The sequence below is a fragment of the Mastigoproctus giganteus genome, chromosome 5 (genome assembly GCF_048544385.1).
Source record: "Mastigoproctus giganteus isolate SK-2022 chromosome 5, ASM4854438v1, whole genome shotgun sequence".
Classification (NCBI taxonomy): Eukaryota; Metazoa; Arthropoda; class Arachnida; order Uropygi; family Thelyphonidae; genus Mastigoproctus; species Mastigoproctus giganteus.
Window position 1 is genome coordinate 224,114,988 of NC_143579.1, and position 72,089 is coordinate 224,187,076.

At 34.2% G+C, this 72,089-nt stretch overlaps 1 protein-coding gene across 1 annotated transcript; it reads right to left on the bottom strand.

The window, feature by feature from the left end:
- Window positions 1-425: 425 nt before the first annotated feature.
- On the bottom strand, window positions 426-35,798 carry LOC150086162 (A-kinase anchor protein 1, mitochondrial-like). The gene is made up of 8 exons (XM_090374814.1): window positions 35,172-35,798; window positions 28,046-28,256; window positions 16,642-16,769; window positions 12,821-12,998; window positions 10,775-10,937; window positions 8,923-8,990; window positions 5,490-5,626; window positions 426-488 (listed from the first exon to the last, which is right to left on the bottom strand). The coding sequence occupies exons 1-8, from the start codon at window positions 35,796-35,798 to the stop codon at window positions 435-437; spliced, it is 1,566 nt and encodes a 521-aa protein (XP_090230940.1). The 3' UTR covers window positions 426-434.
- Between the last annotated feature and the right edge of the window lie 36,291 nt (window positions 35,799-72,089).

Consider the following 72,089-nt stretch of genomic DNA (forward strand, 5'->3'; position numbering starts at 1 on the left):
TATATTCCAAAAATAGTATAAAAGCATTCATGAACAGATGCATAATGATCACCTTCAAAAAAGGGATATTAAATATGGACATTACAATTTTAAATAAGTTACTATTTTCAAGATATACAATAAATGTCATCATGACATCCTCCTAATCTGAAACTTTATTTACAAGATTAATGTTAAGATGTAAATCAGAAGGTTACAAAACAACTAAAATTTACAGATACACACAGATTAGGTGTAAAATATTTTCATTTACCTTTCATGTATAAAATTATCAAAGATATAAATATATATATATATATATATAGAATAACAATTGATATTTGCTTAATACAGAACTCAAACCATACCTCAACTACAGAGTACTGAAAATATAAAAATTTTTCTTCCATGATCTTGACCACAATAATAAAGATACCTGCAACCTAATCATCTCTTCAAACCCAAGAAGCCACTCCTTCATCAACAAGTAACTTATTTATATATACAACCTGCAAAAAAAAAAAAAAAAAAAAAACAAATAAAAAATTACATCTTGTTAAAACTATATTCATGATTTATTATTATTAGTTAGTGTCTTTAATTTTCATAACTTCTCTATATCCATTCATTATAAATGCTAACTAAAAGCTGGTCACAGACAGAAATTAAAAAATAAACAGGAAATAAAATTTAACATCAAATATTAAAAAGTGTACCTCTCAAACAGATCATGTAAAACATATTGATCAATCAATTTTAGCCCCCTCAACAAACATGATCCTCCTTTTTCAAATTCCATCCCCACCATATTAATGACAACCAAAGATAGCATTGATAGCACTGTAAAGCAAGCAGTTTTTTTTTTTTTTTTTGCCAGACCACTTAATACAATGTTTCTGAAATTGTATTTAACTTTATGTTCATACTGAATTTCACATAATGATCCTTTTGAGAGATGCACTTCTTAACAGGCTGTGTCTTAATTTATTGCCTGTTTATTTTTATCTTCAATTTCTGTCTCTAACAAACTTCTTTTAATTATGCATTTATAACCAAGCAGATATAAGAGATAAGTTACAAAAATTAGAGCTCCTGATATATAGTTTTATATTCATGTTTATATCTAGAAGCCTTCATTATTAACTAGTGGCATAATCATATTAAGATAATATAAATGTCATAAGAAATTTACTGAATTAGAAAATCATATTTAACACCCCCTTGCCACATGTAGCAAACTGTTTGAAATATCTGAGATACTAAGGTGATATGTTCATTAAAGTAGGGAATTACTCGAAATAAAAGAGCTGCAAAGGAAAGGGTATGTACAACGACATTAACGATACCTTGATAGGGTTTGGGTGGGATAGTCTAGACTGAATCACCTGATCAAAATGCATAGGCAAAAATAAGGTTCTTTTCTTACATGAATGGAGATTTTCTTACAATTTTCAATAATTGATACATTTATAATTTTTTGCTGAGTGTCCATTAAATCTAAGGTTTTTTTTTAAAAATCATTTGTGCTCCACTTAGTTGAAAATTTAAATACAGCCAAACTTGGTTATAACAAGCATGGAAATAACGAGATCATGGCTGTAACAAGCAAAAAGCCATAATGATTTTAATTTACGTATATTCCCATACAATCGCTCACTGTTATAACGAGCATACTACACGGATATACCGAACAAATTTTGGCAACTATGCAATTCTTCATTGCTGGTAGTCGAAAAAAACCGAATTCTTGGAATAGACGAAAATGAAAAGGGTGACAGCTTTATGACCACCTGCATCGGATTAGCCGCCGGTTTATGACCGTGTCCTTCCGGGGACAGGGGTTATACAATAGTGCATTGCCGTTCCGATTATCTTGTATACACCAAAAATTTATTTTGGAATTTCTAAGAACTTTGTATACAGATCACTTTACTATTTTAAAGGAAAATCAGTTAAAAACGAACCCTTCCGTTGGAAACATGTCTACTAACAAAATAAAGTGTCTCTTGATTTGCAAAAAAGTCGAAATTATTCGTGAGTTAGAACATGGTGTAATAAACGTTGAAGTGCATAAAAAGTTTTCTTTGTCCTCTTCAAGTGTTTTCAAATCAGGAAAGATGACATCATGGAAGAATAAAGACATTTACATATCGGCACTGGAAAGGAAAATAATCGGAAAAAAAAAATTTGGGAAGTGCAAGGTTACAAACGTTGATGAAGTCTTGCTTCAATGGTTCACCACACAATGAAGTGCTGGATTTTCGATAGACGAGATAATCTCAAAGGATCAAGCAAAAAAATTTGCTAAACAATTTGAACATGACGATTTTGTAAACAACGGTTGGCTGGATCAATTTAAAAACCGACATAACATTGTTTATGCAAAAATTAGTGGAGAATCTCGATCTGCAGATCCAATAATGGCAAATGAATAAATTCACCATGTTTGGGCAGAAATCAGGAAAGATTTCAATGACAAAGACATCTACAACAGTTGTACTACTGCAGTAGGATCTAGAAAATTTGGGCAGATGGGCTGGGAAGTGGCAAATGAAGTTTAACATTGACAAATGCAAAGTACTGCATGTGGGTAGAAGTAACCCCAGAGGAAAGTACCAATTGTATAGTACTACACTTAGGGTGGTAGAAAATGAAAAAGAAATGGGAGTGATTGTGCAGTCAGATATGAAGTTTTCTAAGCAATGCAGGCAGGCTGCCAGAGCAGGTCATGGGATATTGTCAATGATGTACAGGAATTTTGTTAGCAGGAAGAAGGAGGTGATTATCCCTTTGTATAAGGCAATGGTCAGGCCTTGAGTACTGCATACTGGTCTGGAGGCCTCATTTTAGGAAGGATGTAGAGTTGCTTGAGAGTGTACAGAGAATGGCAACAAGATTGGTGAGGGGAACGAAAGGGTCCTCTTAACAAGAAAGGCTTAAGTTCTGCAAATTGCAGTGGCTAGAGACTAGGCACCACGAGGTGATCTGATTGAGGTGTATAAAGCCTTGAATGGGTTAAGCACGCTGAATTCTGATGGAATTCTTCTGCTTGCTCAGATTACAAACCTGAGGGGACATAAATTCAAATTGAGGAAAGGCAGTTGTAGAATAGATGAGCGGAAATTTGCTTTTAGCCAGTGGGTGGTTAATTGCTGGAACAAACTTCCATCTGCTGTTGTGGAAGTTGATAGCTTAAATAAATTCAAGGCAGAACTGGACAAACTTTTAGAGGGAATTGATGTCAGAAATTTTCTTCTTTTTTTTTTTTGACTGATGCTACATAAGCTTGCTTTCTTGCATCATATGCCTCAATTACTACTACTACAATGCCAGCGAAAAGACTTTTTATAATTTGACACCTGACAATACATTTAAATTCAAAGGGAAATGTGTTTGTGGAAAAAAAAAAATCAAAGGCTCGCTTGACAGTGCTTGTATGAACAAATATAACGGGAACTGGAAAAAAAAAATTGTTCGTTATCTGAAAATTGTTAAAACTTCAGTGTTTCAAAAACATAAGAAAACTTCCTGTGGATTACACGCAAACAAGAAAGCTTGGATGACTTCGGATATTTTTCGGCAATACGTAAATGATTGGAATAAGGAGCTATTCAAAAAGAAGAAAAATATTTTGTTGTTAGTTGATAACTGTCCTGCACATCCCCAGATTCAAAATTTTTCCAACATTAAACTAGTGTTTTTGCCTCCCAATGTGACATCAATTTTACGACCAATGGACACAGGTGTAATCAAGAGTTTGAAAGGATTTTATGAAAGATTTCTAGTTCTTCATCTGATCAGTCAAAGAGAACAGAAACTTACCGAGTCTAAATCGATATTGGATGCTATAAATTTATTGAATGATGCGTGGAACAATGTTACTTCGACAACTATATTGAATTGCTTCAAGAAATCAAAATTAAATTCAAATGAAATTTCAATTGTAGATGAAGAAGATGGAAACAAAGAAAACAACTTACCATTATCTGAATGGTTGCTACGTAACAACGTCGTAGGTTTTAATACAGATAACACTGATGAATGCGAAAGTGAATCAAAATTAGTGCCGACAATCTCACAAGTTCAAGGTACAATGGACACATTAGTCATTTTTTTTTTGAAGGAACTGAGGCAAGTAATGAGACCTAACGCGTTGAGTGTTTTAAGGGAAAATTTAAGAAATATCAAAGTGAAATCTTTAAAACAAAGATCAATTTTAAGATTCATAAATAAAAACTAATTGAAATCGTGTTTAGTATTAAGTGTATTGTAGTTTATACAAGCATATTAATACAAATAATATGTAGTTATGTACTTATATTGTTTTTTCTCTCTAATATTTTATTTTGTTTTTTTGAATCTATCTTTTTATCAAGTTATTGAGAATTTAAAAACATAGGAAGTAGATTTAACTCACCACTGATATAAAGTGTTCATTGTTTAATGACCCCAGGGGTTCCCCCATCTCTGCTATCACTGATATAGTGAGTAACAGTTATGAGGAAATTCTGTCGATCCCTTGTTGCTCATTATAACCAAGTTTGACTGTAGTTACTCTGTGTATGTTTGTATTAGAAACACTGAAATAAAGTTAAACAATATACAGGGTTATTATAAAGTCCTTATGCAGTTTTAAATTTTCATAACTTCCATTCTATACATGATAAAATCAATCTGTAAAAAAGGGTAAAGAAAATATTACAGTTTTACATACATTTATTCTTGGGATTGTTAATTCTCAACATTGCCCACTGTCATTATGTATACAAACTGAGATATGATTCTGAAGTTCTACAAATATGTTTTGCAGTTGATTTTCAGTAATACCCTGAATCACATTAGTTATCCTAGTCCAAAGATCGTCTAGAGAACGAGGTTTTATTGAATGGTTTTAACATGCCCCCATAGAAAAAATCCAATGGGGAAAAAATCTGGTGAACATGTTGGACAAAAGATCGGTCCATCTGTTGGGAAAATTTTCATTCAGAAACTGCCTAACACTGAGAGCAAAGTGACAAGGTGCACCATCTTGCTGAAACACTGTATCATCTATAAATCCTAAACATGTTTGTTGGGAAATAAAGTATGCATCATTTCCAAATAACTCTCACTATTAACAACCCGTCCTTCAAAAAAAAATATGGCCCAATTATGCGATCTTTTGCTAATACCTTAGGGGAATCCCTTTCATGTTCCTCAACTTCTTGTGGCTTTTCAGTATGGCAGTTAAGTCTGTCACCTTACCACTAATGTGAAATGTTGCTTCATCAGAAAACATTACAAATATTCCAAATTCCTCTAAAAACTCACCCCTGAAAGGCTTAAATAAACATGAGTTACAAATACTGATTGTTTCTTTACTGTTAACCACTATGTTGTGTCACTACAGCGGTAGCAAATAATATCCAAAGGAAACTTGTGAAACTGAATAATTCTTAGATATAAAACTGAATTATTAATACATGCAAAACACTTGTGGAAAGGTCAGAAAACATACTGATTTGACTTACCGAATCTCCTTTAACTTTATAGAGCTTTACATAAGGATTGCAATCAGGTGCCAATCCAACAGCTTCTGCTCTTAACAAACACTGACTGCAGAACTTTTCCAGGAGTATTCGTGCTTCATCACACCAGTCTTCCTCATCTGAAAAAAAAAAAAAAAATGTAAGCATTCCATCATTTCAATTTTGTTTATTTATATGACACATAATACCATAGACTGCACAAACAAAATGTGTGTAGACAAGTAGGGTTTTTTTTTTTTTTTTTGGTGATCATTTAAATACGCAGACTGGTGCAAGATTTTGCTTACCGTGCGAATTTTCCATAACTGCCACTAGAGGCACTCTCCCTGATTGCTACTCAGCAAACTGTGTGCACATGCCAGTACTTGTCAAGCTAGCGTTGCGTGAAGAGTTTTTTTAGTCGCACTTCACCAATGATCATTTTGAAGCAAGTATCATGTCAGATATACAGTGATATGTGATTTGTTATTGTGTCAGACAGGGCTTAAATGCATCAGAAACAATTCAAGAGAAAAATGAAGCATATGCTAATGATTGTCTTGGCAAGACGGCTATATTCTAGTGTGACTAACTTTCCAGTGTGAAGTGATTTCTCCATCAAAACAATGCCAGGCCCCAATACGGCTAACATTGTCAGGCAGTGATCACTGCCACATCCTCCTCATTCATCAGACTTAGTATTGTATGATTTCTTCTCGTTTCCACATCTGAAGAAAGCTCCGAAAGGCAAGCTCTTTGCATCCGACACAATGATGCAAGCAGAGCCACAATGGAAGCACTTCAATCTTTCGAAAAATGGTTTGCAAGAAGCATTTAATGCGTTAGTATGATTGTGGCGAAAGTGTGTAAAGTTCAAGGGAGAGTATTTTGAGAAGGAGAAATCCATATAAGATTCAGATGACAATTAAGATAAAATCTTGCACCAGTCCGCAAATTAAATGATCACCCCTCGTATATGGAATCCAAGGTAGTAAGATAGAGGACATATCATTATCAACAAAACGGCATGATGAGGAATGAAATAAAACTGTGAAAAAAAGTTGAAATCAATTTAATGACAAAAAGGCAGCACCTTACTGTGTATCTGAGACAAAAAATTATGAAATACTTTAATTACATGATTTTCAAAAAAGGATTAAACAGCACTTCTAATGTCAAGCTCACTGATTAGTTATGTACTAAAGATAACAGTTCTATAGCAAAAGATCAGAGTGACAGACTGAGATGGCAAAGGTAACATGTCTATGCATATGAATTCATGAGACAAACAGATCAAATAGGGAAGTCAATCTTAGAATGAAGAATTTTATATATAAATACAGGTTCATGATAGGAGCAACACACCCAAGAATTAGTGCTAAAAGACAGATATTTAACAAATTTTTCAGAAAATTTCTAATTTGTTTATCAAAGTGGTAATTTAATTAAAGTTTAAAATAGGACACTAGATTATGTCACAGTAAAGATGTAGTAATGATACTTCAACTATAATTTTGAATAAATTTAAATGTGCACGTTTGTGTGTTTAAGATGTAATTTATGTTTATACAAGATAAAGCAAACTATTTTGACTTCAGTTTGTATATCAACAAGACAGATACAACGTTCCACTCCCTTATCACAATATTAATGGAGGGTTTAGGCCTAACATAGACAAGTGGTCAGAAGAGAGAGAGAGAGTGTGAATGTGCAGTAGCACACACTCTGAGTGGGCCATTGTTCAAGCCCAAATGAGTGCTAAATATGATTAAACTCCTCTGAATTGGTGAATATGCCATAATATAAAAGAACATAGAGCTGTTATGAAGTGCTATACAGATATGAGGTAAATACCATGTTTTTCTCCCTCACTATAAAAATGGCTAGAGAAAAATGCATTTCATTTGGTGTAAATATCATATTTACTGGATGATAATAACATACCCAGATTTTAGGAGCATTTTATTGGTATAATTTAGCACCTTCAATCTGATGCAACAGCATACAAAAATCTCTTCTGTTTTGTACCCATTTTGTCAGGACAATAAATTTATAGATAATTAAAATTACTGTACTAAATAAAATGCATGCTAGCGAATAGCAAAGAGATGTTTTCTTTTAGCATCAGTGACACTCATTTATAGAAAGGATTACGGATTCTCAAAAATCACAGACAAGGCCAATCAAATTATTACTAATACCGATAATTCAGATTGATTGTTGCACTTAAGGATTTGAAACTATAAGCAGAAAAAGGTTTTTTTAGAAGGAAACTTTTTTCTTTTCTTTTTAAATTGAAATAAAGGACAAGTTATAGTGGGAAATGCAAGAATTCACTCAGACATACTAAGCAATAATCAGGGGTGGCCAACTTTTTCTTGCAGCTTGCCACATTATGCTGAAAGTGCATTATGTACCACTTAGGGGCATATCCACAAGCTACCAGAATTAATAAGCCTTCCCAATCTGTGCCACCATTTTTTTTTTTTTTTTTTTTGTGCTAATTATGTGAAGAACTTTCTGTATACAGAAAGCACTTGTTATAAAATAAACATAATTGTTTTATTAACTTGATATAGGTTAATGAATAAATGTTTGCCATTAGAGAACTGATATCATGAGGAGCTCACTAATGCTTTACATGAGTTAAATTAATGCTAAAAAGTGTGGTAAATATGAATTGTAAGTTCCCATCACATTAAAATCCAGATTATACTTTTTGGCAATAAAAGTGGAATTTAAACTGTATACTCATTTTTGATTTGATTTTTTTTTAGAGACCACCTCCCTCCACATTATTAGATGTGCCACTTAACTAACTAGAGCTTGATTTAAAAAAAAACCAAAAAAAAACTGCACACATTTGGAACATAAGACAAAGCATTTTAGGCAACATTTCTCATGGGGAAAAAAAAAAAAAAAAAAAAGAAGAAGGAAGTGTCTTATGCTCAGTCTCTCTCTCATCAATAAACTTCAACAAAAATAACCAAGCATAATACCAATCACCTAACTTTTTAATTTTATTTTAAAAAATTTAGTACAGAAGGTTAAAAACAAAATCATCTTTAATTAAAGTACTGGTGTATTTATTAAGCAGCAAATCTACTACTCTCAGAGTTTGATTTGATGTACAATTATATGTATTCACCATTTTTTCTTCTCATAACAGATTTATACAATAATATTTTAATTAGATTCTTCTATCTATCAAAATAGAAATAATCCTGCCAAGCCAAGATATGCCACTAATAGTTTTCTTTTCACTACAGCCTTTGAGGATTTGTTAAATATGAAAGAATAAAATAGTATCCGTGTTAATCACAGTAATGAATTTTCCCAAAAGCTCTTTTACTGATAAGTTTCTTAAATTTACATTTTGTTCCTTTTTCTATAAAGCAGGTTCCCATTATGGAAAAATGGAAATCTTCATACTTACTGTTTGCAGGTTGTATATTGGCCATATAGCATTCCAAGGATTGAAATGGAAGCGTTAAGAAATCATTTCTGCAAGACAAGTATAAAAGTATTTCAGTGAAAAAAAATGCATTCAAGAGTGAAAAAAAATGCATTCAAGGTGATTAAATTACTACTATTTATAAAATTATTACTATTATTATCCAAGAATCCAGATGTTTATCAACATTAAAATTTCCAACCCTATCTAGTTTTTAAAACCAATACACAGATCTATGGTGTATACAGGATGATATGGTGCATAACAGAATGAACACTCATCAGTACCTATGGTACTGGTGAGAGTTCATTCTGTTATGGTTAGTATTGTGTGATACTCGGTGCAGTGTTTGAATATTGTGTATATGGTGTAGATAGTGTTTCAATTAAAAAAGCACCAAGGTCTATCTTTCTTACTGTTAGGTTTAGATTATGTGTATCAATTTTTAATAAAAACTTATACCATTCTTCCAACTAAATTCTTTAGTCACAGGTTATGTTTCTACAGTACTTACTTCCGAAATCTGTTTAGTTTAAGTGAAGTGAATGGAATTAAGAATTGCGATTAAGAAATTTTAGTTAAAATAAAGTTAAGAATAGCCCCAAGGAAAGAAGTACACCGCTCTTTTCTTAGGTTGTCATACACGAACAAACTTTGATATGAATTAAAACACAAACTAAACTAGTAAAAATGTATAGTACTATTCTTTCTTCAACTAAATTCTTTGGTCGCAGCTTATGTTTCTATGGTACTTACCTGCTTTTTAATTCATATCACAGTTCGTTCATGTATGACAACCTGAGAAAAGAGCGGTGCAATTCTTTCCTTAGGGCTATTCTTAACTTTTTTTTTTTTTTTTTTTAAACTACAATTTCTTAATCAGAGTTCTTAAATTCCATTCACTTCACTTAAACCAAACAGATTCTGGAGGTAAGTACCATATAAACATAAGCTATGACTGAAGAATTTAGTTTAGATTATATTGAAATATGACAAAAGATCACACTGGTTGAAATTTTTGGATTTACATGAAAACTGAATTAAGTAATTTAGACATTATGATTTCTGAATTTAAAAAGTTTGCCTAATCATTTTGCTCAATGGGAAAGTTGTTTCCCCAATTTAGTTTAAAAAAAAAAACAACTTATTGGTATACTTTTTACCTTCAAATAAACCAATTTTACTTGAAGGAAAAAAAAAACAACCAAACAATGGTTGTACACAAAGTCTGTCATTTTAACTGTGTAGAGTACAGCCAGCTGGGGGTATGTGAGTGGTTGTGTCACATCTCCTCAAGCTACAAACATACTACATTTGCTTTTTAAAAAAAAAAAAAATAAATAAATAATAATAATAAAATAAAAAAATAAAAAATTCACATTCCATAAGTATACCAATAATGTTTTTAGATGAAACTGAGGAAAAAGAACAACTTTCTTATTGAGAAATAGTAAAATCTTTTAACATTTTTAATGTTAAATTCAAAAATTTCAGCCCAAATATGACAAAGGGTTAATATGACAAGTAGCCTAAACCTAAATAAAAGACTGATTCTGGTGCTTTTAACTGAAAAATTCTGTATTTATTCACCTTATATTTTTGGTTACCTTGTCAATGTAGGCACATGCATGTGGATACAGGATTTGCTGTATCAATAGCAGTCTCTCACAGTTACAATAAACATTCCACATACAGTTGAGAGTACCTCCTTTAGTCACTAGTTTCAACCCCTACATTATATTGCTCAGATCATAACTCAGATGAAGTATAATATTATTTCTACCAAAAAATTCAAAACTAAATTTATATAATAAATAAATCTCAGTAAGGTTACCTCATTTGTCTCAATGATGTAATGGGCAGTTTAGCAAAACCACCGTGATCAAGAAATTTTACTTCACACAAACCATCTTCTGTATCATCATCATCATCAAATATATAAGTTATCATACCCCTCTGCCATCCATCTGGTGTTGGTACAGCACATATACTTTCAACTGTAAATAAAAGAAGTAATTTTCATACATTTTTTTCTTTAAAAAATGTTCTCTAGACTATATCAACAGGACTTTCATTAGTAACAATAATAAACTAGGGACAGCATGCAAATGGCAGCATTTCTATCTTCTCAAAGCCATGAGTTAAATACGAAAAACAAATGTCATCTGCACCAACTATTCCTAGAATTTAGTCATCTCTATCATCCCTTTCCTTAGAGCAATGCCTTTTAAACTGTTCATCATACATGACAATGCCATATAGCACAACCTGAAATAATTAAGCTTGCCCAACCCAATGTGGATGCTATTTTATTGCTCTTCCAAAACAACACTACCACAGCCATTGAATCAAGGTGCAACAGTTGCATTTCAGAGCTTATTAAGTACATTTTCAATTGCATTTTGAAAGCAGTGGAACTTAAAAAATTCTGTCAGACAATGTTGGAAAGACTACATTCCTGATTGTATGCTTGACAAAGAGTCATGTCACTCAATGAAGAGGGCCATCTGCTATGAATGCCTATATGAGAAAGAAGCAGTATGTTTTATATTATTTCAGGTGAGAACAAGCAACAATGACAGATATACACAAGTTTTCAGTCAGTAAGAGATAAAATCTGAGAGAGAGAGAGAGAGAGAGAGAGAGAGAGAGAGAGAGAGAGTGAGTGAGTGAGTGTGTCACTTTCAAAAATGAGTATAAGCCCAAGTCTGCCAATATTAATGGAGGAAACAGTATCCCCCAACAGAAAAATAGAAATATTAAAATGCAAAATACAATTTACTGCCTAATTATTTAAAATAATGTATTAATATAAAACTCTCGGTTTTTTACTGAATTTTTTACAACGTAAAAAAAAAACTTAGTTGGTGCCCTCACTCCCATGCAAGGTCTGAAAGAGAAAAAAAATGTTTTTAAGAAACATCATTTCCCCTATTTACATTCAGTGTCATCTTCATCTCAATTCTTGGGATGAAGATGACAAATCTTCTTTCTCACAAAGGCAACTAAGGCCTAAATGTGTCTTCCTAATTTGAAAATCTGATCAGCAGCAGCATGTCAATTAAATGCAGACAAAAGTTTTCTATCCAATAAAGAAAAATTTATGCAAAATTTGCTGCATTTCCTAGATGTTGCAACATTGTAGAGCCCTGTAGGTTTGAAAGAGACTAAAAAGTGCTAGACCTGATATTTGCATAACAGGGACAGCAAATAAAGATATATTTGAGAGTTAGTCGAGTTTTACATGAAATAAACTGAGGACTTTCACCCATAAGTGGAGATGGGTAATTGTGTGTGGCAAATGCACAGACATGCTAATACAACTTCCTCTTGTTTGTTTTGGTGGAAGTTAGAAATCCACAATTGTGGTCTAGTTTTAATTTGGAGTTTATTATAAGCTTGTTATATCTGTGCCCATTCAAGACTGCATTTTTTTTTTTTTTTTTTAAGAAATTATGCTATTAAAATTCATGTAGGAAACTACAGAAGAAGACTGGACAAATGGTCAGTTCAGTCAGCTGCATGGTGTGGTTTTCCATTTCCCAGAATACTACAGTGTCTGGGTATCAGCAATGTTATTTTTCAACTGTTCTTGAGTGTTGACAGTGACAATTTCCTTCAATACCACATGAGAAGAGAATATTTCAAATAGCTGATACTGCAATGAGGGACCTCAACCTTGCAACTGCTATCTTTTCAAAAGATAATGACTGCTTTGAAATGTATTTGAGCTCAATACCCATCACTTGTTTACCCTTTTGACTACTTTGTTTCAATAATAATGGAGATTTTCCAAACAGAACTAAAAATTTTCTGAAAACTTAAAACTATAAAAAGAACAGTTGCATATAACGCTAACAAGATGCACAAGTTAACCTACCTGTAACTGGCTTAGGTAGTAATGGAGTTTCATTTGATGCATAATTAGCATCCATATTCTTTCCAAGTGTATGCAAATATGAGAATGTCGGATGCGTGTACTGCTGTATGAATAAATGTCCACCAGATGTAACTGCTGGTACTATAACATCACACAAAACCTTATATGGCAACTGAATCTTATCAGAGAGAGAAAAAAAAAAAAAAAAGGGAGAGCATTATAAGAAATAATAAGTTACACCTAACAACCTAAATTCATTATATATAATTCATTTAACTTCCTTTAATGTTTATAATAAAATTTAGAATTTGCTCTGATTTAAATAATAACAAGGACAGAATAATAAGTTCAGTTCAGGAGCTGTTTTTCCATTATAAAATACAAATAATACAAAGGTTCGCAGGACAGCAATGAAGATATTCTGCTGCATCAAGATCTAGAAAACTACACAGGTGGGAAATTAGATGTGAAGACAGACTTTCTTCAGTTTTGCTATAGGTATGTTTCTCCTTTATAGTAATTTAGACAGTAGGGAGAAAGCTTTATTGTAAGTTAAATTTGTTCATGCAGAACTGTTCATTTAATCTATATCACAACTGAAATTAGAATTCAAATCTATTAATAAAATTAGTAAATTTATAGAAATGCACAAGCAGCCTTGAAGAAAACTAAACTAGTGAGCAAATTCCTTCTTCCTGGTTTTCATACTGCCTTTAGAAATAAGACAATTAATTAACTATAATTAAAAAATCTAAAATAAAAATTTATAGAATATCAGGAAATTCCATCACTGCTTTTATATTGATTTTAATTTTATTTTATGAGCAGATAATACAAAACATCACTGCTTTTATATTGATTTTAATTTTATGAGCAGAATTTAATTTATGGTATCACCTGTTCAGTGTATAAAATTTTAACCACATAAAGGCCTCAGGCTGAGAAGAATAGAGAAATTTTTAACATGTTGCAATTGTAATTTTCCTAAGTTTTAGGTTTGTAATACATCCAGTTAAAAATAGAAATTCAAAATTAAGAAAGACTTGAAGATAAAAATAAAAAAGCCTACTATAACAAGCAACTGACAAACAGCTGCAAGTAGATTAAAAGGAAATATTTGATAACTGCTTGTTAAAGCAGTCTAAGTCCTTCACTACAATTTAAATTTCTTCAAGTTTTGTGGTTTGTTATTTGGTTTTTAGGAGCATTAGCAACTAAGGCCATATTGCTCCAGGATATGTGGTGGTCATTCCCTGACCTTTCTGCATCCTCCATATTTGGTGGTGGCGGGCTCGAACCCCGGTCTAATCAAGAAGCGTGTGCTACAAACTGCTGCTCCTTCCCACCTGTGTTTTTGTGGCTACCACAGAATAAAGAAGGTAATTTTGTATATTATTATTTAATTTAATAAGCTAAAAACCACAGTAAATCAGGCCTTAATCTTAGACCACACTTCATTTAAACTTATCTGGATAAATTATTAAGAATTGCCACTGCCCTTCCAGTATGCACAACTTAAGAAATGTGAGTATTTTGACTTCTATTGTCACTCATCTTGTGATACATGTGTATATTCATAATTAATGCTATATAACCTTACTGCCATGCCACAACAAAAGTTGTGGTTGTACTTGTAATTCAATTATATAATTTTGTAATTAAAATTAATGTATCTGGTTCTTATTAAATCTCTAAATGGCAATGCAGGTATTGTAAATGAGTCATTTTTCAGCTTAGTTGTTAATATTCTGAAAAGTGTCAGTTTTAAAGGCAGAGCTTCCATACCAAAGAAGTGCTATCTAATCTTTAAATAGTAAAAAAAGAAATCTTCACTAATTCAGACACTTTGTACTTTAGTTTCCTACTCTAATTTAATTAAGGTTAATATCAAACTATTCCTAGCGATAAATCATCTAATAATATAACATTCACTTCTCTGGGTGATGGTGGTGAATCGAGGAAGGGGAAAAATAAATTAATAATTTTAATAAAATACCATTTTACCTATGATTGTAGTAGGTAAAACTGAGTATTTCATTGAATAAGAATAAAAGAAAACTAAAGTTTTAGTCTTTTAACTTACTTTCTCACACAACCTGGACTGAGCTTTATCAGAATAACCTTATATGGCATAATGAAGGCATTTTAAAGTCCCCCCCCCTCTTATAAAGAGGTTCAGCCCACCCTCAACAGCTCTCACTGATTATCATTTCAGAAGATGAAATATTCCCCACATACTGTATAAGCACTGCTTCCTTGCATCTTTTTGCCAATACTAGTACATATGTGAAATAGGGTGAGTAAATGTCAAGATGGATAAAGACATTACAACAAAGCAGTACATCACTGATATTTTTAGTGCTATTAGTTTACAGCACTATAAAAAAATACCAGATGTACATACCAGTGAAGATATTAGTTTAAATTCATATGCAAAAAAAAAAAAAAACTCACCATTTGATGAGATGCTAATGTACATAAAGAAGTACTATTTTATGAGGGAAAAAAAAAATAATAATAAAAAACACCAATTTTCCATAATGCAATACTGAGATATTCATGGCAGAACTTAAGGCTTAAGTTGCATAAGAAAGTCAACTAAAGACAAACTTTAGATGCAAGAAAAAAGAAAGCTTATAATACAGCAACAGCCAAAAAAAAAAAAAAAAAAATTTCCCATTTCACCAATCCGGTCACTCCATATGTTTGTCTAGTTCAGCCTTAAATTTATTTAAGCTATCAACTTCCACAACAACAGATGGAAGTCTGTTCCAGCAATCAACTACCCGCTGGCTGAAGGCAAACTTCCACACATCTATTCTACAACTGTCTTTCCTCAATTTGAATCTATGACCCCTCAGGTTCAGTTTAAAATTAGCCTAGATGAAAAAAATGCATACCTGATCAGAATAGTCTTACCATTCTTACTTATATATATTAACTACACCATACAGCTTTTGTTATATTAAATATTAGAAGTTAAGTTCGCCACTGTGATTTAAAACAGAAATAATCACTTTTGCTAGGAAAAAATAATGCACAACATCCTTTAAGTTTCTGATTGGTTCATCAAATTTTTATAAATTATGCACATGTCACTTTCCTCCAACTTCTGTACTACCAAAATAAGAATTTATTTTTTAAGCTTTAACTTTCCTAATATACAGATAATGACTTGTTCTATACTAAAGCATTAATAGTTACAGAAACAATTAATTTAATTATTTACTATCTTAAAATACTGTTATTGCAAAGCACCCTGAAACCTAGAAACCCTCAACATTTCAAAGTATATATACTTCAGTGCCAATCAGTATTTGATATATAACTACATGAAAAAAACCATTCAAATTGGCTGAATTCAAAAATAAAAACATTTGCCTACATAACTGTCCACACCATTCATGGCAGAGAAGTGACTATGAAAAATCTGACCTGTAATAGATATTAGGCATACATACAATGTTCATCTGAAATGGAACATTTAAAAATTACTTTTAATGCATTTATATCAGGGCATAACAAATCCTGTACACCAAATTGCCATTGCACCAAATATTTCCTGCGACATCATTTTAAAGTTTTTCTGTCTTCATAATATGAAATAATCTAATATTTTCAACATTGTTTTAGCACAAATCTTGTTGGTTGAAAGAGCTGTTTTGTATGAAGAAGAATAATAGCTCTACAACCAATGAGATTTAGCTTTTCTTATGACAATATCAAAACGAAACAGATACACTCCTACAAACAGTTTAAGGTGTATACATGTTGTAATATACTTCAAAAGTCATTCAGAAATTTTCATAAAATTGACTTACTTGTTGTGAAAGAGGTATGGTAGTAGGCATAACAGATGCCAAAGATTCCAGAGAAAGTTCAGGATACTTATCCTTTGGAAACCTCAAGCGGATTTTATCAAGTGCTTTATGGATATTTTTTGAAGTTCCTAAAAGAAAAAAAATAAGTCAAATAAACATTCCTGATTTTGGGGTAGCAGAAGGTTCTATTACTGATTTCTCCACAATTAATAATTCATTTTACAAATTGAATTTGCCTGAGAAGAGCAAGATCACTCCCCTTATGCACCACTGACATCACAACTTATTTTTATATTTACTTACTCAGCTACTACTGATGACAAAGGTTTCTGCTTATTACTCACAACTGTAAAAACTCATTTTCTTCATATATCAGCTTAAGGATTATTAAATTTGAAATTCTCCACCAAATAAAATATGGCAATTCACCTTCCTATTCTCCTATGCAAAAATAATTTTAATAACTGATATACAAAAATGGAAAATTTTTTTAACTTTTATTTATCTATTGTCTAATGTTTCCAAGAGTGACAGGTATCACAAAAGCATTTATAAAGATATATCACTACCTGTGGTTAATTCAACAAGTAAATGATTAAGCAAACCATGAATATTCTATAAGAGACTGCCAAAAGTTCAAATATTCCAGGATACTGAACCAACCTTTCATATGAAAAAGTTTAAAATGGTGGAGATAATATATTCACCATATAAAATGCACTGCATTTACAATGTCTATTATGCTTCAGGGGCACCCATGTGTGGTCAATATATATATATATATATATATCCATATATATATATAATTATGAATAAAAATTAAAATTAAGTAAAGAAAGAAAATGGATTTGAATTTGAATAGAGATAAAATGAAATATCAATAATATGAATTATGGATCAGGGACACTGCAAGAGCAAAAGGTACCCTACAACCATAATGTATATATAGAAAATTATTTTAATGTTATGTGCAAATCTTTAATTTAACTTATGCTAATAATGAAAATACCGTGTACCCTGGGAGCGATGTATGTTGAATAAAGGGGGGAAGAACGGAAAAGAGTAACGTTATAAACAAAGTGCGAATTTTGAAAAATGCAAAATTTGAAAAGAACGACCAAGGTAGAAATAGCATTGCAGTATCTTTCATAATTTCTGTGTCTTCTTCAGAGGTCATCCACCTAAATTATGAAAAAGAACAGCAATACTCTTACTTCTGTTTCTGACATGTTCTGTATGTCAAAAAACACGTGTACGCGGACACGTTGTAAAAAATAATTTAGAATATAAATTTTGAATAAATAAAATACAAGTTAAGCAAAAATATTATGCCAAAGTATAACATACAGAACATGGATGACCTTACAGAAGTAAGTAGCCCGCCAAAAAGAGAAGACAAAGGAAGCGAGTGTCCGAATGACAAGAATGCCAATAACTTACCGCTACGTGACCGGTCGACAAAAAAGAAAGAGCCGGAGGCTAAACCGTGTATATATGTGAAGAAACGCTAGCGGCACCTAGCGTTAGACGAATTTTGGTGTATGTATATTTTGTAATTTACGTAAGCGGTGGAGCTACGCTAGGTTCAAGTTAAGTACATGATACTCAAACTTCCGGGATAGCAAAGAAATATAATTGCTTACAAAGTAGCAGTAGAGTAGCTAAACTTTGTTAAGGCGAAAAATTATGATTGGGTATAGTAAGAAAAATAGTACTCTGATATTGCTTTCGTTACACTAATCGCTCACAGAGCATAAAATGTAGAATTTAGTAAAGCAAAAAGATGATGAAATTAGGGATATGAAGTTGGGCTAGGGTAGTTCGGGGTTGCAAACCCGTTCCTATAGTTAGGACCCTGAACGACTGTCCGAGAGTAGGTGCATCATGTACTTAAGTCAGTTGTGTTAAAGTGTAAGATATATATAAGTTACAATTAACAAATAAATAGATAAATAAATCAAGATATAATCAAAATTAATTAAGATATAATTAAAATTAATTACAAGATAATTACAAGGTAATACACTATGTTAGACCAATCGGTGGGTACAAGTTTTCCAGACCGTAAGACACCAAAGAGGCCTAGTGTATTGTTTTTACACTATTTACAAACTTGATGCGTATGGGAGTAATTATTAGTTATAAACTAATAATGCTGTTTATATTGATATCTATTAAGTTTTTGTGCCTTAATATGTTAAGGGCTTTATTGATATGATGACGCAGGTATTTTAATAGGAAAAAGATTTCTGGTCAGTTTACTGTATAATGTTCTGATGTTATCAATAACTGTTGTTTTGTCGCTGCATATCGTTGCTATTCTGATGCATTGTGCTAAGATAACATTAGCATGTACCTGTTTGGAAATATTGGAATTCCATTGTGTATAGTTTACTATGCTAAAGTTGAAAGCTTCACGTTTGTTGTACAAATTGATGGAGGCTAATGCATATTTATGTTTGAATAGGGCGAATGTATGGCTAATTTTTGCAAAGTAATACAGTCAATAATATTCAAACCTAATATTCATAGGCAACAACCAACCTGTATTAAAATTTTTGCAAAGTAATACAGTCAATAATATTCAAACCTTTGATTTCCATAGCCTATTTACCAGTATCAATCAAACCAATCTCAAATTGGTACTCAAAGATATCTATGATAAACATAAGAATTTTATTTCCTGCAACACCTATTACTGGAAAAACATACTTAATTTATGTATTTCCAATAATTTCATATATGATGGCGATACAGTATATCAACAAACCAATGGAACACCTATGGGCAGCCCAGCCTCATGTATAATAGCCAACCTATATCTATACTGGTCAGAAACCTCATTTCCACAGGAACTAATACTATTTAGATATATAGATGACCTCATAGTAATTAACTGCCCGAATTTCATCCAGGATTATGTACATCTATACCCTAGCGAACTTGTACTAGAAAGAACTAACAATTCTGACACAGCAGCCCAATTTTTGGATCTAGACATCAATATAAAAAATGGTATAGCCTCCATCAATTTGTACAACAAACGTGAAGCTTTCAACTTTAGCATAGTAAACTATACACAATGGAATTCCAATATTTCCAAACAGGTACATGCTAATGTTATCTTAGCACAATGCATCAGAATAGCAACGATATGCAGCGACAAAACAACAGTTATTGATAACATCAGAACATTATACAGTAAACTGACCAGAAATCTTTTTCCTATTAAATACCTGCGTCATCATATCAATAAAGCCCTTAACATATTAAGGCACAAAAACTTAATAGATATCAATATAAACAGCATTATTAGTTTATAACTAATAATTACTCCCATACGCATCAAGTTTGTAAATAGTGTAAAAACAATACACTAGGCCTCTTTGGTGTCTTACGGTCTGGAAAACTTGTACCCACCGATTGGTCTAACATAGTGTATTACCTTGTAATTATCTTGTAATTAATTTTAATTATATCTTAATTAATTTTGATTATATCTTGATTTATTTATCTATTTATTTGTTAATTGTAACATATATATCTTACACTTTAACACAACTGACTTAAGTACATGATGCACCTACTCTCGGACAGTCGTTCAGGGTCCTAACTATAGGAACGGGTTTGCAACCCCGAACTACCCTAGCCCAACTTCATATCCCTAATTTCATCATCTTTTTGCTTTACTAAATTCTACATTTTATGCTCTGTGAGCGATTAGTGTAACGAAAGCAATATCAGAGTACTATTTTTCTTACTATACCCAATCATAATTTTTCGCCTTAACAAAGTTTAGCTACTCTACTGCTACTTTGTAAGCAATTATATTTCTTTGCTATCCCGGAAGTTTGAGTATCATGTACTTAACTTGAACCTAGCGTAGCTCCACCGCTTACGTAAATTACAAAATATACATACACCAAAATTCGTCTAACGCTAGGTGCCGCTAGCGTTTCTTCACATATATACACGGTTTAGCCTCCGGCTCTTTCTTTTTTGTCGACCGGTCACGTAGCGGTAAGTTATTGGCATTCTTGTCATTCGGACACTCGCTTCCTTTGTCTTCTCTTTTTGGCGGGCTACTTACTTCTGTAAGGTCATCCATTGTTCTGTATGTTATACTTTGGCATAATATTTTTGCTTAACTTGTATTTTATTTATTCAAAATTTATATTCTAAATTATTTTTTACAACGTGTCCGTGTACACGTGTTTTTTGACATACAGAACATGTCAGAAACAGAAGTAAGAGTATTGCTGTTCTTTTTCATAATTTAGGTGGATGACCTCTGAAGAAGACACAGAAATTATGAAAGATATTGCAATGCTATTTCTACTTTGGTCGTTCTTTTCAAAAATCTGCTATTTCTACCTTGGTCGTTCTTTTCAAATTTTGCATTTTTCAAAATTCGCACTTTGTTTATAACGTTACTCTTTTCCGTTCTTCCCCCCTTTATTCAACATACATCGCTCCCAGGGTACACGGTATTTTCATTATTAGCATAAGTTAAATTAAAGATTTGCACATAACATTAAAATAATTTTCTATATATATATATATCCAATATGTTAAATTAAATAAAATAAAATAAAACATAAGCCAGTAGTATGGCAAAAACTGTAGAGCGAAAATTAACATAAAAATAACCCAAATAAACAATCGAACGAAAAGAAGGAATAGATATAAATAGTAGCCCGTAAACCCTTGTATAATTTCGAACTTTTAATCCAATTAAAACTATTTTTCGCTGCATAAGGACCACCGCCGTACAAATCCTCTGCATTGGTGGATCGATCGGAGGAGGGAGGGTGAATTGGTACTTTGATCTTTTCACCATGGCGACGATTTGTATAGCGATTGAAATGCAGCGATTCCATGACCATTATTGGCCTCGTGGTCCTCTGTCGATATGAGGCATGATGGTCAGTCTATTTTATTTTAAATTATTTTGATTTTGTTATTGTCTGGTAGTTCCTTTAACCCTCTTTTGGTGATATTTCACGTCTTTCGGAACTGGTACCTCTGGGGGGCACCGCTAAATTAATAAATAATTGGCATTAGTCTAAAATTGTATAGTTTTAATTGGATTAAAAGTTCGAAATTATACAAGGGTTTACAGGCTACTATTTATATCTATTCCTTCTTTTCGTTCGATTGTTTATTTGGGTTATTTTTATGTTAATTTTCGCTCTACAGTTTCTGCCATACTACTGGCTTATGTTTTATTTTATTTAATTTAACATATTGGATGTATTTCAGCTTCATATGGAGGAATTGCATGTCGCTGCCTCTAATGAATGCTTAATTATTTATTTCTTTATTTCATTATAATTTAACTTTATTTAATATAATTCAATGATAGTAATATATATATATATATATATATATATATATATATATATATATATATATAAAAAACTACTCCATTCAAGGTAAGAGCATTTAAATTGGGGTTAAATTTTCTGTGTATTTAGAATAGAATTTTGTTCCTTCTCTCCCATATCTGATTCTGTGTCAGCTATTAATGTTGGATAGTTTAAGGTTGTCACATATCTTCTTCCCTCTTTACTCTCCAGAGTAAAGAGGGGAGAAGATGTGACCTCAGTAAAAGAGTAAATATGGGAGAAGACTACTGTCTCTACCTTACCAGAGTGGATCTGTCATATGAATGTAGATAAACTGGATGAACAGACTGATAAGGTAAAAGTTAACAGAGCACTAGCACATTTTCTCGGTTTATATGCATTGCACAGGAATATTTGTAAAAGAATAAGAGAAGTTTACCTCAATATGATACGTAGAACACTTCCATATGATACTCTCCAGAAATTAAGATGAAAACAATTAAAAAATCTTACATTACAGTAAGGAATAATTAACAATAATTAAAAATCAAATTGACTTTTAATTGTGTTCATTTGATTTTTAATTATTTTTAATTATTTCTTACTGTAATGTAAGATTTTCGATTTTTTAACTGTTTTCATTTTAATTTCTGAAGAGTATCATATGGAAGTGTTCTATGTATCATATTGAGGTAAACTTCTCTTATTCTTTTACAAATATTGATATAAACGTAGAACGTATTGAGCATTATAGCTCTGGTTCATACTATCAAATTACATAGGAATACACCTAAACTGAATAGTAAACAGCATTGAGATACTGCATAAGCTTGCTTTCTTGCATCATATGCCTCTACTAATGCTAATGTGTTCTACGAATCATATTGAGGCAAGAAAGCAAGCTTATGCAGTATCAACTTATCTTGGAAGCTACTAGGCTTTACATACCAACTAAGAAATATTGTTCAAGGTTTAGGCCTAAATGGATGTCAGATGAACTAAGGAGACATGGCAGAGAAGAAAAATGCATGGGATACATATAAATTAATGGGTGACATGGAAGCCTATGATAGATATATGCTGGTTTGTAACCAAGTCACAAAGGAGATTAGGCAGGCAATGGCAGATTATGAGAAATCCTTGGCAAAGGATGCAAAGAAAAACAGAAAAAGAGTTCTTTACCTATGTAAACTCTAGAAGGAAAGGGATGAATCAGATTGGTCCACTGGATATTGATGGTTCAACAGTTGAGAATCCTGCTCAGGTGGCTAACAAACTAAATGAGTATTTTGCATCTACATTCACACATGAGGAGTTATTCAGGAAGGGGAATGCCAGAGGTGAAACAAACTCTGGCAGTGAGCTAGATGATTTTGTAATAACTGAGAGGAAAGTGAAGGAGAAATTGTTGAGGATAAACATAAAAAAGGCACCCGGGGTGGATGGGATCTATCCAATTATATTAAAAGAGGCAGCAAAGGAAGTAAGCAAACCCTTAGCCATAATTATGAGAGCTTCTTTGGACTCAGGGTAGGTACCCATAGACTGGAGATGTGCAAATGTGAGCCCAATTCACAAAGGAGGATCAAAGGCTGACACAAGTAATTATAGACCTGTGAGTTTAACTTCTGTTCCAGGAAAATTAATGGAGGCACTGGTTAAAGAAGCACTGCAGGATCATCTAGACAAGACTTCAGTTATAGCTTGGACACAGCATGGTTTTGTTAACGGAAAGTCTTGCTATTTATTTTGTTATTTGGTTTTTTTTTAGGAGCATTAGCAACTAAGGCCATATTGCTCCGGGAGATGCGGTGGTCATTTCCTGACCTTTCCGCATCTTCCGTATTTGGTGGTGACGGGCTCGAACCCCGGTCTAATCAAGAAGCGTGTGCTACGCACCGCTGCTCCTTCCCACCTGGCTACGGAGGCGCCCACCGGAAAGTCTTGCCTGACCAATTTGATTGGATACTATGATGCAGTCACAAAAGAACTGGATGCAGGGAATAACTTTGATATTATATATTTGGATCTTAGAAAGGCTTTTGATACTGTTGCACATAGAAGACTGCTGCACAAATTGGAGCAGTGTGGCACTGGAGACAAATTGCTGCTATGGATAAAGGAATGGTTGAGAGGGAGAAGACAGAGAGTGGCAATCAATGGACACCACTCATCATGGACTAATGTTATTAGTGGAGTCCCTCAGGGTTCAGTGTTGGGTCCATTGTTGTTTTCTGTATTTATAAATGATATTGATGATGGTATATGGAGCTTAATGTCCAGGTTTGCAGACGATCAAAGGTTGGCAGGGTTGTTAAGGACACTACTGACGCTATGCTGCTGCAACAGGATCTGGAAAGGTTGAGCATATGGGCTGAGAGATGGCAAATGAAGTTTAACATTGACAAATGTTAAGTACTGCATATGGGAAACAGTAAACCCAGAGCAACATATCAACTCTGTGGTACTACACTGACAGTGGTAGAGAATGAAACAGACCTGGGGATAATTGTGCAGGCAGATATGAAGTTTTCTGAGCAGTGCAGACAATCTGCAAGAGTAGTTCATATTAGTGTCTTGTCAATGATACACAGGAATTTTTCTAGCAGGGATAAGGAGGTGATTATTCCCTTGTATAAGGCAATGGTTAGGCCACACCTTGAGTACTGTATACAGGTCTGGAGGCCTCATTTCAAGAAGGATGTAGAGCTGCTGGAACGAGTACAGAGAAGGGCAACAAGATTAGTGAATGGAACAAAGGATTGCTCTTACGAAGAAAGGCTTAAGTTTTGCAAATTACAGTGTCTGGAGACTAGGCAATGGCGAGGTGATCTGATAGAGGTGTATAAAGCCTTGAATGGTTTGAGCATGCTCAATGCTGATGGGATTCTTCCTCTTGCTCAGAATAATCACCTGAGAGGGCATAAATTCAAATTGAGGAAAAACAGATGTAGGATAGATGTGCGGAAATTTGCATCTTTGGCCAGCGGGTGGTTGGTTGGTGAAAGACTTCCATCCCTTGTGGAAGCTGATAGCCTAAATAAATTTAAGGCTCAGCTGGACAGGTATTTCGAATGAACGGAGGGGTGAAATGGGAGCGTTTTTTTTTTTTGTTTTTTTTTTGGCGATGCTGCATAAGCCTGCTTTCTTGCATCATATGCCTCTACTAATGCTAAAGTGTTCTACGTAACATATTGAAGTAAACTTCTCTTATTCTTTTACAAAAATTGATATCAACATAAACGTATTGAGCATTATAGCTCTGGTTCATACTATCAAATTGCATAGGAATACACCTAAACTGAATAGTAAACAGCATTGAGATGATAGGCAAGAGATTTCATCTCTAGACTTAAAGCACCTAAATTCTCTGCTACTGAATCTATATATATATATATATATATATATATATATAAAAAACGTTTAGGTATGCTGCCCAAATTTTCCAACTGCTAACTGTTGCCAGCACCCGTTCATGCGGTTCAACCTCGCATGACTACCATACCAGGCATTCTTGTACTAATGTTTTGTACGTTAGTACAAGAATGTACTAATGTTTTTTGACTGAAGAAAGGCAACCTATGCCTTAAAGCTATCAATGTATGTTTATTTTATCTGAATTCAATTTTAACAAACCACTCTTAAGTTTTAAGAAGTGTAAAAATGGCTAAACAGTGTGCAAGAACTTTGAGAAAATGTAGAAGAAATGTAATGAAACATTATAGGAGAGATATAATAGACTAAAAGACCGAAACGAGACTACGAAGATGGACAGAAAACATTGAAGAATGAGAAGCAAGATTGAAATGAGAAGACGGGCAAAATGCCCTACGACTAATCAAATAGAAGTACCAGATGCAAATAATCAACAAGCTGTAATTAATGTGGAAGAAATGACATAGGAAATGTGTTACAACTGAGTATTGCAATGCAAGATATTGGGGACATGGGTTAAACACATCGAATAAATCACTAAACGCTGTCATGATGGAAAGGTTTCGCTACCCACTGTCTGAGACACCTACTCTATTACGAGAGCTACTTACAGGGCATACATGTGAAGCAAATAACCACATAGAACATATACTAGAGTACAACTCAGCAAGGCCGATCGCATCAATGGGCGCAGAGATTAAATCACTGACTGGAAATGGTTCATACTGTCTTAGAATACAATAGACAGATTTACCATTTGGTCTCACCATTATATCCAAACGGATATGGACGACTATATTTTTGATTCTGCTGATTGTTTGTTTGTTGTTTAGTTTTTAGGAGAATTAGCAACTAAGGCCATATTACTCCAGGAATATGCGGTGGTCATTCCCTGACCTTTCTGCATCCTCCGTATTTGGTGGTGACGGGCTCAAACCCCGGTCTAATCAAGAAGTGTGTGCTACGCACTGTTGCTCCTTCCCACCTGGCTACGGAGGCGCCTGATTCTGCTGAAGCAACAACAATTGGACGAGATGCTGTGACAAGTTAACCCATTTGCTGAATCATATAAACAAATGCATCAAATAACCCAGGCCAATCCAACAATGAATGTGCATATGGCATTTATAGAAGACCCAGACTTAGATAAGAGACAATATAATGCACTTACATCCAAAACTGAGGTTGATGCAATATTTTTTGGAGAAGAATTATATCACAATTAAACAAGAATGGTGAAGACTGAAGGATCTAGATTAAACTATTTATGCCATAATCAGAAAGATGCCGTATGTTACACTGGGTACAACTAGTATCATAGTAATTGTTTTGGCAGTACATACATATGTAGATCTAGTTTTTTCTCATGTGGACTCTGGAAGTATTTAATATAGATTATGTTAAGGTCACTCCAAACAATATTTCTTTCATATACAAATTGTCGATAATTTTCTAGAACATGCTGCCACCTCTAACTGTGTTTTCAATTAATTGCAGACAATTTATAACAGATAGGAACATGAAAATAACTTCGAAAATCAGGAACAGATTGCATCTACTGACTTCAGTCACACAATTAAATACTGAAATTGAAGAATTTTTGGGGAATTTAGATCTAGAATTTGATAAAACTGACTAAGTAATACATACATATACAGGATATTATTGCATTGATAAAGTATCAATAAGTTTCTTTACAAATTCCAATTTGATTTTTGACAAAATTTTTACTTGATATCAACATATCAACAAAATAAGAACACATTTTAAAGCATTTATTTTAAAAAAATTAATTTTTACAAAATTTTGTGGAAAAACTTGCTCCACAGAGCCCTTCGCCATAGAAAATTGATTATCGGGAATCCACCTATGTGCAGCAAACTCACTGCTAAAAAGAGCTACAACAGTTCCGAGTTCACATTCCAAAAATATGGGGATGATACTCATTTTAAAATCTCTTTCTATACAGAGTGTAAACTATACTATTTCTGCTCAACAAATCCCCTCCCTTTGTGCAATTAGTCATTTGAGCTCTGACACTGGTCCTTGCAGAAGCGTGTGAAAATGCAAGGTAAAGTTAGCAGTGACTGAACAATACTCCATTTTTTCCCAATGCAAGTTAACATGTACAATGCTGACAAACTGAATTACAAAGCCTTCTAAAGTTTCATGTTGTTATTTATTAGTTGTTGGCGCATCGGCTTCCGTGGCCATAATGTACTCTGAAGTTTCATGAACAAGTCTGATATACCAGAGAGAATGGGGACTAATATTATTATTATTAGCCATATGGTTCAAGGAAGCCTGAGGCTTATGCTGCACCAGCCAAAAAAAAATTTCAGAGAGAGAGAGAGGGAACTAAGTAAAAGGAAATCACCAAGAAAGAGAAGAATGATGATATCCAGTTCAGGACCCTGAGTGTGCCAAGTCCATACTCACGGTGAGGGTATGGGCTTGGCACACCCAGGGTATTCTTTCCTTAGCTTTTATATGTATGAATATACAGCAAAAACAAAATATACACAATAATATTGGAATACAATGATATATGCAAAGAAATAAAATATTGTATTTATACACAGACCAGATTTAAAATCACTATAGTCAAATTATGTTCTCACCTTTTACAATGCAAGCTTTATCAACCATATAAGGAAGACTTATGACACTAATGTTTGTGCTAGTTTCAGACATTATGCTGCTTACATGCTTTCCTCCACGTCCTATTAGACGTCCACATAAACTTTTAGGGATAGCAAATACATGATCAGTTAGAGGTAGCATTTCAGAAATAACTTTGTCTTCAGCATCTTCTGAATCACTTGGCAAATGCTACATATAAAATGTATAAAAACTTGAACAAAAGGTTATAAAACATTTAAAATAAGGGGAAAGAAAAAAAAATTTCATATCTGCCAGCATTTATAAATCTGAATCCAGAAAACTATTAATACAGATCAGTCTGTCAGCCAGAATGCACTGGAGGAACAGTATTCAAAAACTTTTCATGCATATAAAATTAATGGTAATAATAAATAAATAATGTGTTACACAATGCAACAAGAAACTTATACACATCATTATGAAATATAATAAACCATACTTTAAAAGTTATAAAATGTAGAAACAAACATTGAAATTAAAAGAAATCTAATAAACATGTAACATGCCTGTCAAAGCATATGCAAAATGAGATGTTGTTCTTCACCTACTGTCAATAATGTGGAACACTTTAAAGAATTAGCAGTAGCATTCTTCACTTCAACTTCCATTAGGAAATTTGAATTTAAAGTCTGTTCATATCAACAACCCAACTTTATGCATATAATCCAAATCCCATTCTTGAAAATAACACTTTTTGCTTTTGGCATCTGTTACTGATCGTATTTCAGGAAATGCAATAGTAACCTCACTTTTTAAAATAATTGATAATGAATGACTTATAGAACATTAAGTAACAAAGAACAGTTTGAATAAAAAACACTTTCTGAACTTATAAAATGGAAGGTTTTTTTTGCTCTTTTCTCCCAGAAAAATAAATTCAGAGTAAGCTGCCTACATGTTTCCATTATTTGTGTGTGTGTGTGTGTAGCAGATAATTAGGAGAATTAACCTAAAATAATTTAGAAAACTAGACTAGTATGAAACTAGAGACTAATATAAGGAGCACAAGCAAATTAGAGAAAACATGGAACTCTCACTGTTGTGTAATACAAAAAATATCAGCAAGCCTTCTTTGGCCATGGATTTTTTCTTGTTGTTGGACCATTCTCAATACTCTGTACAGTGTTGTGTGTTGTACAGTGTTGTGTGTGAATCCCAGCAAGCTGCCAATATCCATGACACTTGCACCAGCACATTTTGCACAGCTAATCTTGTTGCACTCAAGTCACTTTCTTTGTTCATTCTCTTACTGAATTGCACACATGTGCCCATATGCTCACCACGCATGCACACAATTCCTTGGTATCAGACTGCTGCCAGCTTTATATAACCTATTGTGGATATGGAACTCTTTTCTATAAGTAGTATAACTAGTTGTCTCAGACAGTTTTTAAAATTGTATACAATGGGACCAACTGATGATGTTACCAACAGCAATTCTAAACGGGAAGCATTCAGCGGAGTACTCATAGAAGCTACTAGGCTTTTCATACCAACAAAGAAATGCTATTCAAGACTTAGATCTAAATGAATATCAGATGAACTACTGATACCTGTAGCAGAGAAGAAAAGTGCATGGGATGCATATAAATTATCAGGTGATAGAGAATGGTCGATCTAATTTAGTCTGTAATCAAGTCACTAAGGAGGTTAGGCAAGCTAAGGCAGATTATGAAAAGTCTCCAGCAAAGAAAAGCAGCAAAAACTTCTTAGCTTAACTTCTTAATTTAAATTAACAGTAGAAGGAAGGGGTTACATCACATTGGGCAACTTGATGTTAATGTTGATGACCTTGCTCAGGTTGCTGACAAATTCAACAGATATTTTGCATCTACATTCATACATGAGGAATTCTTAAGGGAAGGGGATGCAAGAAGTTTATCAAACTCCAGCAGGGAACTAAATTACTTTGTGATAACTGAAAGGAAAGTAGAAGAGAAATTGAAGCTGAACATAAAAAAGCAATTGGGGTGGATCTATCCAAATGTATTAAGGTAGACAGCAAAGGAGGTGAGCAAACTGTTAGCCATAAGTATGAGTGTCCTTGGATTCAGGGTATGTTGATCCCTATGGACTGGAGATGTGCAAATGTAACCCCAATTCATAAAGAGGGATCAAAAGGTGACATGAATAATTACAGACCTGTTACCTTAACATCTGTTCCAGGGAAAATAATGGAGTCACTGGTTAAAGAAGTAAATGCAGTACCATCTGAACAGGGATGCAATTATACTACAGTCACAGCATGGATTTGTGAAGGGGCAGTCTTGTCTAAACAATCTGATAATAGGTTACTATTATGCAGTGACAAAGGAAATGGATGAAAAAAATAATTTTGATATATACTTTTATTTCGGAAAGACTTTTGATACTGTTTCACATAAAAGACTACTGTATAAACTGGAGCGATGTAGGATAAGGGAGAGTTAGTGCTATGGATAAAGGTATGGTTAAGTGGAAGAAGGGGCAGAGAGTGGTTATCAATGGGCACTGCTCTTCATGGACTAATGTTATCAGTGGGGTCCCACGGGTTCAGTGAAGGGCCCATTGTTGTTTTCAATATTTATTAATGATACTGATGAAGGTATATCAGGCATAATGACAAAGTTTACAGATGATACAAAGGTTGGCAGTGTGGTTAACAACAGTAATCAGGGTGAGCAGCAACAAGATCTAGGAAAATTGGATCAATAGGCTGAGAAATGGCAGTTGAAGTTTAACACTGACAAATGCAAGGTACTGCATACGCGTAGCAGGAATCCCAGAATAACTTATCAACTGTGTTGTACTACACTCAGGGTAGTGGAAAATGAAAGACCTGGAGGTAATTGTGCAGCCAGATATGAAATTCTCTGAGCATTGCAGACATGCTACCGGACAGCTCACAGGGTTTTGTCAATGATATACAGAAACTTTGTTAGCAGGGATAAGGAAGTGATTATCTCTTTGTATAAGGCCATGGTTAGGCTGCATATTGAGTACTATATACAGGTGTGGTTGGTTTGGTTTTTTTTTTTTTTTTAGGAGCATTAGCAACTAAGGCCATATTGCTTTGGGATATGCGGTGGTCATTCCCTGACCTTTCTGCATCCTCCGTATTTGGTGGTGACGGGCTCGAACCCCGGTCTAATCAAGAAGTGTGTGCTACGCACTGCTGCTCCTTCCCACCTGGCTACGGAGACGCCAAACAGGTCTGGAGGCCTCACTTTAAGAAGGATGAAGATCTGCTGTACCGGTGCAGAGAAGGGCAACCAGATTGGTGAAAGGTGTTTGCTTGCTTGTTTGTTTGGGGATTTTTTTTTTTGGCACACTGGCATCTATGGCCATAGTGCACCATTGGTGAAGGGAACCAAATGGGTGCTCTTACCCAGAAAGAGCTTCAGTTCTGCAAATTGCAGCATTTGGAGACTAGGCACCTGTGGGGTGATCTGATTGATGTGTTTAAGGGCTTGAATGGATTGAGTAAGCTGACTGTGAATGGCATTCTTCCTCTTGCTAAGACTACACACATGAGGGAGCATAAGCTTAAGTTGAGGAAGGATGGTTGCAGAAATCTGCCTTAAGCCAACGGGTGGTTGATTGTTGGAAGAGGCTTCCATCTGCTGTAGCGGAAGTGGTTGGTTTGAATAAATTCAAGGAAGAACTAGACAAATTATTGGAGGGTATGGGTTGGCAAAGTGTGTAGGTTTTTTTTTGTTTTTTTTTGGGCTGATGCTATATAAGTTTGCTTTCTTGCATCATTTGCCACTACTACTACTACTACTACTATTAATTCCATCTGAATTCCCAGTACATTTTTTTTAAGTTTGCAAACATGGTCAATACATTTCATCCAGTCCACTCGTGTAACTTTTGTTATGGTTGAATCAATGAATTCTGAATACCAGTTAAGTTTAATGGTTTGCACTTTCTTGTCTGACATCCCCTTTTAGTTGTGTCCAGATTAATTCACAACTGGGTTGAAGTTGCAATGATAAAGTGGCAATTAGTGGATCATTATAATTTAAGCTATTTATAGTAATAGTAGTGGCATGTGATGCAAGAAAGCAAGTGTATGAGCTTATGCAGCATCAGCCAAAAAAAAAAAAAAAAAACACACACACCATTCCCTCCAAATGCCTATCCAGTTCCTCCTTAAATTTATTCAACCTATCAACTTCCACGACAGATGGAAGTTTGTTCCAGCAATTAACCACCCGCTGGCTAAAGGCAAATTTCCGCACATCTATCCTACATCTGTCTTTTCTTAATTTTAATTTATGCCCCCTTAGGTTCGTAATCTGAACAAGTGGAAGGATCCCATCAGAATTCAGCATGCTCAACCCATTCAAGGCCTTATACACTTCAATTAGATCACCGTGCAGGTGCCTAGTCTCCAGCCACTGCAATTTGCAGAACTTAAGCCTCTCTTGGTAAGAGGATCCCTTCATTCCCCTCACCAATCTTGTTGCCCTTCTCTGTACACACACAAGTAAATCTACATCCTTCCTAAAATGAGGCCTCCAGACCTGTACGCAGTACTCAAGGCATGGCCTGACCATTGCCTTATACAGAGGGACAATCACCTCCTTCTCCCTGCTAGCAAAATTCCTATATATCATTGACAAAACCCCATGACCTGCCCTGGCAGCCTGTCTGCATTTCTCAGAAAACTTCATATCTGGCTGCACAATTACTCCCAGGTCTTTTTCATTTTCTACCACCTTAAGTGTAGTACCACACATTTTTCTTGTTGCATTTCTCTGGGGTTACTTCTACCCATATGCAGTACTTTGCATTTGTCAAGGTTAAACTTCAGTTGCTACTTCTTAGCCCATCTGCCCAAATTATCTAGATCCTGTTGCAGTAGCACACTGCCATTACTGTCATTAACAACCCTGCCAACCTTTGTATCATCTGCAAACTTCGACATTAAGCCTGATATACCTTCATCAATATCATTGATAAATATACAAAACAACAGTGGACCTAACACCGAACCCTGTGGGACACCACTAATAACATTAGTCCACGAAGAGCAACACCCATTGATTACCACCCTCTGTCTTCTCCCACTTAACCATCCTTTTATCCATTGTAGCAACTTACCCTTAATACCATTCTGCTCCAATTTGTACAATAGTCTTCCATGTGCAACAGTGTCAAAAGCTTTCCTGAAATCCAAATATGATATCAAAATTATTTTTTGCATCCAGTTCCTTTGTAACCACATCATAATATCCTATAAAATTTGTCAGACAAGACTTTCCCTTAACAAACCCATGCTGTGTCTGAATTATTGCTGCAGTCTTGTCCAGATGATCCTGCAATGCATCTTTAACCAGTGACTCCATTATTTTACCCGGAACAGAAGTTAAACTAACTGGTCTGTAATTACTTGTGTCACCCTTTGATCCCCCTTGGGCAACATTTATGTTTTCTTAACATTTTTTTATGCTGTCTTACCATCGTATAGATCAGGGGTGGCCAATGAGTCGTTCACGATCTACCAGTCGATCACGACGAATTTTAGATATACAGTCATTCCTCGATTTGTGCACCTTGTGCAATGAAATTTTTGAGATAGTAGATCGCGGCACATTTTGAAGGAAAAAAGAAGTAGATCGCATCACAAATTAAGTTGGCCACTCCAGGTATAGATCATGTGTAAGCATGAGGGAAACAAGGAATCCCACAACAGTTAAGCATTTTAATATTTCTACTGCTTTTTTAAAATTTTATTATTTTTTTTTATGATGGCATTGACAGTTTTTCTTGTTGCATGCTGTCCATAATGACAAGGGAATTATTCAGAATGTTTTCTAACAATTTAAACTGGAACTAAAGTGAATCTATTTGCATCTATTTCACCATACTATTTATTGATGTTGGTGTCAGACTGAAATAACTTGTGATGTGATTTTTGCATAAATCTATATTTACCACCTGTATGTAAGGAATCAAACTTTTCTAAGAGGTATATTTTTAACCATTACTGAAACCATTATCAAATGGTGCTCAATTCATTAAAGTTGCATCTAAATATACAAAAATTTTTCAACATTTCTCTAAACCAAGCGGACTGGTTTATCCATCATCAAAGTGCACTGGCATATCAATCAAAAATCCTGTTTCAGGATCTTTGATGATGGATAATGATAACTGATCTTTCTATAAAAACCTCTTAACAATTTTGCCCATTTCATAAGAAGTTTCTCTTGTGTTATCCAATGATCAATTGCTGCCTTCAAGATTGCCCTTTTCTCTCTGTTATTTTAAAATTTTCACAAAAGATGGATTTTTTCTTCTCTAAAATTTCTGATACAATATTTGAATAAGAGAGATAAATATTGTTGACATCAGTTAAATTTGCTTTCTGTAGTCACCATTTACTTATTGTTTGAAAGACTCTGGGGGAATCTGCAAAATTATTCATCTGACACAAGAATATGATAAACATTGCTTTGTCTCTTTGAATAAAACATCTTTACTTCCCCCACATTTGTTCTCCTCCAGATATTTATAAACATTCATGGCCTGGCTATATACCAACTTCTATTAATAACATTTGGTTATGGCTACTTTAGTGTCTTCTGATATCAGTCATAACTACCTTCCTTTTTTAATTCAATTATTTCATTACTTTGCATAAATAAACATATTCCTTTTCCCCACAGAATGACAGTATGTCTTATTGATACAAGGTACATATATTAAGCTTTATGCTCACACACCACTTTTAAAATGATTTCAATATAACAAAATACACACAAACAGAATGCAAACAAGATTATTATAAAGTATATACAGAAAAACTCTTCACAAGTACAAAATAAATATTTAAATGAAATTCATGTTTTAATATTCCAGTGCAATATGAGCTATATTACTTTTGTACTTTGTGTCTACTCCCCTCCCTATAGTAAAAAGATAAGGAATTAACCTTTTCCAAGAGGAAAAGTTTGATTCCTTATCTTTTACACAGAACGGTATTTTATAAAGTGAGTCAAACAATTTTTTTTCAAATAATCTATGAGACTTACTTAGTTAACAAAAATTTACAGTGAAATAAATAACTGATTTTTAATGTTTACAAAAACTTACTTTGCTTGGTGAGAAAGTATCTGCATGGCAAAACAAATAGTCAGTTATATTTTTCTCAGTTTGTGAAATCAGATTACTGTATGATACTGAAGTATTTCCTATTTCATTCACACTCTGGCTAATACCATTTACTGCAAGTGAATTATTTCCATCAGAAGCTTTTATAGTTTGTGAAGTATATGATAATGATTGCATCAACTCATCTGTACTGTTTTTTTCTTTCAATTCATTATTACTCTTCTTGATAATTTCTGCTGCATTAAGCTGTTCATCCTCTGAAATAGCAATATTATTTGTCAACCTTGAGAATTCTTCCTGTGTATTTTTCATTTCTCCTGCCATATCAGAAAGCAGAGAGTCCTTGCCACTATCTTCTACCTTAAATCCATTATCTACAATCTGTACAGAACTTAGTCTGCTGGATAAATCCCCATCATTATCAGTTTTCACTTTATTTGCAACACCTGTGCATGAAATGTTCTGGCAGCTGCTATAGTTCTCATCAGCGTTTTGTTTCTTTTTATTTTTTAATGCTCTTCCTCTTCTTCTCTTCACAGTTATACTTTGTTGGTAATCAGCAAAATCATTAACTGCTGATGCTTCACTCTTCCCATTTATAAGCTTCATTCTTGCACTGATATTATCAAGTTTATTTTAAATTTTGGAGCTGCAATATATGTATCCTTTTGTTATTCCTATTGCAAAGAGAGGGTAAAAAAAAACTTTAAATTACAGTTCCACATATCTTTTTACACAAAATACTTGAAAATAAATTCAAGAAATCTATACATTTCAATATAAATAAAAACGGAATGCTGTAAATCATTACAAAAGTGCTAAGTGTTTAAAAAAATTAAAAAGAAACTCTTTAATAGAGTACAAACAAGTTTAGGCCTGTGATAAAGTGTTAATTCTCATATATGTAAACTTGTTGGTCATACATTTCACAAGAAGCTGATTTCAGAATTCAAGTACTGTTTAGACTATTGCCACTTCATATACATTTTTGCTTGTTGTATCAAAATAGTGTCAAGGAAAGAACTTATCTTTATCAAGGTCAAAAAATAAAAAACTGCATCTTATCAGCAGCTGATGAGTTATTGAGATTATCAGTTACTACTCTTTTCATATATGTTTTATTTAAACATCAGAATCTTAAACAAAGTTCCATGACTTCTATATTTCCATGTGCCAAATTCATCATTTGGTATTTCTCCACCATGCAGTAAATAAATATCAGTATCATATGGCATGCTGGCACGTATGTTACACTAATTGTAAATAAGCCAAATGTTTTTCATTAAGAAAAACACAATTCAGAAAAAAATAAAATTAAAAATAAAACAAAGACAAGAATGGGAAGTTATTTATAAGAAACTGAAATCCTGTATCTAAACTTCTCAATTTAGATACAGCATTTCATGGAGTAGATGAAATAATACCATACATGGAAAATGTTGCATGAAAAAGGATAGGTGTTCAGAAATACTGGAAAGACTTTGAAAAATGAGATACAATATTAATAATATTATTAAATTAAAAATATCATTTAATAATATTACTTTCAAAACTGGTATATAAAGTGAACAGCAAGCAGCTTAAAATATGGAATCTGAAATAAAATTTTTGTTTATTTAGATCTCTATTTTGATAATCCCTGAAGAGAAAAGAGACGAGACAAGCAATGATGTAACACAAATAATAAAAATCACTGGAAAGACTGTTTGGAAAATGAGATGTCATAAAAATATAATTAAAAATACTGAAAACTGGTACATAAAATGAACAGCAATCAGCTTGAAGGATGGAAATGATAATGGGGGTGGGGAGAATACATTCAATTTGAAACATCTAATGATCCTAAAGCCTTCAATATAACAGTGCAAACTCCAGAATAACACATCATTTGGGTAGCATCAAGAACAAGGTATTGATAATGGGAAAAACATAGGGGAATTGTGCAGTGCCATGGTTTGCTGCAGTGTAGATAGGCTGCTAGAATAAGCTCATGGGTTATGAATGATATAGAGGAACTTTGCTAGCACAAAGAGGTGATTATCTCATTGTATATAGCAAATGGTCAAGCCACATTTGAATATTCCCTTTGTTTGAAAAAACTATTACCTACAGGAGGAGGGATATGCATAGGTTATCTATTTCCTTTTCTTTTATTAATTATTTATTTTAAAAATTTTTCTTCTTATTATTTTATTTTTTTTGCTGGTGCAGCATCAGCCATAGGCTTCCTTGCGCCACATGGCCATTGCTAATACTAATATTAATAACAGCTGCTAGAATTAGGTAAAATGATGCCATTTACATGAAAAATCATTATGCAGATAACTGGATAATGGTCGTCTCTAAGTTGAACATAGGCCAAACCCTTAGCACAAAATACTCAGAGCTCAGTCTTCAGTGAGAGAAGAGAGCCTCTCTACAATTGAATTCGAATACAGGTAAAGTGTACAAATTTGAAATAGCAGTCAAATTCTCCCCCCTCCATGATACAATGGAATTTGAAGGGTAAAAGAAATATATCCATCCTACAAATTGAGGAACAAAGGAAAATTCACCTGAAATCTCTGTTTCAGATGAAATATGTTATCAATGAAATTGAGGCACAATTTAGGCATGTATGAGAATTGAGTTTTGAGTTTAGAGTCAAATATATAGACACTGCCAGAGGGAGACCGTGCTAAGGGCCCTCTTAAAGAAGAACTGGCCTTGGATCCATAAATAATACGAGCCTAAGAATTGTATTTATTCCGTGTTTCCTACATCTCTCTTCAACACAGGTGTAGGAAAGTCTAAATTAATTCTTTATCACAAGTTTAGAATAATAAAAAAATAGATCCATTCCACTATTCTACAAAAATTCACCCGAATGTCGTTTTTAGTGTGTAATTCATGTTGTTTGTTGTTACTAGGTTTTTAGGAGCATCAGTGACTAAGGCCATGTTGGTCCATGTATATTGTCTGTAAATTGAGTGTGTTCCAAGGTCAATTTACTGTTTGCTGGACAAAAAACCATGCTACCCTTGCCTGAGACTGACCAACTCAGGGATGCTATGAAAAGACCAATAAAAATTCTTCCCATCACCGACAGGATTCGAACTCAGGTCTCTTCCACCCGGTGTGGGGAGGACAGTGATCCTTTCAACTGTGCTACCCATGAGGGCACGTGGAATTCATGGAGCTGGCCAATGTAGTAAAGATATATTTTGTTTTTTGGTAGTTGTTGGTGCATCAGCTTCTGTGGCCATAATGCACCTCCAAAGGTTTTTGTAGTACTCTGATCCAAGCCCGAGGCGGGATTCGAACCCGCAACCTTTAGGTTGCCAGGCAGGCACTTTAGCCACCCGGCTAGCCCGGTATAGAGAAATCCAAAGGACAACTGCTTTTTTATCGTTATTTGTGCCTCAGGTGACAAAGTTCAATCTGGGATGATTCCAGCTCAGCATATAACTATATCCCAATCTGCCATATCTTTTTAATGGCCTTTATATTCTATTACTAATAAGAAACATAAAAAAATTTTTTTTTAATAAATAAAATTTATTTAATAAATAGTTAAATTTGAATGCATAAGTACATTTCTCATTCTAGGTATAGTGGATGTTGCAATCTCAGAAAACAAATGATTTCTGGGAGTGTCAGCAGATTGCAGTTGTTCGGCAGAAAGTTTTGTCTTTAATGGCATGTGCCTCTATGGGAAAGAAGCTGTGCATGCATTCCTCTGGAGATGAGTGTTGCTTTGGTATTTCCTTATTTTTATGTTCATAATTTTATTTTAATTTTGAAATAGGGTTGATTAGGTTCATAAGAGCAGAACAGCACCTTGCCTATAACTCAATTAAAGCATTAATTTTCTGTATTTCATGGTTCAAATGTTTCCTAATCTTGCATCTCCTTGTCAAATCACACTATAATAAATGTTATTTTGGCCTTTGGCTGGGAGGTTTTTCAACATTCCCCATACAGCTCAGACTTGGTGCTAAGAAAGTTAGAACTGTTTTCTTAGTAACTCACTGGGAAGGAATTTCAATTTGACAAGGAGATGCAATCCACTGTACACTTATCTGGTTGAATGCTCAGAAAAACCATCTTTTGCAAGGAGGTATTTTCAAACTTGTGCAAAACTGGGATAAACGCATCAAGGTAAATGGATAATATGTGAGAAGTAAGTGAACAGCATATTTGTACATTCTAATTTTGCTATTTATTAAAAACATTTTATCTAAAAAAGAAAACGCAATTTCTGGGGAGGGGCATGAAAGAGGAAAAATTTAATTACAAAAATGAGTGCCAACAAAATACTGTATGATTTACTTATAAAGTGCTAACAAAATACCTAATGGTTTACTTATATATATATATCAAATTTTGTATGGCTTTTCCATACATATACCAGTTCAAAATTGTGTGTGCTTTGCTTGCCATTGGTCACAAGGTGTATAGCTGCTAGTCACATGCCATGCTAAGCAAACCATCTCAGTCCTAAAAAAAAAAAGCCTCATACAAGCCTACGGCAGCAGAACCTTTTATTTAACTAACAATAAAGAACAACTGTACAAGCAGCCAAGTTTCTTAGAGCCAAATACTCTCAACTCCATCACGAGATTCAAAAGTTGAATGTAGTTTACTGACATCAAAAGAGATAGGTGGGGAGATTTAGTAGTTCACTATCAATACTGAACTACTGAATCTCCCTACCTGTTATTTTTGGTGTACTTGCTGCATGCAAGTTTTTAAGGTTGATATTTATTTATATCTTGATTTATTAAGATCCTTCTATGACTAAATATATGAGCATTTAAGAAAAAATGTATTGAAAAACAGAACTCTAGCCAAAAACTTATTATTTAACAGGATGTTCCTTTTGCTACTAACCTCAAAATATGAAGTGATGCAATGCAAACTACGAGCAGAAAAACATACCTTTCATCTGCTAGTAGTCTGCATACCTACTTTATATTTTAGTCATGTGCCTGTACTTTGTTTTAAATTCATTCAACTTACTTTAAACAGGTGGCAAACTCTGATTCCCAGCTCACAAGAATTCTTAGAATACCATTTTAAAGGACAGTAAGGAAGCTTTAATTTAAAAAGATAGTATGTGGCCAGGGACCAAATGGATATCTCGCTACTGGGAACTGCATTTACCCATATACTACCTATTAAGCAGTGAAGCACAATGCATCGCATCATGGGTCCTATTGAAAAAGGAGCACCCTGTACTTAATGCATTCTTCTTTAATATGCAGTTTGGCAATTAATTGCTTACCAAATGAATAGCCCTTCCTTGACAAAAACTTGAACTTCTGATTTAAGACTTCGGTGATGAATTAGCTATAATTATAATAGAAGAATTTTTGAAATAAGTTTATAAGAATATAAATGGTACAGGAATATTAATTATACGGGACATAAATATGGTCTGATTAAATAATGGCAATGATTTGTGGAGCTAATGAGAGAAGTGACAAAGCAAAAATAATAATATAATTATTACTACTCCACTTACCTGGTTTTGCACAGGAATGATCATTTGTTATTCAATCATTTTTGGTAGTTTAAGTGTCACCACTGGCTTTTTAACCAAATTTTGAAGATTGGTAACCAGCCTCTTCCTTGTCTTAAATTTTATTATTGAAAAGGTGGTACGTACTTACACAATTTCCATAACAAAAACAGGCAGTTTAATATGGTCTGATTCACTATAATATTCTGGATAAATTTTCTATTATACAATTAAAGGTTTAAAAGCAAAAAAGATTTCATAATAAGATTACGCATGGGTAAGATCAGCATTTGAAGTGCAAAGAGTTGGTGATTTGCAGATGAAGATTAGATGTTTTCCTCATCACCTGAAACTTTAATTTTTCTGCCTAACAGAGAGACAGACTGACCTAAGAACTAACTGTATTGGAGCATAACAGAAATTAAACAAGGTTCAATTATCCTTTTTTTTTTCTTTTTTTTTGATCACAAAAAAAAAATCCAGCAAATTTCAAGATCTGGCAAAGCTCAAGTCCTAAAGTCGAGGGATTTGGAAAACTTAACCGTAAATCTTGAAATTACAAGCCTTACACAGTCTGGGATATAAAATACACAGAGCAAACATACTTGCTTTTTAAAATTTCATCAAGCAGTTTTTCATTTTGTTGCTAAATTATTTCAATCAGAGTAATTTTATAAATAAATGTCAATTTATTTTTATAATTCCATTTATTTCTTAAACTTTAAATTACTTTTACATTAAAAACTAAATGAGATTAGTATGAATCTAAGAGAAACTATGGCTCAATATATCCTATATTTTATTAACATTTGAAAATTACAAAAGAGTTACCTCAGTACTTCTCCATACAATGACTTCTGTACTCTATTCTCCAGGTCTGATTTAAAATGCATAAAAACTTTTTTAAAATTATTAAATGAGCACATTTAATAATTTTAAAGTTTTTATGCATTTTAAATCGGACCTGGAGAGTATAGTATAGAAGTCATCCCATGGAGCAGTACTGAGGTAACTCTTTTGTAATTTTCAAATTAAAAACTAAAGCAAATTACATTACTTTTTTTTAAAACTTATGACACAAAGTACTTCAAATCACATTATTTATTACAAAGAATCTGTTATGTAACATTCTTGTAATCTCCAGCCTATAACATTTTATCTGACACCACCTCCTCTCTCTTTGTTGTGTTACATAATTTATGAATGGGTTCCTACATGATTTTCCAAAATTATGCAGACGAACTAGCTTATATCTATTATAGGCTTCTGTGTACCAATATTTTCTTATATATATATATAATATATATAACAAAATATGGAGAACCAGATAAATGTATGTGTAAGGCTATGTGCAATAGACAGAAGAGAGTAAGCCAAGAATACTAATAGAAGATAGTTCCCAGCAAAAAGGATTAGCTGGTTAATTGTACTGCAGGGAAAAGGTACAAGTGTGCCTTGAGCTAAAACCAAAGAGGGAGCCCTTAAAAAAAAAAATATTGCTAATTATTAGCAAAAGGATATAGCAAATGGGTTGGTGCCATTCAATATATCCAAAGAATAATCAGCAGAAGCTATCTGTTTCTGTTTGCCATTTGCCAGTACTGCAGGACCTAAAGATAAGCCAATGGCCTTAGTAAGAAAAAAGGCAATAATTTAGCAAAATATGGTAGCTTACTGGTAGAATACCAGCTGACCCAAAAGTTACACAGACCAGACCATCACACACACACACACACACACACACACACACACACACACACACACACACACACACACACACAAAATGGTGGTTCAAAAGGTGTATTCTAACATATACAGGAAAGCTGTACCATTGATTCCCTTTTTATTTTTTGACAATTCCTGGCCACTGCAATGCACTCCTGTGCTCTAGTGCATTCACATCCCATTGGGTGGGAAAAAAAATCTTTATTTTGGTTTTGCAACCACACACCCACAGCTGTGACCATTTCAGAGTAGGAGGCCATTTATAACTATTGTTTCCTACCACTTAACCATCCCTATATTTAAAATCCACCTAGGATATTCAAGACCCTGCATGAATTTCAGCTATTTCATTCTCTTTAACTATTCTGTCCACACAGCAGAAACTTCCAACAGCTCTCAACAAAAGCATTTTCTTTGATTTCTCTACTGAACATTCCAGAAATCTCTGCTAGTTATCACACAAATAGGAAAAATGCAGGATCAGACACGAAATGCTAACAACTTGTTTAGTTTATTACCAATGTGAGTTGCCATCACTAAGGCTTTCTTTGGAAAGGCACTATTCCTAGCCAATTTACTGAGTTAAGGCAGTTGCACTCTTCCACATTTCCATCAGAGATAGAAAAGAATATGTAACAGTTTTGTGCAAAAAAAAAAAAAATAAATAAATAAATAAATAAAAATAAATAAATAAAATATTATATCTTTTTTCTTTGATATGTATTACATCTACTAATAAAACTTTAAGAAGATTAATATATTGGCAGCTTCATAAATTGCAAAAACTGGTGTCAAACAGAAAACACTTCTTTGCTCTCTGTATTAAAAAAAAAAAAAAATCCTATAGCACGAAAGATGTTATGTGTAAACATCTCTGATGACACCTACTAAATTTTGTACAGCTAGAACCAAAATCATGAACAATGTAATTTATTGCTTATGCTGCTACTTACTCTACCGAATCAATGTTAGTGATAAATAGGATACACACCCACTGCTCACTCTAACGAATCAATGTATGGAAGAGGTTAGGCCAATAGTCTAATTACCATTCGATTGTAGCCATTTGTTGAATAGTATGATTGCAACAATACAAGTATTTGTATCATACTATCATGTTGTACTATCATACTATCGTGTCACTCTGCATGCTTTGTCACAAATTACAAATGCAGTGTGACGAGATCTGCAAGAAACGACAGTATCCATGCATAATACGCTATCGAAACTATGACTTGGCTCAGGATCTCAACGAGTACAAGCACTAGATGGTAACATGCACATTCCATTTCGCAATGAGGAAACAAAGATACTGTCAGAGGTGAAATATGTTAAGATTCTACAACGACAATGAAGAGCTCATAGTAGATCATAAATTAATCAGACTTGGATATTTGCAAAATGATTGAAATATGTAAGACGACGTGTCAAGGCAATGACGACGTTGACCCTGATGAAGCATGTGATAATGACCTGCATAGCCTTGTAAAGCGACTGCAAGAAGACCCTTTTCGAACTTTTACAATCATCCAAACAGCAAGAAGAATTTCATAAATGTCAGGACAATCTTCAGACGTTTATGGCAGATTGTGCTCAAAATTTTATTTATTAAGCAAAAATCTATATTCAAAGCAGTACTTTATCAATTTTGTTGATGCAGGATGGCAATTAACCATGAGACACTCACTCTCTCTCTGTACACGCATGCAAAAAAATAATTTGCTACCTCCTCAATAATTCTTCATCCCTATCAAGAAGGCACAAAACTGATCTTCCTACTTCCGATTTGCTAATATTTCTTAACTCAAGATCCACGAGTAAGAAAGCACTGAAATTACAGCTTCCAATTGAGAATGCAACATTAGTGCCCACTCACATTAATCATGATCACATATGCTGTACTTTACTTCCCTTATTTCTGCAAGGAAAGCCATAATTACATTATTTCATTTAACGCTCTGAGAATCCATTGGGCATACACCTCATGGTAGCCATAAATATGATAGAAAATACTGTGCACAGACTGGCCTCCGTAGCCGAGTGGGCAGGAGCGAGAATGCAGTAGCACACGCTCTTTGAGTAGACTGGGGTTCAAGCCCCTGACTGCTGAATACGGTCAATCTGCCAACCCGCATTGGACCAGCGTGGCAGATTATGGTCCATTTCCCTCAGCATGAATTGTTGAGGAGGCTTCCATCCTGCAGTGGGTTGATAATGGCTGCACTTTAATTTTTTTTTACTGTGCACAATTCCATATAATACACATCTTTCACTAATTCATGCTGTATTTGTCCTCTACTGTTGATGTATTTGATCTGCCAATGCATTCGGCATCATGCATTTATTCACATGTCAATATTTCAGTAAACAGTAACAAATGGCAATGAGTTTTTAACAATCGAACATGCTTTGTCCACGAGAGAGAGAGAGAGAGAGAATCTTATGAGTTCAAAAGTCAATTGAAACTGAATGAGAACTTGGAGGTATTTAAGGTTTTAAAGACTTCAAGCCAATTAAATAACGATGATAACTTACTGATGCTAAATAAGCCTAGCTTTTCAATCAATTTGTCTTTATTAATACTACTATTAATACTAATTAACACTAATGAGGAAAGACAGATGTAGAATAGGTGTGCGGAAATTTGCCTTCAGCCAACAGGAGGTTAATTGCTGGAACAAACTTCCATCTGTCGTTGTGGAAGTTGTTAGGTTAAATAAATTTAAAGAGGAACTGGACAAACATTTAGAGGGAATTGTTTTGTAATTTTTTTTTTTGGCTGATGTTGTATAAGCTCATACACTTGCTTTCTTGCATCACATGCCACTACTACCTACTATTTCATTTTTGTGGTGCTCATAGCATTGTTTACTATAAAAAAATTCAGACAATTGATTGCTGTTCTAAACTGTGGTGTAAAGATCACTTAGGAGAGGGAGAGTGACTGACTTGGACTCTTAAACAGTAGAGACCGTAAGTAATCAGCAGTACAGTATATTCAAACAACTATGCTACAAGCATTTAAATGTTAAAGTAAACAAGAATCCACCCCATGTGCCTTCCACATTTTCAAAACTTAATGCCCTCAAACAAGAATTAAACTGCCACCATGGATGACACTCCCTCAACTGATAATAATCAACAGTGAAAAGATGGAGTAACAAACAAATATAACAATGACACTTAAATATTAATTTTGACACGAGAATATAGTAACTGGAAACATCCCTATAGAAATATCTAAAATAAGACATGGCAGAAACCATAATCTGTGTGATGGGGAGTGGAGGAGGAATCTTTAACTAACCTCACTTCTCTCTTCTGGATAAAAGCTGAACAGTTTAAGGAAATTCCAAGGCAGTGTCCCACATGTGATAATAACAATCCATGGTAGAGTGAATTCAGACTCGCAGAGCTAACAGCTAATTTAGAAGAAAAGTAATGATAAGAGTGAAAGAAAATGCCTAGATGATTTTTTGATGAAAAAGCGGCAATATTAGTAATATGCTTACTAATAGTTGTAAGTCAAGATTAACCCCAATAAAGAGGGAGTTTCTTGTTGAGGAATCTTTCTTTGTTGATGATGATAAATATGGGATTACTTGATGCTTCTCTGCAAAAAAATAAAAAATAAAAGTTTTGGAAGGACTGAAGTTCATTAAGCTCTTTCTCCCCACTACTGGAGAATTGTGTAGAGCTTGGCATTTAAGAAACTGTCAGTGGATATTTCAGTTGTCTGCTTACAAAGAGAGCACGATTTATGAAACCAAAGTACAATAACTCGTACGACATAGCATATTAATGTTAATAAAAACCGAAGACAGGATTTCTAGTCAATGTTAAAAGGTCATTAATACGCAAAAGGACAAGAATAAGTAAATGGAACTTGGGAGAACTCCAGGCATTAGTTGAAAAGTTATAACACAGAAGGTCATCTACCAAAACATGCAATGTGCTGAGGAAGCTGGCTCACCAACTTAAAAAAACAAGGGGGGGGAGGCGGGCTATGTTGTACAAGTTATTTGGTTTGATAAACCCTGCTCTTCTCACAAGCAGACAACTCAAATACTCACTGCCAGTTTCCATTAGAATTTGAAAATTTGCTTTTGCAGAGCTTTTTCTTCCAAATTTAACTGAACAATTAAGAATGCCAACAGCAAATACTCCAGTTTCCTTTTTTCCATAATTTTTGCTTTGCTTATGTTATTCACAGATAAGTAACATAGCCAAGATATCACGTCATGGTCCTTGAGGTTGTCACAGACATTCACTCAGATACGCCAGACAAGCTGTACTTGCTACCTGGGAGTCTAAAATGCTAATGGAACTGATATTCAGGTGACACTCAAGTCAAGTGGACCCAATTTTGGCACAGTCTGGACGGTCTGTGACAGCCAAATCCTCTGCTTACACCTTCACGATGGTGGGACTGTTAGTAATCCTGGATATAACCCCCCATGCTCAAGCACACTATGGGTGACCACACAGGTGTGAACCAACGTAAGCAGGGATCGAGGTGTGGCACCAACACACCGCATGGAGGAATGCCGCCCCTCTGTGTTACTAGGCAGTAGATAACTCTCATCAACCGGTGCAATACCAACACTTTGCTTATTGAAAGCTTGAAGTGGTGGAACCCATGTTCAGTCTCCAGAGCTAAGTTCCAGTCAACCCTTCCTAATCTCTTCCATCATGCAGTATGACTGATGACTTTTGAGGTTATGATAGACATCATGGCGAGATCCAATCTTCCTTACATTTTGAGGGTACAGCTCTAAAACGATTTTGCAGGGTGGCCGCTAGTTAGTACAATGGACCGAACCTGTTGTTAATTCTTTAGGAGGCTTCCAGATCAGTTAGTGTATAATCTTGCTACATCTACTCTGCCAGATAGTGACTGGAGGGAGTCCAAGTGGTGTGTATGCAGGGGGGGGGGGCTTGTCGAGGATCTGGGTATATTCTTACCATGTGTACGCCATATCCAAATATTTCATTACTTCATACAGCATGCCCCCCCCCACACCTTTTCTTACTATTGAAGACACCATGAATTGTCAAACTAATAGAGTAAGCTTATCTGTGAAAATATCTAAACCTCCCAAACACTTCCTAGTTCATTTCACAAATGTACATGGTCTCAATTCTAATCTCAATGATATCCATTTCCACCTGCAGTCTGCCAAACCCCACGTACTTTTTCTGACAGAATCTCAGTTATCAGTTGATTCAACTACTGCTCATCTCAGTTGCTCATCAAAGGAATTGTACAGCAAATAATTTGTTATTTGCTGTACAATTCCTTTAGTTTCAAAGGTGGTACTTGTGCATATGACCATTCCAATATTCCCTGTCAGAGACTTGGTAATTTGGAATCTCCTCTTTTCGATCTTCTCTGGCTTAAAATCTCTCTACCCCATTCTGTCAAATTCATCTGCTCTCTCTATTGTTCTCCCAACTCCACTAATCACTTGGAGCTCTTTGACTTCCTCTCTTTGCAACTTGACTTTCTCCAGTCCAATTTTCCCAATAGTGAGGTAATTTTCCTTAGTGATTTTAATGTTCACAACTTCAGTTGGCTTCCGTTTTCTATTCACACCAACCCAGCTGGTCGAGATGCTGAGGCTTTTGCAATTACTAATGACCTTGCACAGATTGTTCATTTACCTACAAGAATACCAGACAATCCTAACCATACAGCCAACATGCTTGATCTTTTTCTCACAAACAACCCTTATAAGTACACGATCAAAGTGAATGGTCCTTTAGGTACCTCAGATCACAACCTGGTGATTGTCTCTTCTCCAATGGAGCCCTTATCTCATGCTATTCCCAACCTCGTGTTGTTTGGCATTACAAGAAAGCAAAATGGAATGACCTGCGAGATTTCTTTTCTTTGGTCGGGTTACTGTTTCAAAACTTCTGATGTCAACGTTTGCTGAGATCATGTCAGTGAAATTATTCTTGTAGGAATGGAATCCCTTATCCAACACTCCACTTTAAAATATCATCCTTTATCTAAAGCTTGGTTTTCCAATAAATGTGTTAAGGCTGTTCACAAGAGAAGAATGTTGCATATCGTAATTGGCTTGTTGCCAATTCTTCAATTTCATTTTCTGCCTACACCAAAGCTCACAACAATTGTAAAGCAGTTATTAATCAGTCCAAACTAGATTTTGAACAGGCTAAGCGTAGAAAACTTGATTCTTGCCCTAATGGTGGCCAAGCATTCTGATCACTTGGCAAAGCTATTGGCCACAACTCTTGCCCATCTCTGCTCCCACCTCTGTCCAAACCAGATGGTTCTGTTTTCACTTTAGCCAAGGATAAAGCTGACCTGCTAGCATCCCATTTTTCTTCCAACTCATGTATTAATGTTCTTGGTAAAACACCTCCCACCATTCCCAACATGCTCCATTCAATGCCTCCTGTGGTCTTCTGTCAAAAGGATGTCAGTAGGATTTTGATGAATCTTGATGCTAAGAAAGCTCCAGGTCCTGATGTTATTTCTCCACTTGTTCTCAAAACCTGTGCTTCTGAACTTACACCTTTTTTCACTTTCTTATTCCCAAGGTGCTTTTTTTTTCCCTTCTGCTTGGAAATTTGCTAATATCCAGCCAGTTCTTAATCGTCCCATCCAATTATCGTCCCATTGCAATTACTTCTACTCTTTCTAAAGTAATGGAAAGATCAATTAACCGCCAACTCAAACTACCTAGAAACCTTCTGTCTGATCAACGATCGGCAGTATGGATTCCATCAGTGTCGATCCACTGGTGATATTCTTGCTTATGTTACTCATTTATGGACTAATTCAATGGAAAGGTTTGGGGAAACACAAGTAGTTGCTCTTGACATCTCAAAGGCTTTCGATCGTGTTTGGCATAAAGGTCTTCTAAACAAGCTTCCATCTTATGGTTTGCCACTGTTTTTAGTAATTGGTTATCCAGTTTTCTCTGTGATCGCTCACTGAGGGTGATGGTAGATGGCTCTCTGCCTTCTAACTTCTCCACTAATGTGGGCGTCCCCGAAGGTTCAGTTCTTTCCCCCACTCTTTTCCTCTTGTATATTAATGACCTTCTTCCATTGACTGGAAATCCTATCTATAGTTTTGCCGATGATAGCACATTGCATTCCACTTTCCATTTTGAGAAATCTTGTCTAGCTCAATCAGTTTCTACTTCCCGAATATCCGCTACCAATTTCTTAAATGCCGATTTCTTGTCTTATATCTCGCAAAAAGGATTCTTCTGCCCCTATGCTTATCTTTGGTGACACTCCAATTTCTAGGCAAGTTGATATACAGTAGACTCTTGATTTTCCAGGATAGATGGTAAAAAACAAATCCCAGCTAATCCAAAAATACAGAAGTCCCCAACATATATAAGAGATACGTTATAGGTTTTCTTACTTTGTGAGGTTTTACATAACTCGGGAATGACTAATAAGATATTGCTACTATATTATTATTGACAAATCTGAATTCAGTGCGATACTTGTTAATGTTTGACCATTTTCATACATCCTTATTAGTTTAATTTTCTGATCCAAATCGATCACTTTCCTTTTTTTGGTAGATTTACTAGTACCACTGTCACACTTATTCTCTTAGTCGGCACCATGATAATGGTCAAAATGAAATTTTCTGTAAAGAACTTCACATGATTAAGGTGAAAACTTACTATTATCACCCCACGCAAGCTCACATTTTGATAAAGTACACATCTGGAGGTCACTGCCATAAAACAATAAAAACAATTTGCACTTTTCGTGTTATTGGGCTTTTCTGTTAGTGCATCTAATTATAAGCGGGTAAGAAACTCAATCTTATTGCATTTGCAAAAATACCGATCGCTGGAATTCTGTGGGTTTTATGTTATTATGGTGAAATGTGTGTCCCTTTCACTGAAATCTTCAGTCTTATAAAAAAAAAACCATATATAAATTGTAAGAATCTTCTCTTCCTTCCTTTTTTTGGTCGTTACTCCGTATCTCACTTGTGCAATTTGTGCATGCCGTTATCGTTGTTATTGATTGCTTATTTTATTTATTTATTATTTTTGTTTGTTTTAAATTTTACAATCCTAAAAAACCATAGTTGTGTAAGTCGGGGACTTACTGTATTGAAAAATGTTCAGCAACCTACGTAAGAAATTATGGCGATAGATAAAAAATGAAAAAAAAAAAAAAAAAAACTTACCACCCACTACTCGCGTATCCAATACGATGTTTCCTTTTATTTTTTGCAATGTCGATTTTAAGTCTAATAGAGCTTTCCTGTATTTTTTATGATGTTGTGTATGGTTTGGTCACCAACATTATAATGGTTCATTAGAGATTTAACGAATGCACCGTTTTCAAACTTTTGAATAATTTCAAGTTTGTTTAACTGAAAGCGAATGGGGGGAAAAAAAAAAAAAAAGACACCCCTGACATAAATAACAAAACAAAATTTGTCTTTCTGCGACGCAACGGAACACAACAATAGACGCAACACACTAGAACAAACTAAACATTTGTTTTGTTTTTCTTTGAGCAGCGGGTGTGAAGACAGCGGAGATTGCAAGATAATAGGCACACTAATCTCCCAATGACGACTTATAATGCCACTTGTCGCCTATTTACGACTTGCACAACATCTGTTTATACCTATTCTAGTTATTACTAGAATTTTGATTTCTGGTTGATTTTTTTTTTTTTTTTTTTCAATTTGGAATCTCGAAGTGTCCCGGTTAATCGAGAGTCTGCTGTATCTCTTTTGGGGATTACCCTGACTTCTAATCTCCCTTGGCACAAGCACATTACAAATATTGCTTCCTGTGCATCTAAAAAACTTGGTTTTCTCTTTCGCTCTTGGTGTTACTTTTCTTCAAAAAACAGCTGTTCTCTGTACAAATCGCAAATCTGCCCTAACATGGAATATTGTTCCCATATCAGGGGCAATGTCCTCAAAACCTCTCTCAAGCTTCTAGATGCCATTCAGAAGAGGGCAGTCATGTTAATTAATGACTCATCTCTAACAGAGTCTCTCCACTCGCTGTCTCATAGACGTACTGTTTCTTCAGTTTTTTTTTTCTACAGATTGGCTTCTATAATTCCCGCTCTCTCTTTCAAAACAGTCTGAACACGTGCCTCCACCAGCCAACATCCATTTACTACCCAACTTCAAACTCACAGAACCAACTTTTCATCTTCCTTGTTTATTCATTCAACTCGTTTTCTGGAGCAACCTTCCTTCATGTATATTTCCTGAATATTACAGTCTACAGAAGTTTAAGTCTAATGTCAACATATATCTTCTCTCGTCTTCTAAACCTCCAACCCAAGCACGGTACTAAGTACTATAGGTTCTAATACCTCTCGTGTTTGGGGTTTTCATAAAAATTTATGATCATTAATCAGAAGGAAGGTTATGGTGGCAGAGTTATTACTTGGATTTTTCCATTAACTTGTTTCCAAAGTAGCACATACAACAATCTTAATACTTAGATTCTTAATACTAAGAATCTAAGTATTAAGAGCATTCAGGATCCTTTAAGCCTTCTTTTCTTAAGAAATATAAGGTGCATGGCATAGTAGGAGATTTATAGACTCAAAAAACAGAGGAAAAAATAGGATGCTAAGAAGAAATTTTTTTTTATATCTTTATACAAGTATCTATCTCTCTTTTATTTCTGGAAAACATTGATATTTTTTGAATTCTACTTAAAGTACAAAAAAATGCTTGATTTTTACTAATGGATTAAATATTACATGTGATTTTTTTAAATTTTTAATGAAAAATTTGAAAATTCATCATTCTTTTAAACATTATTTTCAACAAAACAAATGAATAGTCACTTCCCTTTTGCAGTTCAGAAAACTGTTAGGACCCTGAAAATCAAACTTAAGCATGCATGACCAAAAAGGGTTTAGGGCTGAAAGCATCAGACTAAGGAGAGATTCAATAGATGAAAAAGTTAGTGCCAAGCATAATTTTAGTTCGTGGTAAATCACCAAAACCAGAGACCACAACAAAAACAACTCCAAAAACTGCTGTTTAAATTTAAAAAATTTAAGCGGGTAGATGTGGCCACATGGAATGTAAAAAGTTTATAAAAAGGAAAGATGGATATGGTCATCAATGAAATGGATACGTATAAAATTGATATTTTAAGAGCAACCAAAGTCATGTAGACAGGACAAGGTCATTTCAAAACTGGAAATGGGTTTTTGGTTTTTTTTCTGGAAGTGACCAAGTAAAAGAACATGATGTCACTGTCATTTTGAATAAGGAATGTTCAAGCTCTCTTCTTAGATACAATCCTATTAAGAGTAGAATGATGATGGTTAGACTTCAGAGCCAGCCAGTAAATCTCAGTTTTAATTGCATACGCACTGACATCAACATCCACAGATGAAGATATGGACATTTATTATGAAAATCTCCAGTCAGCTCTTGATCTGGTCCCAAAAAAGGATGTTTTGATACTCATGGGCAATTTTAATGCAAAAGTAGTCAAGACAGTTCCTTCTAGTCTGGAATGTGGTAGATTTGGTCTTGGCACTAGAAATGAGCGGGGTGAAAGTTTAATTGAATCTTGTCATCTGAACAGTCTTGTCATATGTAACACCTGCTTTCAGCAGCACCCGAGGCTCTACACATGGAAATCTCCTGATCATAAAACAAGGAATCAGATTGATTAATCCTTATGCAGCAAAGGTGGTATTCCAGTGTAATCACAGCAAAAACACTTCGTGGAGCAGATTGTGGCAGTGATCATCAGCTACTCCAACTCCACATCATTCTCAAGCTGAAGCTGAAAAAGATCATGAATAAGGTTTCCCCTAGACGATTGGATGTAGAAAATATTCCAAACGATTATATGCTTGAAACAGGCAATCGTTTTCAAGCTAGTTTTCAAGTTAGAACTAGATGATGATATGCTGCCTGAGGAAAATGTGGGAAAATACGAAAAGCATTATTAAGGATTCAGCAAATAGACACATTGGAGAAAGGTCAAAGATCAGGAAGCCTTGGATTACAGAAGCCACTTTTAAACTTATTGAACACAGAAGAACTGCAAAAGCCCAAGGTGTACAAGGAAACGAAGAGTATCAGGAACTAAGCAAAGTCATCAAGCGCTGTTTAAGCCAGGACAAACAGGATTATATCAATTGAAAGTGTAAAGAAATCGAATACCACAACAAACGAAACAACACTAAAAAGATGTATGATGTAATTAAGTCCTTAAGACAAAAGTTACGACCAAAACTTAATATAATTAAGGACTGCAAAGGGGAAATTTTAACAGAGGAGAACACAATCAAAGGAAGGTGGAAAGAATACTGTGAGCAGCCCTTCTGAGTACCTGCTGGCACTAATGATCTGCCATCCCCTTTTCAAGAGTGTGATCATGAACCAGTTCCACTGAAGGAAGAAGTCAAAAAAAGCCAGAGAACTAACATGTGGCAAGTCACATGGAATTGATGAAATCCCAGCAGAATTTATTAAAGCTGCAAAAGTGTGAAGGGTGCAGAGTTTTTCATAAATTGATTGTAAAAATTTGGGAAACAGGACAGTAGCCATCAGATTGGAAGAAATCAATTTTCATCCCCTTACCAAAAAAAGGAGATCTGAAAATTTGCTCAAATTACAGGACTATTAAGCCTAATTTCTCACACTAGCAAGATTCTTCTTAAAATCATATTGAACAGCATCTCAAGAAAACTTGAAGAAATGCCAGAAGAGAAAGCCGGTTTCAGAAGGGGTAGAAGATTACTGATTATTGAAAAATGCAAAGAATTCAATGTTCCAGTCGTTTTGTGTTTTATAGATTATGCAAAAGCATTTGTGTTCAACATGAGAAACTATGGGAAACGATGACTATTATGGGTTTCCCAATCCACATAATTCAGCTGATTAAGCTACTGTACCAGGAATATGAAGAAACTGTGAGAACGAACATGGGAAACATGGACTTTTTCACAATAGGTAATGGTGTCAAGCAGGGCTGTATTTTGTCACCTCAACTTTTTAATCTTTATGCCGAAGATATACGTGAAGCTTTGGAAGATTTAGAGACTGGCATCAAAATTGGAGGACTAAATATAAACAACCTTCGTTATGCAGATGATACTGTGCTAATTTGTAATTCTAAGGATCATCTTAAAGAAACTCTGAGGAGAGTATGTAAAGCAAGTAAGAAAAAAGGATTGTTTCTGAATGTGTGTAAAACTAAAATTATGTATAGTGAAGGTTAATGGGCAAGATATCAAAGAAGTTGATGAATTTGATTACTTAGGGTCAAGAATAAATAAAAATAGTGACTGCTCACTGCTGAAGAATAGTGTAAAGAGACGACAGGCAATTGCTAAAATGTTGGTCGCTGATCTGATAAAATTATGGAGAGATCATGATCTGATCATGCCCCTAAAGATGAAACTGAGAATCATTGATTCGTTAATTTTTCCAGTTGCCACTTATGGATGTGAAGGATGGAATCTGAAAAGAGTTGATAGGAAGAAAATTGAGGCATTTGAAATGTGGTGTTACAGGAGAATACTGCATATTTCTTACTTGGATTGAAGAACAAATGAGTGGGTACTGAATAAAATTGGCAGGCTTAAAATTCTGCTTCATAGCATCAACAAAAGAAAACAAGTTTTTTGGTCATATAGTAAGAAGGGAAAACTTTCTGTTGAAGAATATAATGGAAGGAAAAACTGAGGGGAAGAGATGCAGAGGAAGACCTGCAACTAGGTGGAAGGATGGGATCAGTGAACTTCTGGGCATGGCACTTTGCAATGCTGCTCGTATAGCACACGATCGATGCAGTTGGAGGAATTTGTTGGTGGTCACAACAGCTCCTCAGGGAGCTATGTGACTGGAAAAAGAAGAAATCACCGAAATAGGTGAAATGGTATCGATATGAGATGTAACAAAAACTATGCCAAAAACTATTTCACCTACTTTGGTGATTTACTACAAACTAAAATTATGCTTTGCTTTAACTTGTTCACATGCATACATGTTAATATTTTGATAAATAATAATCAAAATAAGAAACCATTTTCCATCAATAATAATTGAGAAGAGGAAAAAATTTTGTACCTTAAACAAAGTACCTAATTTGCATATCAGGTGGGCCAGCCAATGTGCTGGTTTTGATTTTAGTAACATACTGTTTACATGACAGTAAACTTGCACGAAACAAAAGGAAAAAATAGCAAATAGTTATGATACCTGACAAGTTCATTGCACATAATTCCAAGGGAAAAAAAAAAGAAAAAAAAACTTTCCACTTCCAAATTTGCTCACATAAAAATTTGACTATATTTAGGAAGGTACCAAAATTTCAGCCATTAACACTGAACCAACAATTAATGGATAACATTTATTTTGGAGAGGAACCTGTCAGTTCCCACATAGACACTATTGGTTTAATATAAAATATGAACAATGTTGACAACAGAGTGCCATCATGAATGCTTGAGTCAAGACGTGTGTGTTGCTATGACTGGTTGGAGTCAGATAATGGTATTGCACTGGACAGCTGCTATACAGTGTCTCATGTTTCCATTAGGATTGCATTGCAGCTGCTTGTAATAAAATTGTATTGTTAATTTATATTAAGTACTTTTTTACTACATTTTGTTCATAAAATGTTCTCAAATCAGTGCCAGAAATCTCATTAATTACGTTCATGATTTGTACAGTTTATATGTTTACTTTAAATTACATGTACCCACCTTAAATTAATGTACACATTTGTAAAAAAATGTATGTACATCAATCTCAAGATGGCACCCTTATGTTGCTAATCTTATTAGTCATAATTAGGGCTCACAAAACCGGTCACAATCTTAATACTGGTATTTCGGTATTTTTAATTTATGAAACCAGGATACCGGTATTCCAAAAACAAACATTTTTCTCAATAAATTTTGACAATTAGGCACAGCAAAATAAGGAAAAAATATTTAATTACTTGAATTCCTGTTTTAAATCAAACTTTGATTACAATAATAAATATTCTGACAAAAAATAAAAATACAGTTATTCTAAAAACAAACAAAATACATACTGACACAGAAAATTTTAGTTATGTTTAAGCATCCACACTACCTGTCTGAATAAAGTGACCTCTTAAGAAACAAACAAACAATCAATAGCGTTATCGTTTAAACCTGTTCTAATTTTGGTACATATTTGATTAGCAGCAGAAAATGCCCTTTTGGATTCTATGCTAGACAATGCTATTATACTGAGATAGTCATAGATAAGTTGCAAACTTATCTAAAAAAAGTCATTTCATTTTTAACCATATTTTCTTGGCTTTGACTATTTTTTAGCTTGTTTATTTGTTTATGTTTATTTATTTGGTTTTTAGGAGCATTAGCAACTAAGGGCATATTGCTCCGGGATATGCAGTGGTCATTCCCTGACCTTTCTGCATCCTCCGTATTTGGTGGTGACGGGCTCGAACCCTGGTCTAACCAAGAAGCATGTGCTACGCACTGCCGCTCCTTACCACCTGGCTACGGAGGATTATTTTTCAGCAGGAACAGTTAAAAGTACAGTAGAACCTGGAGAAGAAATTTCCACATAAGTTTTCCCCTGTTTTAGATTTGGTTTCTTAAGTCCCAACTTCAACTCCGTATGTTGTAATGTATTATTTGCCTGGTTAAAAAGTTTCCCCGCATAAAAAGTTTGTGATAAAGAATACACAGTGTATTACTATAATGACGTTCCCACTTAATGTTTTTTAAATATAGAAATTATTTATTTTTAATATAGTATTAAAAAATATAAACATTTGGTAATCAAACAAGTTAGTGCAAGCATCATTTTAGTTCATAGTAAACCACTGAAGTAGGTGAAATGGTATCGTTTTTGATATATATGTATCTCATATTGTGGATACCTTCACAATGAGTTTCCCTGGTATTGCACTACCTCCAATAAGCAATGCTTCACCAATGGAGAAGACAAATGTTACTTATCCTCAGCAGATACCACCACCAAGGGGTTGTGGGGTGATAGCATCCACTGAGAATCCATTGGTAAAGTGTTGCCTATTTGAGAATCCATTGTCGGAGCTTTGCTTATTCAAGGTAGTTCAATATCAGGGCAACTCGTTATAAAGGCATTCACAATGAGATATAACAAAAATGATGCCATTTCATCTACTTTGGTGGTTTACTACGAACTAAAATGATGCTTGGCACTAACTTGTTCGATTAGTGAATTTTCCATAGTCTGAGGCATTCAGCGCTAAAAAATTTTTATATAATGGAAGTAACATATTGCAATTGTTTTCATCGATATCCATAATTGGATACGTAGACCACGTTAAATGTTAAGTTATGATGGTTGTGAACAGTTCTGAATTACTTAGTAGATTATTGCTGTCTTACTGTAATTGTGACCTTTTAAGGTATGTTTAAACTCCAAAGGAGCTCATTCTTCCAACTTGTTAATGAGTTTAATGAACCAAATGTTAAGCAATTAGAAATCCTCAGTTTAAAAATGTTTCCCATAGGCAGAGTAAAATATTTATAATTTCTGAAATAGTACTTAAAAATCATCTTTAACTTATGTGTATCTTTTCATTTTTTATTTGTGTAGTTACTATTTCATACCCTTAGGTCATTTTTCCTTCTGAGAAGTTTTCCAACATAAGAAGTTCTAAACCTCCAATCCACTGAAAAACTTCTTATCCAGGTTCTACAGTATTTCATTAATTGCCGACTCAAGTTTACCTTTAAGAATCTCATTAGAGTTAGGAAATTTCTTATTTTGGAAAGAATGTGCATAACACTGATGTTCTGTTCCATGTGTCTTCTAAGGTTGAATTCTGTTCATTTTCTGAAGGAGAAACATTTTATTAAGCAAAGTATAATTTTCATTATAGTATCTAATTTGCTAATATTAGATACTATAATGAAATAATTTGCTATCATATTGTATCATCTACAAGAACCTGTGATAAATTTGTATGCCTCTGTGAAATAGTTTCAATGCCATATGCAATTCTCGCTATTTCAGAATTTTGACTGCCAAGAGTTTATCAAATTTTATGGCAGCATCTGCAGTTAAAATATTTGCTTCTTTGTGGCATAGTGCATCTACTGCTAACTTTATAGTGCAGATAATACATTAAATTCATCCTCACAAAAATTAATACTTGAATCTAAATCAATTAAAGCATTCTGCACACACATCAACTCAAAAAAGCTTTTAAGCATGGACAGTAAACTGTTCCTAGTCTTGGTGTCTAATTGCATGACAATTTCTTTGCCAAATTCTGCAGCACTATCCTTTTATAAATATTTATCATTTTTGATTGGTTATAAAATCACATAAAGATGATTTTATAATCTTTATGTGAATAAATCATAAACAATTATTTTTTAAATTAGTACCAAAAAGTCGGTATTTTTGTATCAATACCGGTATTTCAATACTGGGGAAAAATGACCAGGATCCAGGTATTCGGGATCTCGGTATTGTAAGCCCTTCTTACAATGAAGGATAAAAGCTGTATAACCAACAACATTCAGCTTTTATTAAATATGTATCTGGCAAATGGTATTGTGAGTTTGTAAATTTCCCCCCTCCCCATTTATTCAATTAAATTTTTTAAAAGCAATAAAGAAACAAAGAAAAGAAGTACCATATAAAGTACTTTCAAAATCAAAACAGTGCTACCGATAGCTTACATGTTCATGAGAGTCCACAACTTATGAACCTGATGCTATCACAAATGGTTTAAAAATTGTAAAAATTAGCATCTCCCTCACTATATAGTTTTAGCCAACAATCTGCATTGTTGATTCTGTTAGAAATAGAGAAGTACTGGAACTGAAAAATAAGATAATGAGCATGCAATGATTATTGTTACTTTATAAGTACCAACTATGCTCACATAAAATCTGACTGTTGAAAATGCCATAGTACACAATCATGGAAAACTTGCCTAAGTGTAAATCAAATACCTTTTCTTCAGACATGCACATTCTTTGAAGTAGTTTGAAGAATTGTGTTAACTAATATGGTGCAGTCTATCAAAACTTCAAAGCATTTAAATTTCCTGCTTGTGCCAGTTTTACTTTACTCATGGTTATGAGCATTTCATTACTTTTCTACCACCTGTTCAATGGAATTCTCACAAATTTGGAACCTGCTAACATGTTTTGTTTTTGCATAATTAATTCTTAAATTCTGCTTGGTGTCTTACGTGGTATTCGTTGGCAATGCTCCTGTTAACAGGGCTGCACAGAAAAATGTGTAGCTCTAGAAGGTAGCTACATAAAGGACACTCTGCCAGCCAAATTTCAATAATTTTTTTTTTGCAGTATAGGTAATAATTTCTTCCTATTACATGTATTTCTGTTTCACTTTTTGTTATACTTGATCTCTTAAGGTTTCAATAAAACTGGTAAAATTTGAAACTGTTTTAATTGTTTTTGTTTTATATAACACTTGCTTTAAAAAGAAATAAAAAAGGAAAATTAAAAGTTTTCTATAAAAATTGTTCAGTGCCATTTTAAATAGTTAAAAATATATTATTATTATTATACCAAATTATTATTAAACCTATTATACCAAAACACTTAACTCAGCAGCAGTATCCCAAATAGTTCAAACGCAGTTATGCCACACCTGTCAGGTTACCAAAAAAAATTTTTTGTTTTGTTTTTGAATGATGCTTGCAGTATGCCAATGTTTTTGTTAATTGATTGCATTAATTATATGCATTTTTTTTAAATAAAAAATTTGAAATTCTTGTTTAGTTAGGAAATTATAATATATGGTTTGGATCGATTATGATAAACTAAACATGTTATAAAGACACTTTTTCCACGTAGAATAGGAAAACAAAATAGATTTTTATTGATACTTACATTAACCCTACAGCCATGGCACTATACCTTGTGAGATCCATCTCAAAAATAAACTAATGTTAATTAATTGTTAGCTAGTGATAAAAATCTGCCATTTTTTTGCACTTTTCTAAATATGGTCAAATTTTTACTGGCTATGTCTTTTGAATTGTTCTAACATTTTCCTGGAATTATTGCACCCAGCATACTTATTATATTTATCCCATCATATTTATTACTGTGTTTCACTGACAATAACATATCTCACTAGTATCTTTCTCTTATAGCATATCTTAAGGTAAAAACACACTATCACCTCACGGGAACTCACATGTAAATATGTCAAACAGCAAATTGTGAGAGCTATATTTCCCATTAAGTTGTATTGGTTGGAGATACACTGTCAGGGGTGTCAGCAGGCTATTTTGCAAGGTAGGTGCATGTGGGAATAAATTTTTTGTTCCCCAAATTTTCGAATATATGCAATATCTTAATTAAGTCAAGTTAAATTAAGAAAAGAAAATTGCAATGATGATTTTATAAATACAACTATATCAAATTCGCAGAGGAGCCAAGAAGATTGCAAATCTTATTTAAAGATGATGAAAATTAACGGGGTCTAATTATGTTTTGTAGAAGTTATTTTAATTTTGTTCGTTTTGATAAATTATTTGAATTAATATTTTTTTGTAGAATTTATATTGTTTTATTGTTTCAATAAAATAATTAAAATATTAAAAATTGTGTATTACTTCGAAATCCAAAGGTTTTGCGCCATGCTGCTGGCGCCCATGCACACTGTTGTCATTTGCTGTGTTCACAAGATAACAAGTGATACTGTAGGCCAACTCATGTTCGAACAGAAAAATGTGAGCTCACATTTTTCTGTTTGAACAGAAATTTCATGAGGTGTGATAGTGCAAGCAGAGGCACACATTTCTGGGAATGTGCTCCTCTGCTCACACCATAAAACAATAAAAACAATTTACAGTTCCCAGTTTGAGCATTCCTGTTAGTGTAATCTGTTATAAATGGGTAGTAAACTTGATCTTATTGCATTTGCGATAATACCAATAGCTAGAATTCTATGGGTTTTTACGTTATTATGATGAAATGTTTCCCCTTCCATGAAATCTTCAATTATATAAAAAACAAATTTTCAGAATCTTCTCTTCATTCCTATTTCTTAAGCTTTATAAACTTCTTACTCCATATCTCAATTGTGCAATTTGTGTGTGCCATGTTCGTTGTTATTGATTGCTTATCTTTTTTACTGTTTTAAATTTTACAATAAAAAAAAAAGCCAGTGAACAGAAATATCAATTAGTATGTATATATTACAGTATTAATTAAGCTATGTACTTAAGAATACAGTCTCCGACCAACACAACTAAATGGGAAATACTATATAGCTCTCGCACACTTGACATTTTACATGTGAACTCCCGTGAGGTGATAATAGCGTATTTGTGCCTTTACTCTTATATGAGTAATCAAAAGACTAGTACAAAAAGGCATTTCTTCAAAATATCAACCACATGTTTAAAGTGCAGGTTTTTGGCCGGTGCAGCATAAGCTTCAGGCTTCCTTGCACCATATGGCTAATAATAATGTGGAGCACCACAGCTATGGTTTTCACGGGAAAGTGGCAATGTATAAGCCAAACATCATCAAAACCAGTGATTTCACCTTGCATGGTACAACAAATGCCATAATCAGTTTTATGGAGTAACAAATCCTGTTATACCCTATTCTGATCAGGTGGGCAGGTGTGGAGGATGGCTGGAGAATAACTGAAGTGCACTGTGCAAACATTTAAGTTCAGTGGAGGTGGAATTATGGTGTGTTGCTTTCTCATGATATAGCCTAGGACCTTTGGCAGGGCCGTACTTATAACCAGACTCATAAGACACCAGTTGGAGCCTGGCACTTACGGGGGGGGCTCTTGCAGGGAGTTTCCACTTAAAACGAGCCTTCAAATATGCATTACCAGAAGAAAAAAGGTGTTCCAATAGCTGCAAATAAATTATTCAATTATCATATCTCTGCTAAATAAATTATTGGCCTATATTTACACAAATATTTGATTCAAATTTTCTGTCCATATATGGGTGCGCAAAAAATATTTAGCCCCCCACTCTGCCAGAAAGCTAATGGAAACTAATGATGATAAACAGACATTCTGCGGAAATAACAGGGGATTGGGGAGAGGATGTTTTTATCTTTATTTCACAGAAAAGTGTTCTCTTAAAGTGAGGTCTTCAACCACTAGGGAGCTGCAGAACTCTTGATGGAGGGTCCACAAGTAACATTTGTTATTTTAAAAAAATGACTTACTGAATACCTTTTAAATTAATTTCATGTGAATTTGAATATCTAAATTTAAGCACACTGCAAAAATTTATGTAAACATTAAAATAGTTCTGTTTTAGGTAACAACGCAACAATGTATAAGAACAATATATAGTAACAGCATTAGTGTTTTTCAAAGACACATCATCTTTCACAAATAAGAATTAAATATTTAAAAAATATATTTAATTAATCTCTAATGAGTCCTATTGTTTACAAAAATTATGCTGAAACTGAATAATCCGAAGCAAATATACAGTCAAATTTTAGTTAATTTCTCCAGTTGTAAATATGGCAGTAGGCAGGAGTATATACAGTATTCACTTTTTCCAGTTTCCAATATTTGAAACTGCTAGTTTTTTTTTTTTTTTTTTTTCAAAATTTTTTTTTTTTGTGGACATGATCATACCTGCATATATCTAAAACCACAGCATGAAGAGGTGCATCATATCAAGGCTGCACTTGTATTTTAATGTTTAGAGGGCACTGTATTTCTTTTCAGATAATGATTTTGGAGCTGCCAAGCAAAGAAGAGGGAAAAAAAAAAAAAAAAAAAAAACAGAAAACCCAAATGAACACCATTTTATCTTTTTTACAGCCACCTGAAATTAAAGATGAAAAACAGAAGCTGCTGAACCAGAAACAACATTAGAAAAAGAATTTATGAATCATAGTGGAGAAGTAAACCAAATTGAATAAAACCAATGTCATGAAACACAATATAATCCGCCACTGTCACATATAAATGAAGAACTATCTGAAAACAGAATATAATTTGCCTGAAGAGATTTCCTATTATAAAGATTAAATGCAACAACCAAATGTCTGGTTTATCCTTATTATTTATCAAAACAGAATCTTTTTTTTTTTTTTTTTTTTGTTAGTTAGTTGTTGGCACATCAGCTTCTATGGCCATATTGCGCCTCCCAAAGTTTCTGCATTTTACTGTGATCCAAGCTCGAGGTGGGAATCGAACCCGCGACCTTTGGGTTGCCAGGCAGGCACTTTACCTATCTGGCTAGCCCGGTCAGCTGAAACAGAATCAACAAACTTGAAAAATTACGACGATATAACTGATATATTCACAAATGCCAGGGGGGAAAAAATGCCTTTAGTTATACAGTATTTACAGTACTTACTATAATTACTAGTGAGCAATAATACCTTATTTGTGATTATTATTTAATTATTATTTTTTTTACATGTGATTGATACCAGATTTTCTTATCTGTAATTATATTATTTATTGTTTAAATTATCAATTCTTGTGTGCAGTTTTACCTTATTTGTGATTTGAATGTTATTTAATTATTATTGTGTTAAGTTATTGCTTATGCCTATTAGTTGTGACTTTTTCCTTCTGTGAATATATTATTTGATTAAGCATGTGTATATGTATTTGTCAGAAATTGTCACATTTTCATGCAACAACTGACAATTTCATGTGACAATAATTTCATGCTCCCCATGATGTGGCAATGCTTTGGTACAGACCCATACTTCTTTCATCAGGCTAATGCCATTACCATTCTGCCAGTGCTATCTGAGAAAGGTAAAAAACTTGGAATGACTAATGCAGAGTCCCAATTTAAACCCTATGTAACAACTATACAATAAGATGGAATGTCAAGTGATGTTGTTGTTGGTTTTTAGGAGCATTAGCAACTAAGGCCATATTGCTCCGGGATATGCGGTGGTCATTCCCTGACCTTTCCGTATCCTCCGTATTTGGTGGTGACGGGCTCGAACCCCGGTCTAATCAAGAAGCGGAATGTCAAGTGAGAGCAAAACAGTGTTCCACGTCAGTAATTCAACTGGTCACTGTTCTGCAAGAGGAAAGGAGAGCTATACCTCCTGCAGTTGATTGTTTGACAATGTAAACCTACTGGGAGGAGAGTGTATCATAGCAGCCAGGAGGGAGGGAGAGTCAGGACAGATACTACTGAAGTAAATGGCAGTGATATCAATGTGAAATGAAATCGATGTGTCTGGATACTTTTGGATCAACAGGACATTACACATTTTGGGAAAGGACAGCATTTTCTTGTTTGCATCAAGGTGTTTTTTGTCCACAATGGTTAGCGAAACTCACTTCATAAGTACCCAACTCCAACTGAAAGTAAAATTTTTCTAAATTTTATTATTTCTAGCTTGGAGAAATTTAATTACCATGCAAAGTGATGCATGCCACACTAACGGCTTCAGTCATGCTACTTTACTAATGGCATGGCAATTTTCCAATGGCCATGTTTATTTGGAATTGACAAAAACTATTGAACCAATTCTATTACTATAGGGCTAGATTGGTTAGTGCACATGATCAGTGTAGAAAGAAGCTTCTTTAATTACTTTTTTTAACATAACATTACAATTTTACATTTAAATATAAACAAGATTTTTAATATGGTCATTTTTTCCTATCTTTTTAATGTGTAAATCTTTGGCGGCACCTACTAAATTTTGGATGGTAGAAAAATCAATGTCATGATTTTGCGACGCAGAAATGATGCCATTTCCGCTTCATAACAAAGAAAGAATTTGCACACTACTGTTTCGTACTATACTGTGTATATATATATATATATATATATATATATATATATATATATATATATATATATATAATAATAATTTACTTATGACTCTCCATCTGGAATGATCTTTGAACTTGAATAACTTAACTGAACAAGCTTTTGACCTGATTCCTTTTTCAATAGGTTTTATTTAGCAGTAAAATTGAGAAGAAAAAAAATAAAAAAAAGACAGATTTTTACACCCCAAGAATTGATTTAGTTCCCAGTAAAACTAACTTGCTGTTTATTTTAAAGCAAAGACAATTGCTTAGCTTTTGTCATCACAATCAAAAAATCTCAGGGTCAAACTTTCAGACTTTCAAAAGTCGGCATTTTTGCTCATGGACAATTTTTATAGCAATTTCCACATCCAGATAATTTTTGTGCAATAACTGTAATTTTTTTTAATGGACAATATAGTCGTACATGTAAAAAATTATGAAATTGCACTTTTGCCCAAGTCCGTCCCACTGTCACCTTGGTTAGCAGTGACAGGAACCAAGGGAAAAGTTTTTGTAATTACTTTGATATTAATCTTCACTTCTTCTCCAAAACAGTTTTGGCAAAATACTCATCACGAGTATTCTAGTAATGTATATGAGGGTTTTGGAAGTATCATGTCAATGCAAATTACAACAAAGTGAGTAGTAACTATTATAAAATTCTCTTTATGATAGGATCAGTATTAGCCATATGGTGCAAGGAAGCCCCAGTCTTTTGATGCACTAGCCAAAATAATAATAATAAACTTTGCTACAAAAAAAATTAGCAAATGAAATGCTAAAAACAGTGAATAAACACTGCTCTTATACAATCATAAGATACTATTGTGTCCATTTTAAAAGAAGACTGATACCGAAGACAATGAAAAGTTCATTTCCATTACTAGAAAGCATCAATCAAGTGCACAAGATACTTTTGATCATCAAACCAGACTAACTGAGATGCTCAATATTTCATATGAATATTGAAAAAGACAACTGAGATGCTCAATATTTCATATGAATTTGTTTTAACAACTGTTTACAGAAACTTAGATATGATAAACTCTCAGGTTAATGTACCCTAAGCTTCCAAACACCAATCAAAAGCATTTGAAATACAGAGTGAAAAACAAACTGAAAAGTGATTTTCAGGGCCCATCGCCATGGCACACAACACATTGTTCCCAGCCCTGAAGGCACCACAAAACTCCAAAAACCTCCAAACTCAGTCAACATAAGAGAGATTTGGGCACTGTAAAAACTTAATTCAAAAACAACAAATTCCATGAAACAAAGGTGAAATTAACCTGGACCTTTCCAAAGATCATAACTAGAACACAAAGCAAATTTCAAAGATAATTTAAAGATAACTATAATTAGATTATAATTCTAATTAGATTAAGATTATAATTCTTAAACACAAAAGTTGATAAAACCTTCAATAACTGTAACAGTACAAGTCTTCCACACTCAACGCTACAGTTTATAATAAAATGGAAATAAAAATATAGATTTCTTCAATGACAATCTATTACACACGGCTACTTCATCCTTAAATCATTAATAGAAAAGAAATATCAAATCAACACTGAAACATAAATTACTGCACAGAATAACAAAAAAAAAAAAATATTCTGAGAGATGCTTGAGCAACAAATTAAATCCTATATCAAGTGCAGTACGTTCATCACTAATCTAAAGTTGCCATTTTAATTCAATTACTTATGAAAAGATTGTCCTCGGGAAATTCTAAATCATAATTTTGCTTTTCATTTTTTTTTTTTTTTTTTACCATTCCAGTAAAACTTAATATAAAACTGTTCAGATGCACTTATGTACATATTGTCGTGTAACACTGCAAGTTTAATTTATTATCAGTATTAGTTAGTGGCACATGATGCAAGGATGCAAGTTTATATAGCATTAGTCAAAAAAAAAAAAATTTAAAAAAAAATACTATCCACAACAAATGTCCATCCACTCTAATAATTTGTCTAGTTCTTCATTAAATTTATTCAAACTATTCACTTCTAAAATACTAGATGAAAGTTTATTCTGACACAACTACCCACTAGCTGAAAGCAAATTTTCTCACATCTATCCTGCAACTGTTCTTCCTCAATTTGACATTGTGTCAAAGGGGATCTTTGTGCATGCGTTCAATGTAAAGAGTATGAGGATATTGCATGCCTGCTCGGCATTGTTATGCACCTTTATAAGAGCTTGAAGAACAAGGTAGATGCCCTCAAAGGATTTATATTTGGGGGCAGCAAGCCATCAGCTGCCCACTTCAACACCAGAGCTTTCACTTGAGCATCACACAACACAGTGGCAACCCCCAAGGCAGATTGTACTGGTCCTAGGGGAGCTAGTTGTTGGTGACTATTGTCAGGGAAGTATAACATGCAAAAAGGTTAGGTGGAGCAGGACAAGGGCATATCTGCCAGTGGAAAAATGTTGATGACATTGTAGAGCAGATATCATCTGTTAAGGAGACAAAAGGTGATACTGCTGTACACGTTAGTACTAATGACATTAAGAGGAGGAGATCTGCAGACTTACTTAACAAGTACAAGACAATGTTCGGGAAAAAGTCCCAAGTCAGAATTGGGGCACCTCCGTAGCCAAGTGGGCAGGAGCAGCAGTGCAAAGGACATGCTTCTTAATTAGACTGGGGTTCAAGCCCGTGACCACCAAATACGCAGGATGCAGAAAGGTCAGGGAATGACCACCGCATATCCTCAGAACAATATGGCCTTAGTTGCTAATGCTTCTAAAAAAAAAAACCCAAAACTCATTCAATAGCCTAGACACGTACTCTACATATATGTTGTGTTGTCGTAGCCTAGGTATGGGTACATATATGCTGCAATGCCAACTGTATTGTCTCATATATGCTGCACATATGACAGTAGTCCCCTCAGGCAGTCAGTGGAAGTGTCCACTTTTCTTAATTCCATCCCGACGAGACGACATGATAGCTTTTCAAACTTTTCATCTCATAATTTATTTTTTACCCCTCTAAATACGATCAAAATATATCTGCGTCTTGGTTAGAAATCATTGCCAACAACATGTGTTACGTTTGGCAGCATGTTTTGCCCCATTTGGCAAATGATTTCATTGGTTTTGAATTGCAAGTTCAGACAATTGCCGAAGACATTGTGAAGATCGGAAAAGACTCGGGATTCCAAACTTTGGACACTGCCAATGTACATGACTGCATTGACTCACATGCAAATAACTTAGATGATGCAACTCTCCTTGAAATTGATAAGAAAATTGCATATGAAGAGGAGGAAAACAATTCTGAAGTGGATAACACCGAAGTGGCACCAAAAGAATTTTCAACAGAAGAATTGAAGAAAGTTTTTCGGGGCTTGACATTACCTGCGAGGCAATTATGAATGGAGATCCAAATGTTGGATGTAGCATCCAGATAGGCAAATTTTATAAGGTGGGATTCAATGCTACAAAGACTTGTATACCGAGAAAAAGAAGAGATGACTTCAACTTCATTTTTGAAATACCCAAATAAACAATAAAGCTTTTATTTTCATCTCTCTTGATGTTACCTTTTCATTAATAAAATTTTTGCAGTACTTTTTTATTTCAAATCCTTTTAATTGGCTATCAAGCGCAAATTGTTTATAGATTTATTATAATTTGTTTATAGACTGTTTCTCTGGTACGCATTCATTTAAAACACATTATAATTATACCTCAATCAGCAGTTTCGGTACCAATTATCAGTGCTATGCCGTAGTATTGCTGTACTTGTATTGTATCATTATAATACAATGATTAATTTATCGTATTTATAAATTTTAATACATTTTGGTACTACTGGTAGTGCTATTTGCACAGTTTTCCTTTTTTATTTTCATTTCTTTGTATGATCCGATTTCTAAAAAAATCGGCCGGCAATGTTACATATATATAACAAATCATATGGTCCCACATACAGGTAATAACGGCACACTAATATATAGGGCAAAATTAACCAATTTATTGCTTGTTTATGGAAGTGCCTTCAAGCATATTGCACACTTTTTTTTTTTTTTTTAAGCAATAATGCCATTTTGTGGATAACTCCAGATTATGGGTACACCTTGTCACCGCGTTGCGGGCATGGCCAAATTCGTGACGGATCCAAGCAAAATAAGTGTGGGTTTTTTCAATAGAGTTTCATTTTTGGCTAGTGAAAGAAAGGTTATGTTAGTTTACGCCAGTAATTCGGGACGGATTCAAGCAAAAGAAACCACGTCCTCCGGAGGTGTTCCCATAAACTGGATTATAACCCTTTTTCTAATATTAATCAATTCCATCGGTAAATACACTAATTATATACAAATGCAATTACCAATTTATTAATGCATCCGGCATTCCATCAGATATATGTTATGAGAAAGAGGGATGACTGACCGGTAATCTAATACACCAGTATCTGAGAACTCGAAGAAACAGACGTCACAAGGGAAAGTGGGGTTCATTAAAACATATGTAAGTAAAAATTTTATAAGATTTCAAACAATACATTAAATAAATAATATTCTTACAAAGAAAATGGGATGTACTCAGTGACAGAATTCCTAAAAATTTCTTTAAAGAGAAACAATCTGGTAAATACAAGAAATTTCATAAACGCGCGACCACGTGGCCATTCAACATACATCGCCACGCTTTCTCAAAAATCTTACCGCTGCAGGGAGCAAGACAGACTTAAAACAGAGGTAGCGTTTATAAAATCTTTACATTTTAACCCAACACTAAATAATAGAGGGCGCACAAATAAACAATATTTGTTGTGACGTTTTGAATATATTTTTCATCATTACAATGTATAAGCATATATTTTTACTTACTATTTTCATATGCAGTATTTACTGTACATCCAATTAAGGATGTACAGTGTAAGGATACATACAATTAAGAATGAAGGCAGATTATCTGACTAAATAGAAACAGCAGATTATCACTTAATACTCAGCTCGACAAAATTAAAAGATCAAAACGTTTATACAGTGAATACTTAACTGTGAACAGTGTCCCCAAAGACGCTGTTCACAACAAAATAGGAGTCCATTTTCGCTTACAAAGAGATTCTAGCGGTTATTTCATCTGGAGACAACAAGTAATTCAGTACCATCCCACAAACATCAAAGAAAGGAACACTTACAGTGGAGGCGGTGTTCTTGTGCTGGACGGAATAATGATCAACGGCCGCACACCTCTTCATGTTTTTGATAGACAGGAGTACCGATTACAGATCCTTGAATCCTATGTGCGACGTTTTAGGTAACGGTTGGCCTAAATTTTCTTTTCATGCACAACGACTCTACTGCACGTAGAGCTCAGGCGTTGGAGGAACATCTGGAAACTAAAGTTACCCAACGACAGCCGGAGCCAGCAATCACCAGACCTACATCTGATCGAACATATGTGGACGCCCTTGGACGGCGATTGCACACCGAAAACAACTCCTAGGTCATTTGGTGAGCTGAGGTCTGCACTGGTGTAAGAATTGGATTTGCTGCCACAGAATTTTAAAGACACTCATATATCGAGTATGGTTCACCGCTGTCAGGACTGTTAAGCCAGTGGATGAGATAACACTACGCACTGATGTCATGCGAGCATCTATATCGACTTCTGCAATGTGACCTTTTTGGTAATTCTTATACAACCCCTATAAATCTCCCTTATAGCTGTCGTAATTTCTCACTGTCTTCTCATTTCATTGTTATTCTATGGTACACCACCATACCAAATGTTGTCCCGATTCATCGCAAGCTGTACGAGTTACACACGTTTTCTATGTGTTCTGTTAACTTTTGTCGACCGGTGTAGGGGTTATTTTTCCATATACATTTGCAACAAAGATTCAATTTGATATATACATAACGCAATATTTAACTCTGATAGATAGAGACAAACATAGATATAATGCTTTATTTATTTATTTTTTTTAAACATGAACAGTAAATATATTTTCTAAATATAATCATCAATTTACATTCTATGCACAATTAAGATAAAATAAAGAGACTTCGGAAAGAAACATTTCCACTTCAAGAATTTTACACGGTTTCTTCTTAAGGTCACACATTGAAGGTAATGAACACTTCAGTGATGGTGAAGAGGTGACAGGCACAGTTCCATGCGCTGTTAAGTTGACTAAAAAATTCTGGTCTGTGATGGAAGAGTTCGAGCAGAATTCAGCTCTGCAACTTTCTCCGTAGACCCCCACTTGAGACGTTGTGCTAATGTGTCAACAGGAGGCACATCGTCGCTGCTTTTTATGTATTTCAAATAAAAGTGGAACATGACTACATTCACAGCAATGAATAAGAAGTTGCACTTGGTGCATGTGTTGTCTGCTCAGAGTGAAGCAGGTGGCAGTAGTCCTCCCGAGGGTGGGCGTGGTTGCAGACAAGCTTCGCAACATCCAATGCTCACAGGACAGTCCAGGTATATGTGTTCCAGGGTACCTGGAGTGGCACAGAAGAGACAGTGGTTTCAGGCACGAAATCCAAACCTCCGTAGCTTTACTAGGGTTGGAAGGCCACAGTCTCCACTTAATGTTAGCATCTGATTTGGAACATTTCATCCTGTACGGACGTAGAGGAGGGCACTGGGAGAGCATGGCAATTAGATGATGACTGTGTGGCGTGACACAGTTAGCTGATATACCTTATTTAATGGTGTAGGCGACAGAGGTACCGTGGCATCTGGTGGTGTGATTAAAAAAAGTTGATGCAGGTGAGGATCTGGTGGCATTTTCAATCCATTTTGTTATTGTGATGTCTGGAAACTCTTGTGCGATTGCTGATTTTCGAAGTTCGTGTTGCTGCACTGCATTTATGGTTTTAATGGGCAAGTCTTCTGATCCTTTTCA

Excerpts from the sequence above, each read along its gene's own strand:
- LOC150086162 (XM_090374814.1), bottom strand. The coding sequence starts at position 35,798 with ATGAAGCTTATAAATGGGAAGAGTGAAGCATCAGCAGTTAATGATTTT. Across the intron at positions 16,770-28,045 it reads TAAAGCTTGCATTGTAAAAG|GAACTTCAAAAAATATCCAT; the intron begins GTGAGAACATAA and ends TTTTTCTTTTAG. Across the intron at positions 8,991-10,774 it reads ACATCATTGAGACAAATGAG|AAATGATTTCTTAACGCTTC; the intron begins GTAACCTTACTG and ends CTTGTCTTGCAG.